The sequence below is a fragment of the Cucumis melo genome, chromosome 5, assembly GCF_025177605.1.
Source record: "Cucumis melo cultivar AY chromosome 5, USDA_Cmelo_AY_1.0, whole genome shotgun sequence".
Taxonomy (NCBI): domain Eukaryota; kingdom Viridiplantae; phylum Streptophyta; class Magnoliopsida; order Cucurbitales; family Cucurbitaceae; genus Cucumis; species Cucumis melo.
The window spans coordinates 17,431,557-17,492,504 of record NC_066861.1 but is presented as its reverse complement, the minus strand read 5'-3'; the positions used below and the strand labels follow the sequence as shown (position 1 = coordinate 17,492,504).

Below are 60,948 nucleotides of genomic sequence, written 5' to 3'. Positions count from 1 at the left end.
TTTAAATTGCAGAACAATTGATTTTTCGTAAATAAAATCTAGGAGATCTCAAATCTTCATAATTTAGGCAATAATGAATAAAGGAAATCCATTCCAAATCCAACCACTTAAAAATCCCTAAAAATCTTGAAGGGTACGGTTCAAATAAACCACAAATCAACAATATTTCCTTCGTTATCTCTTGGTTCTTGTAAATAGACGAGACAAGGTGAAGCATTTAAAAGAAAAACTTTCGAAAGGAAGAAATAGGGAGGGATTGCTATGCTTCATCATGTGTTAATAATACAAAGCCAAAGCCAAAGCCAAAGCCAAAGCCAAAGCCAAAGCCATAGCCATAGCCATAGCGTGAAGAGTTGAAGAATTCTTTCGATTTTCCAATATTTTAGTATTTTGGTATGTTACTAACTTTTAATTATTTATTATTATGAATTTGATGTTAGAATATGAAATATGCTGATAATTTTTACCACTAACCCACGTTCACTTTGACCAAATGTATGTGGCCATAATTAACACCTACTTTTATCGATTCAAATTCACATACTCCACTTGTTCTATGGAATATTTTCCTATACAAAATTACAAACAACGGGAATCCCCAACACTTCATCTCAAATTTAGTTCCTAGCTAACTAGTTTTATTGTTGATTATTGAGAGTACATGCATGACTAAATTTGAGATGTATCCATTGTATTAAGAGTACTAAATTTGAGAGTTATTAGTTGAGAGTATTGAGAGTTATGTAGTTTAGATTGATGTGACTAAACTTGAAAATTTATTGATTGAAAGTAACAAATCTGACTTTGAGTCATTAATTGAGAGTAACATACTTGATTTTGAGTACTAAGATTAAATTTAAAACTTAGTAACGAGATTGAATTTAAGGCTTACTGGAAGGAGTATTGATAGTGAATTTCAGGCGTATGCTTTGAGTTGATAGTATAGATGAGTTTGAGAAGAAAGTTTTGAGAGAAACAAGATGGGAGAGTTATGTGAGATTACCAATACTAAACTTGAAAGTATTGGTGAAATGATATAAATGATACAAAATTGAGTTCTAAACCAAGTTTGTGTCTTAGTTTTTGAAATGTTTTGACTTTTAAATTTGTGTATATCAAGTTTGTTTTTTTTAAAATTTCCAGTCCTAGCATAAGTAATTATATTTAAACATAAATTCACTAATTTGAACAAAACAAACATGGTAAAATATGTTAGAAATGAGTGTAGGTCTTGACACATTAGCAAAGTTGAGTTGTATTATCCCACATTGATAATTTTGGAAGAGGTGAGTGGGTATAGATACCTAAGAATTCCAATTGTGTTGGTGGTGAAGCATGTTACCACACATGTTGTTTGCTTGATTGGTTTTGGAAGAGATGAGTGGGTATGGAATACCTATGTAAACTCTCTACTAATAAATACAACATTTTTCCGACATATATTCCAAGGAGACTATTAAACCTTCTACCTCATATAGTTTAAAGAAAAAAACTTAGTGAACTCCTACCTAACAATTTCAATTTAGTGCTAAACAATTTCAAACCTATAATATTTAGTCCTTTTTGTGTACTCTACATGATCCTTGAACCCATAACTACAATTTCAATTTATGTCTAATGATAAAATACCTGGAAAAAAAATTCATTTTGAAAGGGCATTAAGAGTAAAGATGAAGTCCCGGTTAAAGAAGTGATAATGTATATAAGGATGATTTTTGTGTCTAATCCTTGAACCTTTAACTACAATTTCAATTTATGACTAATGATAAAATACTAGAAAAAAAAAATCCATTTTGAAAGGACATTAAGAGTAAATGACGATCATTTATGCTGATGTGAGACCTTTTGAGTGGGTAGGCCAAGCAAAATCAACACATTATGAGATAGCTAGGTAGGGGAATGTAGGTGAAGGTGTTGTTATCATATAAGCTATTTGGAGTAATGATTATCCTAGGATTATAATAACCAAAGTCATAGTAAACACTATTTCAAAACTTCTACTATGTTATTTGTTACGGTTTTTACTATTTCACATTCACCATGTGTTTATTATTTTCATATCTAGGTTGCAAACACATATTATTATATACTCAAATTTAAATAATCCACACCTCAAACACAAACTATTTTAATCAAAATATAATAACCTAATATTTTAATAACCCAAAATCCATCCTATATATATATATACACACACATATTAGGATGAATTTTAACCCTAAAACCCATAATTCATCTAATTTCATAAAACCATCATAATTACTAACAAACAAATGTAAAAGAAATATACCTAAAATCGTATTTTTTCCATCCATCTTCGTGCATCCTTAATCATCAAATCTTTTATAAACTCAATCTTGTTGAAGTTTTAAATTAAGTATCTTTTATGTTATTAATTTGATATTTTAGGCTTTTATGTGGATCCTATGCTTAAAGGTATTCCATATTTGTGTCCGTGCTTTGTAGATATTTTCGATAACACACCTAAAGGTTTTTTTTTTCTTTTTTTCCCCTTAATTTTGAGAAAAAATTAAACAAATAAGAGGCAATAAAATAATGTTAGAAGAGGTAGTAAAGGTACATGGGAGGTAGGTGTGGGAGCGTATAGAGGATGAAATGGGTTAACTAACTCGACCCCACATGATTCTCTGCGGGAAGATCAATCGTCCAGACTTAGCTTTCAGAATACCTGTAAACCTTGTACGTCATTATCTTCTCATTCCCACTGCCCTTTCTCTCTCGAAAACACATATTCACATTTCTCTCCTCTCTTCCCATTTTCGACTACTTCTTCATTCTCCTCCTCCTCCTCCTCTCGATACTTGCTCCCTACGCCATTGGCAAGAGCTTAGAGAGTGTGCATTGTTGTTGTATGTTTTTCCTTTTCATTTTCGTTGAATGACTAATCTTTTTTCTCTGTTTGGATTGTTTTTTTTTTCGTTTCATCAGCCGTTTTGAGTTAATCTTGGTGGAATCTAGGGTAAAAAGATTTATAAAGTCACTGAAGTATTTTTCTTTTCTGATTCTATGTATTGGGATTGTCTTTTAGTTGACATGATGATGATGAAGTAGAAGTAAATATGAAGAACTTATGATCTTGATTCAGTTGTTTGTTTTGAGTTATGCACTTATCATTCTACTTCTTTTTAGTACTGTTTACTAAATGTACGGATCATTTATTTTTTTGCTTGCGTTACTATTTCTACTGAAGTTATTTTAATGCGGTTTTCTTGACTGGCTATATTGGTTTTGGTTCATGAGTTATTTTCTGTTAAATCCACATGCAAGATCTATTTACTCATTTAGCTGAATGTGCCTCTTGGTGCATGTTTTCCATTTTTGATTTTTTTTTAATCTTGGTTATTCAAATCTATTTCACACATTATGAAACTCGTTCCTCTGACTTCATATATGAAATTGTTATAATGTAGCTTTCCAGCTTAGTGTTTAGGTTGTTTTTGTTTTTTGTTTTTGCACATGCATGGCATGTCTATTTATATATTTTCCTTTGGTTTCCTTGTATTTTGAGCATTAGTCTCTTTTCATCCATTCAATGAAAAAATTTGTTTCCTTTTCAAAAATTGTTACAATGTAGCGCAACCTTATCATTTTTGGCTAAAATTTATGAACAGGGAAAGAACTTTGGGAATGTCTTCAAAAAAGAAAATTTCCAAGGCTTTTAGTGCAACGAGGTCCTTAGGAATTCCTGACGACCAAATAAAACCAATCTTGAGGGATCTCCTAAAGATGTATGATGGAAATTGGAAACTCATTGAAGAAGACAATTATCGCACTCTTCTAGATGCTTATTTTGAGCACAAGGAAAACGAGGTCCCTATTTCTTGCTTTTTCTTTGCTGTGAAAATGTATATTTAACAATTCTTTCTCTTAGTTACCTTGTATGTTAGTTATGATGTACTTTTTTTCATTCGGCTTATTTTTGTTGGGGCTGTATTTCTCACAGACTAATTTCGAGGGCTATTGAAATGTTGCAGTTACATTCATTTGATACGGACATACAGTGATAAAATCTAACCGTTACTTCATTTTCTTTGTTTTTTCTTTTTAGAGAAACAAAAGTTTCGTTATCTAGTACAAATACAATGACCATTGGGACTAGCGATCCATACAAAACCCATGATAGTTCTATATTTTTTTCTTTTTCTTTTTTGGAAGGAAACAAAATTTTCATTGAATTTTTTATTTAATTCATTAGCACTTTCATTACTACACCCTGTTGATTGATGTGAACTCGACATCTCACTCTCACTCCCCGCCCAACGGTCGGACGTGACACTTTGACTAAACCCGTCCACCGAGCATAAACCAATCGCAAGACGTCTCGTATCTTCACGGACAAGCACACCCAGACTACGCCCACAACGAGGTGCAAGCATTATACAAGCAAGCCCATTCGAGTACATCAACTCGACATCCCGCTCTCACTCCTTGCCCGACGTACAAGCCTGTCGTTCTGGCCAAACCCCTCCATCGAGCACGAAGCAATCGCAAGACATCTCGTATCCTCACAGACAAGCACGCCCAAACTACGCCCACAACGAGGTGCAAGCATTATCCAAGCAAGCCCATCCGACAAATGGTCTCATTTTATGCATATAGACATGATCTTTCCTCTATATCCGTTTACCAATCAACCGAATTAAGTTTCTTCTCATCAAATTATGCCCCTTGTCATACCCTTAAACTAGTGCCAATACTGCCACATCACCGAATCTAAGCATAGAGTTCAATTTTGACGTATAGTATACTTGGTTAATTAGATTTACTAGCTCCTCCAACTTGAGAGCGTTATGGAGTTTCTTCATCTCATTTTGATCTTACTTTCTTTTGATATTGTGAGTGTGACTTTCTTTGTCCACTAAAGAGTGCTCTTCATTATTGCTCTTTAATGTGACCTTCCAGATTTGCTTAACCAATGCTAAAACTTGGCAAGCATATTTTCTTGGTGAATAAAAGAAGGTTGGATAGCTCAACCTTGAATAGCAACAATAAAGCTTCTATGTTTAGGTTTAAGTCTATGAATAATATAACTATCAGAAGTTCCAAAGGAGTTGGTGCCATTATAAATGATTGCGGTATTGTGCTGGTCTGAGAAGCCATTTTGTTGCTGTCCTTTCCTATGAAGATTATCTCCTGGAATACAAGGGGATTGAAAAATCCTACCAAGCACATAGCATTCAAGAAATTCAATTCGTCTGGGTGTGCCTCCTGATGATGGCGCTATGGAGGTGTCAACCTAGTTGAGATGTCTGGGTGTGCCTCCTGATCCTCTGTTTTAAATTTTACTTTTAAGCTTCTCTATTATTCTCATTGTATAATTCTCTTGTACTATGAGTTTTGTATTAATAAAGAAGCTTGTCTTCGTTTAAGAAAAAAATAATTCTCATTCTCGACTCTGAAATAGAAGTAGTAGAATCTAGTTTAGAGATATCTTGGCATAGAGTTTGAAGCTCGTTCTCTAGTGCTAGATGATCTATAATTGAATTTGCCTCCACCCCACTGTTAGATGTTCTATAATTAAATTTGTCTTCACAGTATTGATATGCTCCTACAATTCTTCGTCAATTGTAGTTTTAATCACAAAAATGGTCTTAGATGCCGTGATAATCTATTTCTTCAAATTAGCAACAATATCCTCAAGTGCATTATTCAATGCCTATCACAACATCTCACGAGTCTTGGCCTTGGACATACAACTTGTGAGACCCGTGCTTGAATAGAAGGGTCCTTGTGAGAAATAAGAAATTAAGTGAAGGATTTTGAAGGAAGAAGTTTTGAAGAGATTAGGTGTTTTGATGCTTGGCCTTGAGATAAGGCGCTGTGAGGTGAAGGAGAAGGCGAGAAAGACTAAGCAGGCGGTCTAAGGTTCAATGCGAGTTGAAGTTGGGCATTGAAGAGTTGGGAATTTTCTAGGAAACTTCCTAATTGTGCTCAATGGGCCACGTGTAAGGGTTTAAGCTAAGCATGGTTTGAAAAATTATTAGACTTACACATGTATTACTTTAAGTAGGAGCTGACAAGCTTAAGGAAAATCAAGGATGACTAATCCAATTTAGGATTAGTATAAATAGGAAAAAATTGTCAGTAGAAAGGAAGGGTTAAGCTAAAATTCTTAAGTGTTACTCTGCTGAAAAGAAGAAGTGATAGGCAAGAAGAAGAAACCTGAAGGTAGGTGTTCCGAAGGAAAAACTTAGTGTAGTGACTGATTTTTCCAAGTGCTTACAAATGTTAAAGCTTTCTTCTAAAATTTCATGTTGTTTTGTACTATATTTTGTACATGAAAGTTATAAAGAGAATGATTTCTAAAGAAAGCCTTTGCGTTATGTTTTAAGTAAAATTCTATGTGCAACAATTGTATTGCATGCGATGTTGTAAATAAACCATTAGTCATATTCCTACCAATGAGCTAACTATTATGTGCACATAAGGAGTAAAGGAAGCCATGTAAAAAAGAATTGCATGGTGGAGTGAAGCTGGCCAATGCGTAAAAGGAGCATATTAGGCTTAGCGGCCTGAGCAACGGGAAATGAACCGAGAAATTCTTCGAAGGATGTTGTCGATGAAAAGGATATCACAGTAGTCTATGTGTGGAAATGGTTCGCGTTTTTGGAAGACATGAATAGGAAGGACTAATGTGTGTTTTATGTTTTATGAAATGAGGTGATGAAATCCATGTTTATGAAAAGGATTTCACGTATCATATGCCCACAAGGTTTTCTAAAACTATCACTCACTAAGTATTTGACTTGTGTGTTTAGTTCCCTTTCCCCCCAGGTTATCAAGCGTTAATGCCAAGATGGGAATGTAAGGCGAGCTAGCTAGGCGTTTAATGTTGAGGAGTGGCACAAGACGATTAAGCTTAATGTTAAAATTCTTGTATTTAAGGAATTGTGTAAATGTATATATGGACCGCATGATTTTAGTAATAAAGTGAAGTTGTTCTTCTAAACTGCATTATGAGGATATTTCTTTATCGCCTAATGTTTAAGTGTTAAATTGAGTTAAGCTACATGCGTTGTACAAGGCAATCAAGCTTAAGTTTAAGAAGTTAAGTTGAGCGTTATGGCGTTTCTTCATGAGACGCCAGGACTGCTCAATGTCGCGTCGCGTGCTGCCTAGTGAAGTTCAAGATGCTTGCGGGGTGGGCCGTGACACAACTTCATCCACGTGTTCCATGTTTTGTTGTTCTAAATGTTGAGCTTCTAGATTCCTTCAACAACTTGAAGATATCTTAGTGATGAATGCACTCTATGAGTAGTTGTGTTTCATACAACAAGCTTCACTCTCCGAGAGTGTATTCAATCTTCAGAAGCTCCACCATTACAAGCTAAGCCGGCTTTGATATCACTTGTTGAGGAAATTGGCACAAATGGAGAAGAGAGACAATTAGTTAGAAGAAAGAAACTTCTATTATGAATGTAAAAATGGACACTTTTGAGACAATACTTTTTCACTGTCTCAAAACTCACCCATTCACTTTTCACTCTAAGTTTTTGTAACGCTCTTGCTTTTCTTCTTCCTTCATTTCTTTGCTTGGTTTACAAATGGGTATTTTCTAGACTTTCCTTTGAATCTAATAAACTATTTTAGATATTTCTACACATAATCCCTATTTCTAAATATTTTCTTTGTACTTAAGCTATTTCTCACCTTAGTAAACAGTTAATAAAGGTTCAAGATCTTTTAGATACAAAATCGAAGGCTTTGGAACTTAGTAGACAGAAACTTGAAATTTACAGAAACTTGAAATTTCAGTAACTAAACTTGTAATTAAATTATATTATGTTATTGTCAATGGGTGCATGGCTTGTCCAATTTGTTGGCCAGCAATAATGCATATTAGATTTCATTAAAATTTGTTAACATCAATATCAGTTGTTCTTCTCTTTCTTGTCGCTGTTATCCCTTCAATAGTGTAAGAAAATAATTTGTTTTAAACTGATGTAAATAGGGACTAGAGGGAAACAGAGGCTGTCCTTTGGAAGACAAGAAGTCTCTGATACCACTGAAGAGATCACGCGATGGAGAACAACAGAATCGAGCTTCGTTTATCATTGGTAGCTCAGGCCATAAATTAGTTGCTAGAAAGGATAAAATTTCTGAAGTAGATGCCGGGCATAAAACTACAAAATCGTCTAATGACTCTGGACGAGGATTAGTCATTAGGTCCAGCGATAGGATGCCATCAGTGAAACCTGTTTCGGTAGTTTATCCAGGTAAATTTGCTTAAAGAGATTTGACTATTGAAAACGTCAATTTATTTGTTTAAAGAACGCCATGTACATAGTAGGTATATTAGTATTGGCGATCTATTTTTTATTTGAACAAAAAATTAAACTTTTTCATTGAATAAATGAATAGAGACTATTGCTGAAAATATTAGCTATGCACTTTATCACATAAATGGTAAACCAATGATATACTTTATATTAGATATATCATTGATACAAAAATGTTAAAGCAATATACCAGGGAAAGTTTTCATATTTGCAAATGAACTTTTTCATGTGACATTTACAAATCGTTGCCTTGGAAGAAGATGTTGAATTCAAAAGCTGATATAATCGTTGCTTGAACATCATGGGTGACACGTGTTGCCCAGCTTGTACATGTAATTTTACCTAAAACCTGTGGTGACTGAACGCTCTTTTTCCATTAATGTCAATTGCATAGCTTTTTGACAGTCTCAATTAGCTTTGGAGATTGGGAAGTATATCTTACCTTCAATTTGTGTTCATTTCTTTTGCTAAGAACATATTTTGTTTTAAAACAACGTTTCATAAGGAGCTTAACCCATCTGTTTGGTTGATAGGAACTTGAGCCCAGTTATGCAATTTGGTACTTCTTCGCATCCGGAGAAGGAAAACTTGCTAAACTCACTTATCCTAGAGCTATTCTTAATTGCTTGTTACTTGCAACCAATTATTTTAACAGTTGAAATTTTTTTATAGCTTTTGTTAATTTATGTGGCAACCTTCATTTTTGCTGAATCAGATAAGAATTCATTAACAAATGGTAACACTGTAAGCAATTCATATCAGAAAGGCTCAAGTTCTTCTCAGTGTGCGAGGCCATCGAGTACTGCACCTTTTCAAGATCAAATCACTGGTTATAGTAAAAAGCGTAAAATTTCCTCTGAACATGTGAGGTCAATTGCTCGTGATCAACATAACAGACAAAATACAAATAATTCTTTGCATCACATGCATGACTTGACAAAGGGTGCAGAGAAAGTCAAAATATCTTGGGTTAATGAATTAGGAAATGATTCTATCCCCAAGTTCAATTACATACCAAACAATATAATTTTTCAAAATGCCAGTGTCAACATTTCATTGGCTCGGATTTCAGAGGATGATTGCTGTTCAAGTTGCTCAGGCAATTGCCTTTTATCATCTTATCCATGTGCTTGTGCTCGTGAAACTGGTGGGGAATTTGCCTATACACGTGAAGGCCTGCTGAAAGAAGAATTTCTAGATCACTGTATGTCTATGGGATGCGAACCTAAGAAAGAGCATCTCTTTTTTTGTGAAGATTGTCCAATTGAGAGGTTAAAGAATGACTACAAGCCTGATCGATGCAAGGGTCATTTACTTAGGAAGTTTATCAAAGAATGCTGGAGAAAATGTGGATGTGATATGCAATGTGGAAATCGAGTTGTACAGAGAGGTATTTCTTGCAAACTGCAGGTTAGATTTTCTTTATACTTTCCTAAAATGTTGCTGTTTCTGAAATTTGCTTTTCTTCAACTTGTATAAGTTACTGAGTTATTGGATATTATTTAACCTGTTTATAATCAATCGCATTTAATTAAGTGCATCCATAGAAAATCCAAAAGAGTATCTGTACCCAAAATCAATGTTCTTAATTTTGTAAGAATAGTAGTGTTCGGTCTTATTCAAGTATGAGCAACATAGGCCTTTTTATATAGGAGAAACAGTGAAAGTGAGTGCAGTGTAGTCCGTTGATTGACTGGTGAGCACAACACATATACAATACAACACAAACATGAAGACACATCAATTTCCAATAGAAATGTGACATGTCAGAAATACGTTAAATTATATGTGGACATATATGTTTGTTTGTTTGTGCCTTGCAATTATTTTGACATAATGTGAATTTTGATACTCTTATTGTAATTTTTTCTACTTTTAGATACTAAAAGAACTTCCGTATAATTCATTAAAATGATAAGAGATGAGAGATGAGAATTTGAGAAAAAAATGAGCCTAAAAATTGTGAGGTTGAAAAACAATTGAAAACGACTACCCATCAGTATCACTGGTTGATGCTGGCATCAGTGAGGAATTGACATTCCTCATGGAGGTAGCTGAGCAATTGTGATGCTAAAGCTGGATGGTTTTTCTGAAAATTCCTAATGTTTTAAGGGGCCAAATTTGGTGTTAGGCTTGTAGCATAGGGCTCTCACTTATTACACTTAAAAGTAGTCTTTTTTTTCCTTTCTCATGTATCCCCTGCATTTCCCATGTGTCCCCTGTATGCCATAAGCTTATATATTTATATACACGCATAATATTGCATCAGACAAGTATTTGGATCATGTTGTCCAAAATCAATGTTCTTCTATCGCGGTAGCTCGAATGGATTGGCTTTTAGAGTTGGTTTGGTCCCAAACCGAAAATGGTTGACCAAGACGCAAGCCTAATGATGACCTTATATTGATGACTATTATTTATTGATAAATATATACAAATATTAGGCAAACCATTGTCCTCCTCAGTTGGTTTAAGTATCTTCTTTAGGCATGTTGCCAATTAATATGTCAAATTGTTTACTGGGTGGTCTCTTTGTACATCAACTTTTTTGTTGTGGTAAGCTATGGTAATACATATTACATCGCATCAAGGTTTTCATCAATAAAATGCTTGTCAACCTCAATATGTTTTATTCTATAACGTAGAACTAGATTATGAGCAATAGAGGTGGTAGCCCTATTGTCACAATAAGTTCATGTAAGAGTTGTTTGAGAAAACCACAATTCATCTATTATCCTTTTGATCTATATAACCTAAAAAATTCTATGGGCTACACTCCATATTATGCTTCATCACTACTCAGGGTGACACGAGGTAGAGTTTGATGACGAGTTTTTCACCCTCAACTTTTGCAGCTTAAGAAGGTTCACCTTAGTACAACCTAATGTTTTGACCAATAAACACCTAACTACACTAAAGAAATGATAACTCATGCAAGGGCATTTGACAGTTGACCTCACGCACGAGTATAAGTAAGAGAAGAAGAAGAGAACACAACTCTTGGTGGCAGTATCGCCTAAACTACCTTTGTTGATAAGGTAACACACCAAACTCAGCTTGTAATGCTTACATAACTCAGGGAAATACAGATTGTCTTACAAAGGATTTTCCACCACGAAGGACTTTGCCGTGGACAACCTCCTAGGTCCTCCTTTTATAGGCATGGATGAGAGGTTTGTTGGGACACAATTGTGGGCCAAGTGGGCTAGTGGGGATGGCTACCACTTCCCTTCCATCTAGAAGCCCATTCTCCATGATTGAGTAACTACCATAATAATAGGCACTATCCGATGACCCTGTGGTCCACTCACAAGTAACTACCCACATTTCAGGCATTACTCCACTCTCACTATTTTTGTGCAACCACTCATGATCTAGGCACAACTGTCCATGATATTTGCTAACGAACCATGTTTAAGATAACTTCCATGATCTTTGAGAAATTGCCCATGATCGTGAATAACCATCCCCTTCACACCAATTTCGCTAGCCACATACCAATTTTGTTGCATGCCACTTCACAACATTCTTTCAAGTGTCCTAGACAACATTTGTTTAACAAATACACTTGATGATAATCTTCTACCTCCTAGTTTCCAATTGCTCTCGAGTAACCCAGTTCCCGAATTTGTTGAGTAACACTTTTAATCACCTTGGACCAAGTGGCTTGCTTGATCACTTGTGCCAGATGGTGACAAGGTTGCAGCTATTGCACACATGGGCGTGCTGCTGGCATGTGCCTATAATGCTCATGTGTCTATCCGACATTGAACGCAGCCAGTGTCTTGGCCATGCTTGTCCGAGGTGTGTGTGCCTATCTCTGCATGTCCGAACCATCCACAACCACCTTATATTTAAGTATTGTAAATAGCTTAGCAAGTTGTTTTTGTTCTTATGTTTCTCCTTCAAGTGACATTTCACCACTTTTGACTATTTGATATGCAAGACTGCCATAGTAGAAAATGTTCAGAATGTACGATGGGGGAACCCAGTAGTCAAGCCCGATACTAAATATTGGTGCTCTTTGCAATTGAAGCTTTTCTGCAATTCTGTTTTTTCAATACTTTTTTTAATGAATTTTCAATGTTCTCTCTCTCACATTTAGGAAATGGAAGCTGCTTAACTCATTCATCTTTCATGAATTGCTTAATTCTTTATTCAAATTCTGGTTCTTACGTTTTTGTTGATATTTTCCTTGGTGACTTTTAAACTGGCTTGTGAACTTTCATGATAACACATGACAATATAAAGGAAATTGAAACTTGTTTGACTTGGTAACTTTAATGTAGATTTCTTGTTATGAATATATTGTTAATATACATACTTGACCTTCATGTTTCAGGTTTACTTCACTTGTGAAGGAAAAGGATGGGGTCTCAGAACACTAAAAGACTTGCCAAAAGGATCTTTTGTTTGTGAATACGTTGGTGAGGTATTAACAAATATGGAGCTGTATGAACGAAATCTGCAAAGCTCTGGTAATGAGAGGCATACGTATCCCGTAACTCTTGATGCAGACTGGGGCTCAGAGGAACTTTTAGAGGATGATGAGTTACTTTGTTTGGATGCAACGTATCATGGAAATGTTGCGAGATTTATCAACCACAGGTATGTAAGTATTGATTACACATTATAATTTCCTTAACTGATAATAGAAGTTTATTGTATAAATTTAACAAATGCTCTCAGTCCTTCACTGCAGTGGACCGAAATTGGCTAGAGTTTAGCACTTCCATTCCATAGGAACATCAAAACCAGTTTTCTTTTATATATTCTACAAATATTTTACTTTCCCTAGATGTCATCTGTTTAATCCGAATGGTCATGCAAGATGCAGAAACGAGTAAAACCATTATTGCACTCCATAGATCGAAGAATCTTGGTGTATTATTTACATTATCCATCCATGTGTTGGGTTTTGATAAAATATTAAAAGACCCTTTGTCCCGAAGGTTCAAAGGAGTGATGCACTCCAAGCATTACAAAAGGTGCCTTTGGTTTCTAATCATCTCAATTTGAAACACAAACTTGGTACATTATGTGTTGGGTTTTGATAAAATATTAAAAGAGCTTTTGTCCCGAAGGTTCAAAGGAGTGATGCACTCCAAGCATTACGAAAGGTGCCTTTGGTTTCTAATCATCTCAATTTGAAACACAAACTTGGTACATTATGTGATTGGAATAATACTTTGAGATAATGCTCTTGTATCTGGGATAGGGAAGAGTTATTTTTTGTGATTGTAAGAATTTTCACATAGTGGATGGTGGATTCCTTTCTGGTTTGTGGTTTTCTCCTGTTTGAAATTCCTCTAAGCTAATTCTTGGCTTCCCAGCTTTATTACTTTCTTTTAATTTGTTTGTTATTTTTCAGTTTACAATAGTTGTGGGAGGTTTTCCCCAACAATATCAATATTATTAATACTTAATAATCCGTCTAAGCCACTTGCCTAACGTCTATGCATTTTGTTTTTTCTTCTTCAGATGTTCTGATGCAAATTTGATCGACATTCCTGTTGAAATTGAAACTCCTGATCGCCACTACTATCATGTATGATTCTTGACAAACCTATAAACGTTCTCATCTCACTTGATACACTGTCTTCGGAGAAAAGTAGAATATATTTCTGCCACCTTTACTGGAAAATAGAAGCATTTTAAAATTGAGTTAAAGAAGTTCGTCTAATTTCCTCATTTCGTGCCCTGTATATGCAGCTTGCTTTTTTCACTAGCAGGGAAGTGAAAGCCCTGGAAGAGCTTACATGGGTAGGTATCTTATATATTTGACAAACAAACAAAATTCCATTTGAACAATTATCTCTATTTGAAGTCGTACGTTTAATTATGCGAGAATTTACAGGACTATGCAATCGACTTCGATGATGAAGATCATCCTGTGAAGGCATTTAAATGCTGTTGTGGAAGTGCATTTTGTCGAGATGCGAAGAAGAAACACAAAGCAGCACTAGTGTATAGGTATGTTTGATTGTCTTCATCAAATATTCTAAAAATATGAGGACAATAGTGGAATAAATAAGTAGCCAGATTTGGAGATATTTTGTATTAAAAGCTGACTTTTTCGTCAAAAGATTATGCTATAATATCATGACCTGACTATTTTTTGATGTGCTTGTGCTTTTGTCTGTTTGGGTTGAGAATAGGTTGCACGTTGACGAATAAACGAGATCACTCCTTCAGCTTGCGTTATTTATATGATTACTCAGAATTTTTCCTTCGTGGTGAGTCTTCGATCTCACTTCTTTACAACCTTTTTTGGACGTTGAGTCATTTTTCTTCTTAAACTATCATCAGTACAAAAAAAATGTAGTGTCATAAACATAAGAAACCTAGGGTTTCCAAAATGCAATTATGTATATCAACCCCGCAAATGATCTAATGGAATATTAACCTTTAGTTTTGTTTCTATTAAGCTCATGATAATGATACATGAGTTCTTTTCCATTCACAAATTTGTGATTTTATTTTTCAAGCTAAATTAAAATATGGCGCCGGACTCTATGTAGAAATACAAACTTGATTCAATACTTGGGCCTAGCCCAAAGGCTAATTTCTAGATGTATTAATTAGGGTAATTATAAAAGGTAGTAATTTTTAGAATAATTATTAAGTATGTAGCAATATTTTAAAAAAATTGCAAATATAAAAGTTTATCAGTGAGACTTCTATCGTTGATAGACCCTTATGGTTTATCAGTGATAGACCAACATTTGCTACATGGTCTATCATTAGACTCCTATCATTGATAGATTTTGACAGATTTTGCTATATTTGCAATTTTTTTTAAAATGTTGTTGCATACTTAATTATTTTGAATATAATTGCTACATTTGCAACTATCTCTATTAATTACTAATAATATCGTAGAGATATTTAGAGTAGAGTGTAAAAATATCAAATAAATATGGGAAAGAAGTGTAATTGTAGAGAAAGGATACATTTTGGAGAATGATGATGGTCTTTCTCAAGCACAAAAAGATAATTTGAGAGATTAGAAAAAGAGACAAGAAAGCTCTCTATCTAATCTATCAAGGATTAGATGACAATGCAGTTGAGAAAGTTTTAGAAGCAAAGACGACGAAAATAGCATGAGAGAAGCTTCAAACATCGAACAAGGGAATGAATCTTGTCAAAAAGGTACGTCTTCAAACTCTAAGAGCTGGGTTTGAAACTTTGCATATGAAAGAAATGGTGAAAATATTGATGACATCAAAACCATGGAGAAAATAATAAGATCATTAGATCCAAAGTTTGAACTTATTGTTGCCAAAGAAACAAAAGACTTAGAGTTAGTGGTTGACCATTAAGCAACTCATGGGTTCCTTACAAGCATATGATGAAAAGAAAAAAAAGGAATGAGTTGTGGATTAACTGCTTAGGTTGCTGGTTGATTCAACTGGTGGAAGAGTTAGTTCCAATAATAAAAGCGAACAAGGATGGGAATGTGGTGAACATCGAAGATGAGGAAGAGGACAAGGACGTGCTTGGAGGCCCAATGAAGACAACAACAATAACTGCCAAGGAGGATGGTGAAACTCAAAAAAAGGTCGTTGACAAGGCAACTCAAGATCAAGGTATGATAAATCAAAAATTAAATGCCATAGCTGTCAAAAGTTTGGTCATTATGCATTCGAATGTAGACCTCCTAGAAACAATAGAAGAGAAGAGAAGGCAAACTACATGGAAGAAAAAGAATTCGGCACCTTGTTGATGGCTTGCACAAATAGCGAATGGAACAAAGATGATACATGGTACTTGGACACTGGTGCAAACAACAATATGTGTGGAGTAAGAAGCATGCTTGTGGAGCTTGATGAATCAATGAGTGCCAATGTAGCATTTGGTGATGAATCTAAGGTAGAAGTGAAAGGAAGGGGTAACATTCTCATATGATTAGAAAATGTGGAGTACCAACTTATTTCAAATGTCTATTATGTGCTAAATATGAAGATTAATATCTTTAACCTGGGCAACTCTTAGAGAAAAGTTGTGACATTCAATTAAAAGATAACCTTTTTTAAGAAATAGCACATTGATTTGATTGGTAACCAAAAGTAGAATGTTTGTACTCATCATTCAAAAGAATGTTGCAAAATGCCTCAAGATGTGTTAAAAAATGCGTCTTGGCTTTGACCTCTCAAGTATCTCAATTTTGGGGGATTAAAGTCACTCTGCAAGGATAACATGGTGAGAGGATTACCTTCCATAAGCCACTTCGATGAAGTGAGCAAAGGATATCTACTTAGAAAGCAGCTCAAGAAAAGAAAGGAGTCAAACTCAAGAACTCAAAGGCCTTGGAACATACAAATGTGTGCGAACTGATTAAGCTGAGCTCACTTGGTAAGATTAGCTATTTCCTTCCATTCATTTATGATTTCTCAAGAAAAGCATAGGTATATTTCTTGAAGCATAAATCAAAAGTGCTTGAGAATTTCAAGAAGTTTAAATCTCTAGTTGAGAAAGGAAGGGGTTTGGTGATCAAGGTCATGAGATTTGATTGTGGAAGAGAATTCACATCAAAGGAATTCCAAAAGTATTGTGAGGACCATGGAAATTCGTCAACTCTTAACTGTGCCAAGATCCCCTGAACAAAATGTAGTACAAAGAAAAATAAAAGAATTTTGGACATGACAGGAAGTATGTTTAAAAGCAAAAAACTACTAAAGGAGTTTTTGGTAGAATCAATAACATGTCCAATCTACATATCCAATCGATCTCCAACAAGAAGCGTATATGTGAAAACACCACAAGAAGCATAAGGAAACTTGGAATTCTCATCTGAGAGTCTTTGGAAGCATTGCTCGCGTGTATATACCAGATGAAAAGAGAAACAAGTTGGACGATAAAAGTGAAAAGTACGTGTCCATTAGTTATTACTTCAATACCAAAGGATACAAGCTCTACAATCTAGATACAAGAAAGACAACCCTAAGTCAGATGTAGTACTTAAGGAAGAAGTAGAATGGGATTGGAGACGATATGTAAAAGACTACAACTTCTTGTCGTACTTTGAAGCAAATGATATGGAACAAACAAGTACTATGCAAACAAGAGAGGAGCCTTCTACTACCTTCAAGTTCTCAAGAAGACGAAAGCTCAAGGGAAAGTGTTCAGTGCTTTAGAAGCTTAAAAGAACTTTATCAAATGACGAAAAATCAAGATAATCTTTCTTTGTTTTGTCTTTTTGCCAATTGTAAGCCCATAAACTTTCAAGAAGCTATGTTGAATCCAAATTGGAAAAGCTATGTGGATGAAGAGATTAATGCAATCAAGAACTACACGTGAGAGCTAGTCTCACTTTCAAAAGATCATAAGGTGATTGTTGTGAAATGGGTTCACGAAGTCGAGAAGAATGCAAGAGGAGAAGTTGAAAGATACAAGGCAAGATCAATGGCAAAAGGTTATAGTCAAAGAGTTGGCATTGATTATGAAGAGATAAATATCTTCTCTTCTTGCTCGACTTGAATATGTTAGATTAATGATTTCATTAGCAGATCAAAACAGTTGGAGAATACATCAAATGGATGTGAATTTTGCTTTTCTCAATGAAGTTCTTGAGGAAGAAGTCTACATTGAACAAACTCAAAGCTATATAGTTGGAAAAGAAGATAAAGTTTTGGAGTTGAAAAAGGCACTTTATGGGTTGAAGCAAGCTCCAGGAGCTAGGATTCCTCCAATTGACAAGTATGTAAACCAAAGAAATTTTATCAAGTGTCCACATGAGTACGGACTTAACATCAAAGACCAAATCAATGATGTATTGATTATGTGTTTGTATGTAGACGATTTGATCTTTACAGGTTGTAGTCCAAGCATGTTCAACAAATTCAAAGAAGACATGACAAATGAATTTGAGATGACCAACGTCATGCTCAAGTATTACTACCTTGGCATTGAAGTAAAACAAGAAGATAAAGGTATGTTTATCATGCAGGAAGCCTATGCTAAGGAAGTGATCAAGAAGTTTAAAATGGATGATTTTAATTCAGTTAACATGCCCGTAGAATTTGGAATCCAACTATCACATTGTGAGGAAGAAAATAAATGTGGATCCAACACTCTTTAATAGTTTAATTAGAAATTTACGATACTTAACATACACAGGACCCGACATTCTTATTACAGCTGAGTTGTCAATGACATCACAGAGAAACCAACACCCATTCACTTGAAGGCAACAAAGAGAATTCTTCGCATGTACTATTATGTTTTTTTATAATTATGAGCTATTGGGATAAAGTGATAGTAACTGGAGTGAAGACGTGGATTGACCATAAGAGTACACCTGCATTGTGTTCTACATGGAGGACAGTTCTTTCACATGGATGTCGCACCAGCAACCGATTGTTACTCTTTCCACATGTGAAGTAGAATATGCGGTTGCTGCCTCATATGTTTGTCATGCAATTTGGTTGAGTAATCTATTAAAGGAGTTGGGATTGACGTAAAAAGAGCCAACCAAATCTTTGGTAGACAACAAATCAACGATTACTTTTGTCAAGAACCCAATCTTCCACAACCAAAGTAAGCACATTGTTATACGTTATCATTATATTAGACAGTGCATGAGAAGAAAGGATGTGCAATTAGAGTATACAAAGACTCATGTGATCAGGTAGCAGACTGTTAAGAACCTTCACCTGCACTCAGAAAAACCCAACAAACTACAAGAAACAGAGGCAGCACTCTGTGGATTCTTTATTTATATAAAGGGAGAAAAAGTTCACAAGAAAGCTTAAACAACTCAAACAAAGAGCTAGCTAACGGAAAAGAAAATAACAACGAAATAAACATTAGCAGAATTCCAGCAATTTGAGATGCTGGTGTCTCCCTTCAGCCTCCACAACAGTCTTTTCTCAAAAAAAACATATCCTCAGCAATCCCTAAACATCCCTTAAATATTCCCTTCTTTTTTTGTTAGTGGGTCCCTCCCCTTCTCTCAGCCTATTCGTTATTCATTCTTGTCTTGGGCCGGGTTGTCTATATGGATATTGGATTTCCTTCCTCTACGTTTATACCTATTTATGATAGGAGGTCTTACAATACCGGTGGGTTCAAAGTTCACCTTGTCCTCAAGGTGAAAAGAAGGGTATTGTTGGTTCATTGCCCCAACGGGTTTCCAAGTCGCTTCACTGTCCGATAACCCCTTCCACTTAATTAGCCATTCGTTAGCTCCAATATCTGTATTCCAACGGATTCCCAAAACTGCTTCAGGTTCAACTTGTAACTCAAATTCTTCGGTCAACGCGGGTGGCACATGCTGCACTTGGTGTGAATTTTCCAGCTTCAATTTAAGTTGTGATACGTGAAATACATTGTGTATGATGGCCTCGGGTGGAAGGTTTAGGCGGTAAGCTACTTCCCCAATCTCCTCAACAATCCGGTAAGGTTCATAGAACTTTGGGGCTAATTTTTCACAACGTTTCTGTGCCAATGATCGCTGCCTATAGGGTCGCAACTTCAGATAAACCTCATCTCCTACCTTGAATTTCAGTTCTCTACGGTGTAGATCCGCTTGTTTTTTCATTCTATTTTGTGCCATCATCAGATTTTCCTTCAAGGCGCTGATAACCAGATCCCTTTCCTTCAGCAGCTGTTCCACACTGTTGTTGTTAGATTTTATGTCTCCAAGGCGGGATACATTTATGCCATTTCGTGGGTTGCTCGTTACAAAAGCACCGTAAGTAGGTCTCTAGGCAGCGATTTACCCTTTCCGTTTGTCCGTCGGTCTGCGGGTGGAAAGCCGTACTTCTTTTCAAAGATGTCCCCATGGCGGTAAACAGTTCTTTCCAAAAATGACTTAAGAAGACCTTATCTCGATGAGTTACTATTGAATTCGGTATCCCATGTTTACTAATGATCTCCTCAACAAATTTTTCTGCCACTTATTTAGCTGAAAAAGGGTGTTTCAAGATAATGAAATGGGCCATCTTACTCAACTGGTCCACTACAACCATGATACTGTCATAACCTCCAGCCTTAGGTAAACCCTCGATGAAATCCATCGTCCAATCTTCAAGAATCAGATTGGGTAACGACAGTGGCTGCAACAATCCCGCTGGAGCTAGCGCTTCGGTTTTATTCCTTTGACAGATTTCACATTGCTCTACGTACTTCTTAACGTCGTTTTTCATGCCCATCCAGTGTATCTCTCCATTCATCCTCTTGTATGTTCGGAGAAACCCCGAATGACCTAATACCGAGTCATGGAAGGTGTGCAGTAGTGATGGAATAAGGGTGGATTTTCTAGATAAAACTAACCTTCCTTTGTAAAATAAGTTTCCCGCTTTCCATTGGTAGTTGGCTTTGCCTTCCGGGTCTTCCTTCAAGATTTCAATGATACCTTGCAACTCCTCATCTTTTTCCACTTCCGTTGTTACTATGTCAATGTTTAGCAGCCCGTGAGCCCTTAAAGAGTGAAATTCGGCTGGTAGCTTCACTCGTGATAAGGCATCAGCCGCTTTATTTTGTAAACCGGGTTGATATAGAATTTCGAAATCATATCCCAACAATTTTGTTAACCATCTTTGGAATTGTGGTTGCACCTCCCTCTGCTCCAATAAGAATTTCAATGCCTTCTGATCTGAAATAATCGTGAATTTTCTGCCTAGCACGTAATGGCGCCATTTTTGTACAGCCATCACTACCGCCATTAACTCCCTTTCATAAATGGATTTTGTTTGGGCTCGGGGAGATAATTTCTGACTAAAATAGGCTATCGGTCTGTTGTTTTGAGAAAGAACAGCCTGAACCTGTCCTTGAAGCATCGGTTTCAATGATGAATGGTAATGAGAAATCTGGAAGGGCCAAAACCGGTACTGATATCATCGCTTGTTTTAACGATTCAAAGGCTGCTGTAACGTCTTCACCCCAATGGAACCCATTCTTCTGTAGTAATTTGGTCAGTGGCGCAACAATGTTTCCATAATTTTTGACGAACCTCCGGTAGTATCCCGTCAACCCAAGGAACCCTCTTAGTTCCGAGACATTAGTGGGCTGAGGCCAATTAACCATGGATTTCACCTTCTCACCATCGGCTTCTACCCCTTTTTTTGATCTCCAGTGACCCAGATAGTTAATTCTTGAATGCCCGATCACACACCTCTTCTCATTTGCAAATAACTGATTGTCCTTCATCACATTAAAAACTACTCCCAGGTGCTTCTCATGTTCCGTAATATTCTTACAGTAAATTAGTATGTCGTCAAAAAATACCAGAACGAATCTCCGCAAGAATGGCCAAAAAATCTGATTCATTAACGATTGAAAAGTGGCTGGCGCGTTGGTCAACCCGAATGGCATTACCAAGAACTCGTAATGTCCCTCATGGGTGCGAAAAGCCGTTTTTTCAATGTCTTCCTCCTTCATCCGAATTTGATGGTAACCGGAGCGTAGATCCAGTTTTGAAAAGACTTCCGCTCCGTGTAGCTCATCTAACAGTTCTTCTATGACGGGGATGGGAAACTTATCGGCGATAGTAACCTGATTCAGCTTGCGATAATCAACACAGAATCGCCACCCTCCGTCTCTTTTTTTGACCAATAAAACTGGGTTGGAGTATGGGCTTCGGCTGGGTCTGATAATTTCCGCTTGAAGCATTTCTGATACCAATCTTTCTATCTCCCCTTTTTGTATATGTCCATATTTGTAGGGCCGAACATTGATTGGGTTTTGTCCTTCCGGAATTAGTATTCGATGGTCCACTGCTCTCTTCGGTGGTAATCCCTTGGGCAACTCAAATATAATTCTGTTTTTTGCCAACAGGTTTCTGATCATAGGCAGATTGGACTCCTCCCCTTCCTCTTCTTTTTCACTTTCCACTTCCGAGCCGGCTTCAATCTCGATCTTCTGAAACTCTATCAAAAATCCCTGATCCTCTTCTTCCCATGTTTTGGAAATCGTTTTCAAAGAACACTCTGCTTTGGTCGGTGAAGGATCACCTTTTAATATTACTTGCGACAATCCTACCATGAATACCATTGTCATTGACGGCCAATGGATTTCCATAAATCCTGTAGTACTCAGCCATTGCATTCCCAAAACCACGTCAACTCCTCCTAATTCAATCACCAAAAAGTCTGCCACTATTGTTAATTCCGGTAGTTTGATCTCCACTGTTTTGCAAATCCCATTTCCTTCCAAGGTTGTTCCATCGCCGATGGTCACTCCAAATTTATTTCTTCTTTCCAGCGGTAAGGCTAATTCCTCCACTACCCCTCTATGGATGAAATTGTGGGTTGCCCCACTGTCGATAAGAATGATTACCTCTCTGCCACAGATCGTCCCTCGTATTTTCATCGTTCCCTTCGACGTGAACCCCAGAATGGTTCGAAGTGATATTTCAGACCCACCTTTGATTACCAGGGATCCCAGCTCCGCTTCTTCAGTCACCTCATCTTCCTTCTCTTCCTCAGTTCCGAGCTCTTCATCTTCATTCGTGATAAAAAACATCAACTCCCGGTTCGTTTTAGCCTTACACCGATGCCCCGACGAATATTTGTCGTTACAACGGAAGCACAACCCCTTGTCCAGCCTTGCTCGGAACTCACTATCGGATAGTCTCTTCACCGGCGGCTGTGGTTCTTTTTTAATAAAATTCCCCTTAATCGGCAAGGTCAGCTGCTTCATCGCGAAATCGGCCCTTTTGCCTTCTTTATTTTCTAGGTTTGTTAGGATCTGTTTTCCTTTGTGGGCTTGAGCCCCCACCACCTTTGGCCCATTACCTCTCCAATCATTTAGGGCTAAATTAATGGCTAGATCCTGATCACTTACCATTTGGGCTTCCCGCATACACTCTTCTAACGTCACTGGGTGACGGCTTTTCACTTCCGCCTGCAGGTTGGTTTCTAGACCGGTAATGAATGCGTCGATGAGGACGCTCTCTGCCATTTCCGGCAATGGGGCCGAATACTCCAGAAACTTCTTCAGATAATCGCTGTAACAGCCGTCCTGTTTAATTCGTATGAGACGCGCTCCTAGACTTCCTTCTCCTGGTGACTTAAAATGTTCGAACATTCTTCTTTTGAGGTCCTCCCACGTCTTCACCTTTTTCCGATTGTTACTCCAACGAAACCAGTTTACCTCGTCCGGCTCAAAACTTACTACGGCTACCTTCACTTTCTCCTCATCCACCAACTCATTGATATCGAAAGTGTTCGGCTCGATAAATCCACGTTTCTGGGTTTTCTCCATTGAACACTGGTATTTCCAGTTTCTTATACTTACTTCTGTCCGATGACCCCACGACGAAGCCCGGTGTCGTTTCTGTCTCTCCTATTTTTTCTTTACCTTTCAGTACGGACCCCTTGGAGGCACCTGATTCCTCCCTAAGTTTCGCCCGACTGCCTTCCTTAACTTCCTCCGTCAGACTCTCCATGCTTTTAAGTAGATTCAGCATCATTTCCTTCATCTCTCTTATTTCCTTTTCGTTCATGTTTAATCTATCTTCCCACTCCTTTTGAGCCATGGCTCGTGTCTTTCCCAGGATGTTTGTGGCTCTGATACCACTTTGTTAAGAACCTTCACCTGCACTCAGAAAAACCCAACAAACTACAAGAAACAGAGGCAGCACTCTGTGGATTCTTTATTTATATAAAGGGAGAAAAAATTCACAAGAAAGCTTAAACAACTCAAACAAAGAGCTAGCTAACGGAAAAGAAAATAACAACGAAATAAACATTAGCAGAATTCCAGCAATTTGAGATGCTGGTGTCTCCCTTCAGCCTCCACAGCAGTCTTTTCTCAAAAAAAACATATCCTCAGCAATCCCTAAACATCCCTTAAATATTCCCCTCTTTTTTTGTTAGTGGGTCCCTCCCCTTCTCTTAGCCTATTCATTATTCATTTTTGTCTTGGGCCGGGCTGTCTATATGGATATTGGATTTCCTTCCTCTACGTTTATACGTATTTATGATAGGTCTTACACAGACATTTTCACTAAGCCTCCTAAGAAAGAATACTTCACAAGATTGAAAGACTTGCTTAAAACTTGATTTTGGGTCAGCAATTTTTGGGTCTGGCCCATACAAAAGCCCAATTTCTAGAAGTATTAATTACTTTAATATTCTAAAGATGTATAGTGCGTTTAAAAAAAACTATAATTTTCTAAAGAAATTAATCGTAGATTTTTAGAGTAGATTGAAGAATATCTAGAAAATATAAGAAAGCTATTTGTAACCATTAGATCAAGAATGGTCATACGTTTTTGGATGCCACCTAGTATATATATAAGGGATGTCATACCATTTGTATCAAGCCAAAAAGAAGTCGAAGTGTTCAATAACACACGTAACCTCTTTCACCGGTTCTTTCTTTTCAAATTTCCTCCGACCTCCAACTTTTTTTCCAACACTTTATACTTGGCGTAAAAAAATACAAACTTTTTAAAAAAGTTTAAAGTGTCTATCATTAGTTTTGGATGTGAACTATTGATGTCATGTTTAAAAAAACACTCCAGTTAGAAATACTTTTACTTTTTATCTACACCCACGAAGAGAGAGAGAGGGAATGATGGAAGCATCAAGTGGTCCTTTAAAATATAAGGGGATGTTTGGTGTGAGTTATTATAATCGTGTTATGATAGTTTGTGTAGGGTGTAGATTATTTTAGTTTGCATTTATAATAGTATGTGTTTGATGTGTAAACTATATTAGTTTAAGAAGGAAATAGTAAATATTATAACAAATAAAAAAAAAATTTGATGAATGTAAAGTGATAAAAATGGTAGTAAATAGTAAATAAATGATAGTTTTGTAATAATGCTAATTGTATCTAATTAGGACCTTTCAAATAATATTTTTCTATAGCAAGAAATGATTATTATAGTCTTAGATAAATCTTTACAAACGTCCTCCGAATATTTAAACAAAGTTGGTAATGAGTGGATATTCCCCTTTCGTATATCCACAAATTTAAATAAATATTGAATAGGTTAAGAGTTATTAGACATAACCTTGTTATATATAATCGAAGGCTCTTTTGATGGTTTTGTTTACTCAATTTAGGTGATGGACCACGTATTGCAAGAATGAGAAAGTACTGTAGGATTGTTACGAGCATCGGTATGTCCATATTTTAGTACTTTGTTCATACACTTTTCTTTATTATTCTTTAGAATCTCCTCCTCCCATTTCTTTTTTAATAATTTCTATACTATAAAATGTTCTTTTATTTTCTCATATACTTCAAGGGTTTCCCTTTTTGCAAATTAGTGAAAGTTTCCTGCTATATGGTTGTTTTTCTTTTTCTTTTTCCTTACAGCAAAACATCGCAAAAACCACTCCTTTACTATCGACATATTATAATTAGAAGTTGAATGACAAACAAGAGTTTCTTTTTTCCTTTTTGTTTTCTTTTCTTAAAAATTGTTTTAGTCTAGTTCTAGCCATCATTTAAAGACGCCGTTTCTTTTGTTTTGCAATATGAGGATTGTGTGAAATGAACATCTTCGACCATTTGGAAAGTAACAAATTGTTTTTTTTCTCATTAATGTCAAATATATTATTTAATTCACGTTTCAAATTTTGTTTCATTAAAGATGATCTTTTCAGTTCATCAGTAAATAATAAAAAATAATAATAAAAAAAAGGAAGAGAAATGCAGTTTTTCTTCTTGTTTAAAGTTTATATCTATGGAACACAGACGTCAGGTAAGACGGAAAATTGGTATCAAATGTGTAACAAATACTGATCTCCCAGATACTTTTCAAATACGAATTTTGTACGCAATTTGGTCTGTTTCCTTGCTTTCTTTTATTAGTATCAGTCCCTTTCTAGCTAAGATAGGTAAAGTGGATACACTAAACTTTGAAGTAGCTCATCTAATCTTTCCCAACCTAAAATTACAAGAAAAGCTCCTAATCTTCATCCCCGAGCCTGAGTCTCCACAAAGTCTTGCATAAAGGTAACTCACTTGAATATCTTCAACAACTTAATGAATAAATTTCTGTATGTAGCCTTGTTCTTAAATTCACTTTTTATGGTATAGTGAATTACATTTAAAATCTTTATGTTAAATTTAATGTATATTGTAGACTTGTTTAGTACATCAATGTTCACGTATTTTAATTTTTTAGCAATTGATATCATCGTATCTTAGTGTATTCATATAAACTTTTCAATATTTAAATTTTATATAAAGGATTTTTTAAAAAATAGAACAAAAACACTAAAAGACAGTTAGTTTTTCAAAGTATAAATATTTTTGTCCAAAGTTTTATTTTTGACAATTTTCCTATATAATAATTTTTTGATTTTCAATAAAAATATTAAATATTTTTTGTTTGTTTCTAAATATAGAAATTAAACCAAAATATTTTTAAATATAATAAAATGTAATTATCTATCACATAAACTACAATCGGTGCCTATTTTAAGTGTTGTCCTAATAGTAGTCTATCAAGATATATTTAGTGTCTTAACAATTCACTTATAGTCAATAAATTCTTTTTTTATATTTATAAATATTTTAAGTAGTTTTTTCATTTAAAATAATTAACTAATAGTTTTGTTTTAAACTTTAAATTTGAAAATTTTGAATTATACATACTTACCTATTTTTATTTTGTATATCTACATAAATGACAAAATATCACTAAAGTCCCATAATGATGAACACAATTTTACCACCATTGTGGGTAAATATTTTGCTAATTTTGTTGCATTTTTAACAATTTTCCTAAAATTTCAAAATAAAATATTCATTGAACTTTACTTTACTATTTTATAACTACAAAACTTACGTAATAGTATAGAGTAGATTTTAGTTGTCATCGTTCTAGACCTTGAGTGATGAATGATATTGCAAATTAAATTTTAACAATGTACAAAAGACAATTTTTTTTTGTTAATTTTGCATTTGGAATTATTTGCATTGGATCATGTGAATGTTTTATAATTATCTTTTATATTTTAATATATGCTTTATATTTTATATTTTGTACATTTTGTAATTAAATTATCTTTAAACTATAGAATAAGGGCATGCAGAGAAGAAAATATAAAAACAAAAAATAGTAAACAATTATCAAATAAGTTTTTAGTTTTATTTCTTTTGAAAGAAAAAAACAAAAATAATTATTAAACATATTTTTTTTATAGTTTTTAAAAGGCAACAAGCATGTAAAAAGAAACAAGAATTGAGAAAAAAAAAAACAAGAAGCAAAAATGTTACTGAATAGATCCTTCTTATTTGATGAGCTAGCAAAGGCCTTATCACCCTTCAAATTATAAGCTTTAATGATCCAAAATTAATTAAGCTTTCTAGTTAATCATTAACCATACAATATAAACCTAAAGTAACTTTTGCACTATAGGACAGGTTGTGTCTATCAATCTAATCACTACCTATCAATCCTTTCAAGAGTTATATGTAACTTATAATCATATATAATTCAAATGCTCCTTTTATGCCTTTAATTACATATTGTTCTTTAAGTTTTACAGATCAATCTTATAAACGATCTGATTACCCATCTACTTTCCCTATATGAGAAAGACAATGAATCACATCTCATGAAAATTATGCTCAAATAAGTCTCTATCTGGCCAAGTATAAAAAATAGTAGGTTTATTGAATCAATTGCAAAGGTCATTTATCATCCATGTAAGTCAAAGGCAACGAGTTCATAATTCACTTAGGATTAAGCTCAAGTAGACTATAATAATTATCTTGGAAAATATTTACCTTTTCAGTTTATCGATTAATAAAAGGAGATAAGAATTTTGTGCTTCAATTTCATAACACAACTTACTCATCTCTACAAGAACAATTTGGATCAAATCAATTGAAACGAACAAAGTGGTTTATATTAATATTGCAACAACCAACAACAACGACTATCGCTGCCCTTATTTAACAATGTGCTCTAGCGATCAACTTTAAAAATCGCGTTTGGTGGCTAACTCTAGTTAATAAATCCAACAACCACTTTTGACAATCAACTACAAAGATCACCATGACCACCACATTGTTCAACGATATAGTCTAGACCTTTCTTGGGCAACTATTTGCTATGACCTGCTGTCACACCCCATCCTGGATCACCTTCTCACTAGACCCGAGATGTAGCATGAAGTCAACCAATATCGCTTTCCTTTTAAATGACACTAGCTTGCCCTTAACCTTTAACCTTAAATGAAAAGCAAGTGGAAGCTAAAAGACATAACTTACACACAAAACTTTGACACAACGGAAAACAACTCTTTCCAGATACACAAAACTTTATATAAGTTTTATATAGACCTCTACCAACCCATAAATACATGAAAGAGACCCCTTCTTCAACCAAAACTAACCTCAGTCTAGCACAACTAAAAGACCAAAACAACAAGACACGTACAAAAGCAAATACAAAATCCTTCGGCAGACAGATGGTGGTGAATCAGGCTTCGAGGATGCAGTCTCTACCTGGAAAGTAGAAAATATTTTGAAGAGTGTGAGCTAAACGAGCCTCGTGAGTGATAAGTTTTTTAAATAGCTTTTCATAAACCTTTGTAAACAGTAACATAAGCGATAACATCAATACTTTATAAAACATTTAAGAAATAGTAAGTCAAATCCTAGTTACTTTATAAACCTTTTGAAACAGTAAATGATGAAAAATAACATGAATACTTTAACTTGATAAATATTTAGAAAACAGTAATTTAAATCCTTGTTTTTCCTGCTCGTACCCAAGTACCTACTCTTTAGAGATGGTAGAGTAATCTCAATACCAACTCCAAACCTCAGGGATGAGCATCCTCAATCTCTGTTCCTGGGAGATAAGCGTCCTTAGCTTCGATCCTGGAGATAAGTGTCATTACTTCAATATCTTGGCGCCCCTTATCAAACCCTAAAGGGATATTTTTGATATCTTGGATCTGAGAAAACATGAATAAAATCATATACTTGAAACCTTTTCCAAAATCCTTTTGCCTAAAGCAAACCTTTAAACATAGCCATCAAACCTTTTAAGAATCATTTTTCCATAAAGCAAACTTTAAACATAGTCATGCCTTGATAAACTCATTTTATCTTTAGCTTTAAACATTTAACAATAAACATGCTTAATAAATACATTGATTAAATATAATGCTTGGAAAACATTCATCAAACATTTAGCTCAATCATTATTTTAAACATTAGCTTTAAGAACATGCTTTAAAATCACTTAATAAATTCATTTTTCACTCTTACACTGATACAAGCTTTAAATCCTTGGTTTATATACCTTTCCGATATCCTCTTGACTTAAAACAATTGTAAAATAATCCACTTAACTTCCTTTGGCCAAGAAAAATACCATAAACTTACCTAAAAAATTCCTAAAATAACCAGAACAACCCAAAAACACCCGATCTAAAGCTTGGCGCTAAACTACCTTCTTGCTTTGATTTTAACTCTTGCATGCAACTCAACTTCTCTCTACCTTCCCATTTGAATGAAAATGGTGAGAAATGAGAGTCTTCTGACCTTAAAAACACTTCTTATGTGAGGAAGATGCCAACCTCGCGTGATAGAAATTTTTGAAAGTCTGTTTGTCGCGCGTCCATTAAGTGATCTTGGCTGAGATTGACCCGAGATTCCCCGAGATCTTCACTTTTCTCGACAGGACAAGCACCGAGATCCTACCTGAGAACCCTAATATTTTTCATTTTTGCTTCTAGTCCTGTCAAACATAACCCCGAGATTTCTTGATAGTACAGCTCCAAACCTTTTTGTCCTTCATTTTCCACTTGAATGGTTATAAGTGTGATTGCTTTGGTGTCTACCATCTTTCACATTATAAGTTATGTTTAATTTTATTTCCATAAGATCGGATGACTTGATTCTTTGTAAATGAGATTTCAAAAACAAAGTTGTTCTAGTCCAGTAAGATCGTTAGGAAAAAGAAAACCTATTAGATCGACCACCTTCATCAGCATGGGAACATTTCATAAAGGTAGAAGGATGTGATCCTAAATATCCTACGTTTGCTTGTAAATATCGTGAGGATACATATGGCTTTGATTAAAAAAGAAATAGTACAACTAATCTAAAAAAAAACATTTAGAGAAATGTAAGAAGTATAAATCAATATGAAGATAATGATGAAGGAGAGGGAGATTCTAAATGTAGTTTGATGGCTACATCCTCCACACATAAAAATTCTAGAATAATGCTTGTTTGTATGGTCACCTTAGAAAGTGAAGTGTGAGACCTAAGTCCTCATGAGCCTGAAATAGAAGGGTTTTACTGTTGAAGAAGGTGTTTTGGAGAGTAGGTGTTTTGATGGTTTGCATTAAAGCCAAGCAACGTGATGAAGGAAGTTGCATTCAAGAAGAATCAGGCATTTTGAGGTCTCAACGTGAGATGTAAGCAGGCGTTGGATGTTAGAAAAATTACAAAAAAATTTCCTAATTGTGTTTAATTAGTGTGCTGCGTGTCAAGGTTAAGCTTAATCAAGGCTAAGAGAAATATTAAACCTACATGTGTAATACTTCAAGTAGGAGTTGGCAATCTAGGGAAGCTTAAAGAGTGACTAATCCAATTTGCAATTAGTATAAATTGGAGAAAATGGTCATGAGAAGGAAATGTTATGTTGAAATTTCTCAGAGTTATTGTGCTATTGAGTAGTCACCAGGCAAGAAGAAGGGCTCCAGTGTTAGGCATTCGAGGAAAGAAGGGAACTTAGTGTGTTGTGAGTGATTTTTCTAAAAGATAAGAAATTTTAAAGCTTTCTTTATAATGTTTCATGTTGTCATAGTTATGTTGTAATACATGTTGATGTTTATGAGATAGCATGATTTCTAAAGAAAGCTTTTGAGTTAAAGTCTTATGTTTGATGATTGTATAAATTGCTTGAATGCATGTAAACCATTAGCTTTATTCCTATCAATGAGCTAGCTATTATGTGCACATAATAAGTAAAGACAACCAAGGGGTGAAAGGACTACCATAGCGGTAAGAACCTGACGAATGCGTTGAAAGGAGCATGTTGAGTTCGTAGCCTAAGCAATGGGCAATGAACTGAAAAATTCTCCAAGGGATGCTGGTGAAATGAATCTCAATAGTATGTGCATGGGAATGGTTCATGTTTTTTGAGAAAGGAATAAGTAGAGGTTAATGTGTGATTTATGTTTTGAATGTGGCGTTAAAAGCGTGTTATGAAAATGAATTTATTGATTGAATTGTATTCCTCAAAAAGGTTTTCCAAAATATCACTCACTAAGTATTTGACTTATGGTTTGAGTTTCCCTTCCCTAGGTTATCAGACATTAGGATCAAGTTGAGAAGGGTATGGCAAGCTACTATGCGTTGAGGCGTTAGCTAGGCAAAGTTTAAGCTTGAAAGAGTTGAGCTAGGCGTTGAAGGCCTAAAGTTTTATTTTAAGTCTTTGTTATAAAGAAAGCATGCACATTGTATTTGGAATGCACGTTGTCTAAGTAATAAAAGAAGTTTGTTGTTATCATGCATTGTGTTTTCTTATTGCTTAGTAGTTAAAGGCTTTAAGTTAAACTAGACGATAAAGCTAAAGTTCAAGTTAAGAGTAAAATTCAAGGTTTAAGACTGACCGTTTTGGCGTTTCAATTTGAAGTGTCATAGTTGCTCAAGTCCCGTTCGCATGTTGCAACACGAGATTCAAGACGTGTTATGAGGCAGGGTGTGACATGAAGGATTTCGTAAATTTTGTCAGATGTTAAATCTAAAGTTTGTAATTCCATCCACAATGATTGTTGCAAAGGATTTTTTTTTTCAAATGTATATGATGGAGAAAAAAAGTTAAAGAGTGCATTAACTCGAAGTGGCCAAAGAGTTTGTTTAATGGACTTTTGTGCATAATATTAATTATATCTCTATAACGACTCATTTCATTGATGATGATTGAATTTTGAACTTTTATCAAATAGCTAATTATAAAGGAGATACAATAGTTAGAGCAATTGAAAAATGCTTAGAAAGTTGGAGTATTGATAGGCTTTTTACCGTCACAATTGATAATGCGAGTTTAAACGATGTAGCCACTGTGTATTTGGTTAAAAAGTTTAGAGACAGAAATGTATTGGTGTTGGATGGAGAATTTTTTCATGTTAGATGTTGCGCTCATATTCTTAATTTAATTGTTAGTGATGCTTTAAATAATTTGCATGTGTCTATCATTCAAATCAGAAATGTTGTGAAGTATATGTTAGGTTATGTCCAACAAAATTGTAAATACTTCAAAATTTTGCTAAACAAGATAAGATATCAACATATAATTGTCCTACGATAGATGTTCCAACACGATGAAATTGAACTTTCACTATGTTGGATGAAGCGATTAAGTGTCAAAAGGTACTTGAAAGATTAGAGAAGCATGACCCTAGTTATTTGCCAAAGGATGTTATTCTTACTGTTGAATATTAGAATAATGCAAAAGTGTTTGTAAAGTTTCTAAAGACTTCTACAGAGGCAACGATAAAGTTTTCTGCATCCATGTCATTGACTTCAAACATATTTTTTCATGAACTTTATTTGATTCAAGAAATAATTTATAAATACTTGTATAAGAATGCATTTTTGAATCAAATAAGATTGAGCAAAATTCAACAAGTAGTGGGGTATAACTACAAGTGAAAACCAATTTACTATTATATGTTTTTGTAGTTCTTGACCCTAGGTATAAGTTGACTTATGTGAATTATCGTTTTAATGAACTTTTAGATAAAAGATTGTGCAAAAACTTGAACAAATAAGGTTGAAGAAGCATTTCGTCGATTGCCTGATGATTATTATATAACAATGTCAAAGGAAAATATTCATAAACACAATCATCCACACTTGTACCTAGGGTCAAGAAGAAATTGGCTTTCGAAGTCAAGGTGAAATACCTTCTATCTCATCTAATGAATTTTATAAGGCACATGTTGCTATTCATGATAGATTTAAACAGAGTAATAAAACAGGTCTAGGTATAATGCTAAAATAGAGGTTGCTCGTTATCTAGATGAGCCTTGTACAGAATAAGAATATTTAGATTTACTAAATTGGTAGAAAGTGAATTCCTCTCAATTTAAGATTATTAGCTAAGTACCTAGGGACATCTACAATATTCATATATTAACTGTGTTGTCTACATCAACCTTTATCATGGAAGATGGGTGTTAGATTATTTTCGAAATTCATTAACTCTTTAAACTGCAGAGGCTCATTTATGCTCAAAATTGGATTAAATCAATCTAAACCTTTGAATGACATGATTGAAGAAATTGAGAGAGTTGAAGAAGTTGATGAAGGTAACATATAATTTCACCATAATTAGTACTTTTATTTATTTCACTATTTGGCAATTTGCATTTAAATTATCTCATTTAAGCCTACCGTTCTTTATTTTGATGTAGAATTTCATAAACATATGAAAGGAGATGGAAGCTATACATTTAAGAATTTGAATTATGATTCTATGGTCTATGTTCTACTCTCAAATTTTTATTTACATCTTTTTTATATTAATTGTTAACTTGTTAAATATTGAATCATCTTTTTTTTAGCCTTGAAGTATAATGATTATCACTTTGGGTTATAATGACAACGCGTAAAAAGTGTAACGGTGTAGTTATGTTTACTTGGCCGGTAAAACAAAGAATTGGTGTGTGAGGGAAAAGGGAGGGTATAAGAAAGAAAAGTGAGGCAAAAATAATTAGTGCGTGGGTTTTTTTTTTTCCAGATTCCAAACATATTTGAATGAACATTAAATAGGTTACACACTACATGTGTTGGTTCTTTTTATGTTAATGATGCTTAATTAGAGACTTACTACTAAAATAATGAGACTCTATCAGTAGCCATCTTCTCAATTACTTGACTCAAGAAACGATCTTACCGAACCCAATTTCGGTCTGATCAAGTCGAACCATGTCCGAACAAAACCATACAATTTTGGATCGAGACGGTTTTGAAGGAAAATTGACTCAATCCAACCTAATAACACCCTTAATTTTGAAGTTGTAAAATTTTGATATGATTTAACATAACTATAAACTTAAAAAACTATAAAGTTAAAATCTCTCTTCAACAATTATATCGAAAGACTATAAGAATTATATTAACTCAATAGAAATTACATTAAACCAACCAGTTGACAGAACTTTTTACCAACTTGACCAACAAAGCAACAAAGCAAAATAAATCAACTTGAGCATTAAGCAAAGTCAAATAAGAATTTTTTTACCAACTTTAGCATTGTTGAGTTGATAGAACACCTATTAGTTTTAAAAAGTTAATGCTCAATATATAAATCATGACCTCCATGATTGCTGTTGAACTACAATAACTTTCAGCCCACACAAACCAAGTCACAAGACCAAATACATGTAAAAATCATTTAAACTCTACAATAAAATGGATACATCTAGCTAAAGAACATCCAACACAATCTAAGCATCCTAAAATATCATCTAGTCTTTATAATGCTTGCTCCTACCTATCCATAAACTTTGAAAGAAATTATCATTATAATTTAAATAAATAAATTGAAAAACTTAATTTCCGTTTGGTAATCATTTCACTTTTTCTATTTTGTTTTTGAAAATTAAGCCCTATTTCTTTTCCAATGATTTGTATCATTTCTTAAATACAATAGTTAAATTCGTAGCCAAATTCTAAAAATAAAAACACATTTTTTAGAGCTGTTTTTTTCTTTTTTTGTAAATTTTGGTTTGATTTTTTAAATCATTGGTTAAATGTAAATAAAAAAGAAAGAAAATTAAAAGGTGGAAGCAATATTTATAAACTTATTTTTCAAAATAAAAAAGAAAATGAATAGTGTTATCAAATAGTACCTTTAACTACTAACTAATTTCAGTGCTGTTTACTGTCAATAAATTAAAATTGCTAAACTACAAATTGGATATTATGGAAAAAAGAAATATAATTATTGGACGATTTTACCCCAATTTATCAACAGCACCTTTTTGCATTTTGGCACAGTAATCAAATAGGCTGCCATCAAAGCAACGTCTCACAGCTTCCTTTGATAAGAACCCATTTTCGTCCTTTGCAAGAACATATAAAGCTCCCCACTCCAATTTGCTTGCAAACCTACAATTTTAATTTCATTTTTACATACTCTCTTCATCATCCTGTAATAATATATACCTATAAAACAAACTAAGATACCTTCAATTAATTAACGTATCTGTTTCTTTGTTTTTATATATTTTATCTTGTTTATTTAGTTCGTTGTTTCAATTTTGTCCATTGTTTTTCTTAACCTACACAAAGAAAAATTGACTAAATGAGTAAGCTCGCAATTGAATAAATGAATCAAGTTATTTAAGAAAGGAAAGTTTCTTAATCTCCTAAATTTAAAAGTTGGAAGAGAAACTTTAGCCTTGTTTTTAAACTATTTTTGTATTGAGTCCTTAAAGTTCAAGTTTGGTGTCTTTTTAAGCTTGTTTCTAAAAGGATTTTGAGTATAAAAAATACTTAATAAGTCCTCAGCTTAAAAAGTGTCTAATTACATCTAACAGAACTATAAACTTTCAACTTAATGTTGGATAGATCATGAACCTTCAAAATAAAAGGTTAAAATAGGTTAAAAATACCTAAGTGACACAAAACTAACTCTAAAAAGACCTAATTAAAATATATCTAAACATACCTCAACTATTAATCTAACTAGCTATTAGGTACATAATGCAAAATTAATGACCTATTATACTTTTTAAACTTCATGAACAAATTACTAAATAAATGCAAACTTAAAAGTTGATGAACTTTTTGACCACTTGCTAAATTTACATAACTTAGCTAATCAATACAAGTCTAAAAGTTGATGGAGTAAAAGTTGTCATTTAAACTCAAAAAAATAAGTCTAACTTTCCTTTCCCTAAAATAGTTGATTTTCTCTTTTTTTTTTTTTTTTTTTTTTTTTTTTTTTTTTTTTTTTGAGCTAGAAGTATATAGCATTCCTTGTAAGCTCGGTCTAGGTATCAATCATCAATTCTAACCTCCAACTAAACATAGGAAAGGGTATAATTGAAAAGTCATAAGATAGGAGGGGCAAAAATGAAAGAAATAGAATTAAAATTAAAGAGTAAATAGAAATGATGAAATTATAAGAGAGAGGGAAAGAGAGAGATATGACCAGCCAAAAAAATCGAAAGTATCACGGTTTGCCTGAGTCATGTGCCAGATTTCTCTCAATGTAAGTTTGTCAGGACGAGTTCGACCATATTTGCTAAATATGTTTTCAAGCTGTGCTGGAATGAATCTGCACAAAACCCAACACATTATTTTTCTTAACTTACATGCTTCCAAATTAAAGCTAACAGTTTAGCTACCCCACCTTAATTAAAAGGATTGAAGAACAAGATTTTCTATTTAGATTGTCAATTTATTACATACATTTTATTATATTTTTTTTAATTCAACAATATGCAATATGTGGGATTTGAATTTTTTATATATCTTAGATCAAGAATACGATGAATCTATGTCTCGAGGAGCTAATCAAATTTACTATTGGATTAACCATTAATTTTGATATTACGTTAGTTTGTAATATATATTATATAAAAAATATAAAGTTGGGGTTTGTGCCCGAACTCCTAGACCTTAACTAAATCCACCCTCGCTTATGAATTGTAAATTCATTCATACATTCATTTTTAGACGAGCTTAGACCTTTTCTTTAATATGATACCTAGATCACCGATAATAAAAAAAAATTGTTAGTCATGTCAAATTTAATATTGCATCAACGATCTAATCATGAATAATGAAAAAGTCTAGATGCTTGCATTTTGATCTTTCACGATGACTTTGGTCTCTTATTTTAGAAAATACTGTAATATTTACTATATGAAAATTTATCTTCAATATATTTTAAAACCAATATCCACCCATTGTATGAAGTTGAATACATGCAAAATAAATAAATAAATAAACTGCCAAATAATTTATTAGAACTAAAGTCAAGATAATGACCAAAATTGTAGTCCAAAATCTGAAAAAGGTCTTTTGAATTTGAAATAGAGGGACCAGAAAATAATTTTAAAGAAAATGCTGATGAGAAAGGCAGATTTAAGTATATGTACATATTGTAATATTAGAGGGTGTACTTAATTCTAAAAAGGTCCCATAAAGTATGCATTTTGAGATGAGCAAAACTGACCTTCCTTCAGTGTCATAGGTCCCTGAATCACTTCCATGCTTTGCCCTGTGGATGTTTTTTACATGTATTGGGAACAAGGGTGAAGGTATCCAAGTCTCCAGTAAAAGAAAAGCCATGGATATACACCAGACACATTCAATTAATAAACTTAGCTAAAAATAACTTTAAATTTAAAAATTATTGTAATAAAGGTTTAATCCCCTGTGTACTTTCAAATGGAAGAACTAAAACAGAAGTTACAAATAAAAAAAATTCTTATGTCATATGTAATGTAAGCATTGAGGAACAATTTATATTCTGTATAGAGAAAAATAAGGGTAATAGCTTACGGGGAGAGTAGCATAACTAAGTGCTGCATGTATAAAGATCATAAAGAAGAAAGATACAATGGCATTGAATCCCAGCGCTCGAAATCCTGAAAAGTAAAAACACACGCATGATATGACACGTATCATATAAATATATATCAAACCTTAAGGTTTCATTTTCTGATTACAAATCAAATCTTCAAAATTTCAAATAAAATAAAATAATTAATTCGGTAAGAAGAATGTGGTACCTGTGTAAGTATGGGATGGGCGAATAATGCCATCGCCATCTTGATCAAAGAATGATACATGTTGTTGAAGCACAGACATTCCGTTGTGTTTATGGCCCCATGTTCCATTTATGTTTTCCGAATCAGGTGCCGTCAATGCTCTCGCCAAATCTGATCAACATTACACACACACACACACACACACACACACACACACAAAATCAATATTCCAAGTGAAAATCGTGTTCGATTTCGTTGAAATCTGAAACTTATAGAAGAAACTAAAGAGAATTAGATGGTTGAATTGAAGTATAATACGGTCGTCTGTGTATTTGAAACAACGAAATCGATGAAATCTGAAAGTAATTAAGAAGAAAGGGAAAATGGGTTGGATTTAGGACTCACATGGCTTAGGGAGTTTGGAATCGAGATCATCTCGAACTAATCGGCGTGAAGTGATCGGTGATTTGTCGGCCACCGTTGCCATGGCCTCCGCCGACGTTTCTGTTGCCATTCTTTCAACTTTTTCTTAGTACAACGTTGCGTTGATCTGTGATCTTTTTTTTCTTTTGGTTTTGTGAAATGATCAAAATGCTGAGTTAATGCGCTCTTTTTGCTTGTTCGTTCAGAGAGAAAGAGACGGTTGTACGTCACGCTCCCGGAAACGGAGGTGATGGATGAGGTTGCACGTAAATTATACCATTGACCAAAATTAGCTTTTTTTTTTTTTTCTTTTTTTTTTCTTTTTAAATTTTCTTCTCAAAAATACAATATTGGAGTTTCGGTCCGAGTTGGTTCTTCAACCAAATCGTCGTTGAATCGATTTAGAAATGCTCAAGTTGATCTCGACTATCAAAAATACAAATTGCTTATTGGTCAATTTTATTATTTATATTTTAAAAGTGTCCGTTTGGATTTTTTCTAAGTTGACTTCGACTTACCGCCTTCGATTGATTAAGGTCAGTTGGTTTGGTTTTTTGGTTTATCATGCTCACCCTTAGCATATATGGTTTTGGCTCTTTTAACCTAAATTGCGAAAAAAAATATGATAATTAACATTGAGTTATGGTGAATTAGGTAGGTTAATTTCTCCAAAGAAATGAAAAAAATAGGGTCATTTATGAATTTATATGAAAGTAATGTGAAAGTATAAATAAATGACAAGAATAAAGCAAAATAGAAAGTATTAATAAAAAATAGGTGTGAAAATTGTAGACCTTGTCCACAATTACCTTCAATTCAAATGCCTTATCCATCTCATCATTCGGGTTAGTGTCCTTGTGTTTAATTTGTCGTAAACAGTAGTTGGGGATCGGGTCCACGAGTCTTATGTGATTTATTTAAGAACAACTTGACTATATAATAAGATAGTTGATTAATTAAATTATATGTTAGAAAAGTATTGTTCACACGAGATTTCGGAAGAAATGTGTAATTTGTGGAATTGGACTTTGTATATTGATTTATATGGTGTTGTGGATACAATCTCTAATATTTACTCATTTGATGTTTTCTCTCAAATGCAAATTAAGATTCAGAACTTTTTGATCTTCGATCTTCAGGAAGTCGTGGTTGTAAGTATATTTGAGCTTTAATCTTCTGAAAGTCAAGAAAAGTTTAATCTTCCAAGTCTTCAGTTTTTCAGAAGATGTGACCTCGAGATTGATAAAAATTGCACGTCTTGAGAGCTTTTTGAAGTTTGTCTTCAATTCTTCAGAGCTTCAATTCTTCCTTCAATCAAAAGTTTCCAAATGAATGGCAAAGGTCTCTATTTATAGAGAAATTTCATAGGCTTTAGGTGGGCTTGGACTCATTTGCTTGTTGGGCTTGAGCCTATTTGTCTCCTAGGCTTAGGCCCATTTTGCCTGCCGGTTTGGGCTTGAGTTCATTTGCTTAGTGGACTCGAACTTGAACCTACTTGTTTAGCGGGTCCATTATTTCTTTGACCCAATTTTTCATCAAGGGCTTGAATTGGGTTGGATATGTGAAACCTGGCTACCCAAATTCAATCAAATTATAATCACCACAATTTTGCTGTGATGACGTGGCGCGATTTAATTGGCCAAAATTTCTTGTTCAACAAATACATCTAAAATCAATTATCAATTAAAATCTAGAAGAAACTTAGGTGACACATGTTTCGGATTTTCGATCAATAACTCATGATTTCTTTTATCTAAAAGAAGGCATTAGATGAGTACACAATATTCAAAATATTCTCTTGAAATTGCTACTACAGAGGTATATCTCCTATAACAATTCTTCTCTAATATATTGATCTAAAATATTGGAGTCTCAAGTGCATCCATTTATAATGAGCTTTAATTAGGAAAAATAATTGCTTTCTGATGATCGTATTTTTAATGGCATCTCGATATATTTTGGCATCAAGCATTAGTGATAAATCATTACTACTATTAGTATCAAATACTAGAAATTGTAATTTTGTAATATTTTTCATGGTAACATTATTACAAAATATTGTAATTATATTAGAAATTTAATAGGTTTTTTTCAAAAATAGAAGAAACTGTTAAAATATTTACGTTGTATATAACAATTTTGAAAATGAAAAAAACCCATAGGCCCACAATGAAAAATACCAAAAATACCCTAGTCAACACGTGACTAATCGACCACATGTGCACGAGTAATCTTTTTCTAAACGGTCATGATACCCAATTATGTAGATTAGCTTAAACAATGGTGAAAAAGCCCCAAATTTAAACGATTAGATAATAAACTCTAAACAATGGCAAAAAGCTTTAGATATAAATGATCGTTTAAAATACCTTGAACAATCGTCAGATATTTATGCATGATTGTTTATCTGAGGATAAACAATTGTTTTGAGAAGTCCAGTAGAAGCCAAACTCAATCACGCATAATTACAAAAATATCATCCAAATCAATAAGATATTAAAAGGAGAAGCATCTTATTCAGGCTTTTTCTCTTCTTCACACTGCTTCGTCTGCTTCACTTTATTTTCATCGTACATCTTCTTCTTCAATTGTTCATTTTCACCTACCTTCTTCAACCTAACTTTCGAAATTCTTCTTTATCTTATTCTTCCACATTCCATTCTCTATCAATCTTTTGAAATTTCTTTTCAGCAATCCATTCGTTGCTCAATATTTTGGTTATATCTATCTCGATCTATCTCTCATACAAAGAGGTCTGAATTTATCTTCGTTTAATTTAATTTAACAACCACTCTTATTCTATATAACTTAACCCTAATATTTTTTTTCTGTAAATAGATGGTAAGCAAAAGCAAACAACATATATCAACTAGCAAAGCAATGAATTCTAAAGGTAGAAGAAAAACAAATGAAGAATGAAAAAAAGAAGTGAAGGTAACAAAATAGAATGTCAATGTCTATCTATAGTCCTCTATTTTTTTTTTTCTTTATTTGTCTATCTTTGTCTATCTTTGTATGATTTCTCTATCTTTTTCAATATCAATTTGAATAGTGCTTTATATTGTGTATCTGTTAGCACTAACTCTTGGTTTATAACATAGTATTTATTATAGTTTTTCCACATTGTGAAAGATGAATACAAAAATCTTAAAATTATCGTATACTACAGTTTAGAGACATTGAATCTAATCTAATCAAATATAGACCAAACAATTCTTTATAGAGTTTTAAACAACCTTTTTGGCCACTTCCTCAACATTAAAATGACCAAAATATCAACACAATTCCTGACTTTCTTAATTAGGAAGCAATAATGTGACACAAAAAAATTCAATGTTCTTGCTTTCAACTTCAATGGACATATAGTAGAATTTGCGCTGAAAAAATTATGTTTGATCACTAGATTAAAAGGGCACAAATTCCCAGAGTTAAATATAGGAGAAAAGAAAAGAATGGTTTGAAAATTGCCTTTTTCCCTCCTGACAATTTTATAACGAGAAGAGATATAGAGAGAATTTTCAAAGCATTACGCAATGAGGAAGACTCATTGAAAGAAAAATTAGTTAATCTATATATCTTATAAGCAACAACACAACCACATCAATCTCCAACATCTAGACATATTGGATCATGAAAAAACCTTCAAGTACTATCTAGACATACTGTAACGACCCAACTCCTTATACTAAGTCGAAGCCATTACTAATTAAAAAGGGTAAATAAATTTGTGAAGTTTTTTTTTTTAAAAAATAGAATAAGACAAAAACCTCAAATTTTCATTTTAAAAAAAACATAAACAAGGGAAATATGGAATAAGTATAAAATAAAGTCCTAACTTGGGCCCTATCTAGTTTTAAAGAAATAAAATAACCAATAAAGAATGAACTGAAAATGCAATACTAAAATCCGAATCTTGACATAAGCAGAAGCAAGCGTATCCCTATGGCCCACCACAATCACTTCTGGTCACTCGCCAGCTTGCCTTTGTTCTTACCTCTACCTCTGCCTGAAAAAATGGAAATGGAAAGAGTGAGCATAAAAATACTCAGTAAGGGACCCACTACTAGTTCTACTAGATGCCTGTTAACTTCCTATTAGAGTCCTAAAAAATGGTACCCTTGAACTGGCACGTCCCCAAACACGTGCAATCTGTGCCCCCGTAGGAACAAGCTGGTCTTTGGTGATTCCCAAAGGAACACCTAAGACGATCGGGTTATGAGTGGTCCCGTCGGATCACTCACGTCATGTCTATGTCAATGTCAATGTCAGACTGGTAATCCCGTGAGACTACACAGTCATAAGTGTGAGCGACCCCGTCGGGTCTCTCCATCATGTCTGTGTCATAATAGTGTTGATCCCGAAGGACACCCATGTGGGTACGACTCTAATAAGAAGCTAACATACACCCTACCCATAGCATGTACACAACATCTCATCAATCACATCATAACTTATCATACATGTCATAATTACGTCAAATCATGCTATAACATATCAAACCATAACGTATTATATCACGTCATTCTCAACCATAAAAAACTATGTCATTAGGGCGAAGGCGATAGCGTCGACGTACTAATCACGCTAACCACAGATTCAATCGGTAAGCACAATTTCAATATCAGTCTCTCTCTCAATAACCTCGAGTTATATACTTAGCCATCAATCGTGCGTGACCCTATATTCATACGTGCAGTCTCTGTATTGTAATTCGGAGATCTAGTAGGAGAATCTCTTACCTGGAGATTTGCCCAACGAGTCCTAACCGCAAAGTCATGCTTTCCTAACAGCGAAGTCCTACTGATTAGAAACACCAATTTTCATAACTTAATCACCAAACGACAAAAGACTCCAGACATTCAGTTGAAGTAACTTACCCTAGGTCGAGGTTGCAACGCTTGAGCCCTTAACTGAAGAAATTCCACGCTCCAAAAATCAGTTGGTCCAAGATGTTCCTTAAGAGAGATAATTCAATTTAACCCAAAAATTAAATTATTTGAGATACAACAAATTCAAATCTTAGTTGGGTATTCTAAAACCAATCAAACTTACCAAACTAGGTGAAAAGGATCGAAAGTAGGCTGGCGGCTCAAAGACACGTGAAACGGCTAGGCGGCCCGATAAGAAAGCAGAAGGCGGCTCGGACAGGTGGCTCGTGTGCGTGCAGGGTGGCTCGGGCAGGCGCGGCGTGAGTGCGACTCAGCTACGGCGTATGCGCGGGCGCTACTCGGCGCGAGTTAGGTCGTGGGGCAAGGACGCGGCTCGGCCAGCTTCACGCGGTGAAGAGATGCGGGCACGCGGGTTGGGTTTCGAGTTCGAGTGATAGCTGAGACGGTGAGGCTCGGTCTTTCGATGATGCGATGCTGACCAAGTGGCGATGAACTCCGAAGGTCGACGACGGAACGGGGTGACGTTTGGTGGATCGGTGTAGACGACGACAGATAGGGGTGGACTGCGGAGGAAGGGACGCGGGCGTACGGGTCGGGCTCTCGATTTCGACGGACAGTCGCGGTCCACTTCCGACGGCGGTCGTATGAACACAGCGGCGACGAGTCTTGCGACTAGGGCTGTGCGATCGGCTGACGGCGGCGGCGGATCTAGCGGCTAGGATTTTGTTTCTTTTCTTTCTTTCCTTTCTCAATGAAAGGGATAGTGGTTTGCACGGGTCCCAATAGTCCTTTTAAAGAGAATAATAATAATAATATACTTATTATTATTCTTTTTTTCTCTTTTCCTAATTTAATCAATTAAATCCACTTAATCTCTTTCTTATTTAAACCCAACAATCTCCATTAAAAAAATCAAAATAAACCAATCACCTCAATCTTTTTCCCAAATAAATATCACCATTAGATATTTTCTTGATGTCTAATAAAATCAAATGTTCATAAATCACTTAATTCAAAACATCCAAAATTAAAATAACTACACTTAAGATAATAACTTAAATTCCAAAGCTTGGGGCGTTACAAGCTTCCCTCTTTGAAAAACTTTCATCCTTGAAAGTTCTAGTCCTCGAACAACTTGGGGTACTGGGCTCTCATGTCCTCTTCTCTCTCCCATGTGGTCTCTTCCACTCCGTGGTTTCACCAAAGAACTTTGACCAGTGAAATTCCTCGATTATGGAGCATCTTGACCTCCCTTGCCAAGATCTCAACAGGTTGCTCCTCGTAGCTCAAGTTCTCATTAATTTGCAATGGTTCGAAGTCAACTACATGCGTCGGGTCTGCGACATACTTCCTCAGCATGGAGACATGGAATACATCATGTACTATAGAAAATGATGGGGGCAACGCCAAACGGTAAGTTACAGGACTAATCCACTCCAGTATCTCAAATGGCCCTACAAAACACGGACTTAGCTTCCCCTTCTTCTCGAACCTCAGAACACCCTTCATAGGTGCTACCTTCAGAAAGACCATGTCTCCCACCTCAAACTCGAGATCCTTACGCCGTTCATCAGCATAACTCTTCTGTCTGCTCTGTGCTATCAACATACGAGCTTTAATCTTCTGTATGGCTGCGTTGGTAGTCTGAACTAACTCGGGGTCTAGCATTCTCTACTCACCAACCTCACCCCAACAAACAGGAGTTCTACAACACCTACCATACAGGGCTTCAAATGGCGCCATGCCAATGGTAGCCTGATAGCTGTTATTATAGACAAATTCCATCAAGTGCAAGTGAGAGTCCCAACTCCCTGAGAACTCCATAACACAGGCGCGCAGCATATCTTCCAAAACCTGGTTTAACCTCTCTGTTTGACCGTCAGTATGAGGATGAAAAGTTGTACTGAAGTTTAACCTCATGCCTAAGGCTAACTGAAGTCTTTTCCAGAACTTCGATGTGAAACGAGCATCTCTATCCGAAACGATGGATACAGGTACTCCATGCAGTCTCACTATCTCTGTCATATATAACTGTCCCCACTTACTGGCAGTGTAAGTGGACTTCCCTGGAATGAAATGGGTTGATTTTTTGAGTCTGTCGACAACAGTCCAGATCACTGTATAGCCCTTTAGAGTTCTGGGTAGTCCTGTAATGAAGTCCATCGATACACTCTCCCATTTCCACTCTGGTACACCCAAGGGTTGTAACAACCCTGCTGGCTTCTGTGTAGGTGCCTTCACCTGCTAGCACACCAAACATCTACTAATGAAGTCTGCCACTTCTCTCTTCATGTTCCTCCACCAATAAGCACGCCTCAAGTCTTGGTACATCTTCGTACTTCCGGGGTGCATAGCAAATGGAGAGCTGTGAGCCTTAGTCAAAAGCTCTGTCTTGACTGCACTGTCTTCTGGCATGCGCAAACGTCCATCGAAAGTAAGTCCGTCATCAGAGGATATGGAGAAATCCTCACTTTGCCCTGCTTCTACTAATAGACGCTTATCGACCAAATAAGGATCATTCAACTAAGCAACAATAATCGTTTGTCTCAAGGTCGGTTGCACGGTTAACTGGCCAACTGTGAGGTCACTTCTCCTACTAGACTGCAATCTCAGCTCTCTCGAAATCTCTTAGTAAGGGAGCTTGCTTGGTGATAAGAGTTGCTGAATGCGCAACCTTCCTACTCAACGCGTCAGCTACTACGTTTGCCTTACTTGGGTGATACAAAATCTCGCAGTCATAGTCTTTCACTAAGCCACCTCCTCTGCCTCATGTTCAACTCCTTCTGGGTGAAGAAGTACTTTAGGCTCTTATGGTCAGTGAAAATCTGTATCTTCTCACCGTACAGGTAGTGCCTCTATATCTTTAGTGCAAAAACCATTGCTGCCAACTCTAGGTCATGGGTAGGGTAGTTCTACTCATGACTCTTCAACTGACGGGAGGCATAAGCAACTACCTTACCTTGCTGCATCAAAACATAACCCAGTCCTTTCTTTGAGGCATCACTGTAGATCACGAAATTTCCAGATCCATCTGGTACCGTCAGGACTGGTACAGACACCAACTTCTGCTTGAGCTCTTGGAAGCTAGACTCACAAGCTGGGTTCCAAACAAATGGAGTCCCCTTCCTGGTCAACCGAGTCAAGGGACTAGCTATACGAGAAAAGTCTTCCACGAACCTCCTATAATAACCTGTTAGACCTAGAAAGCTACGGATCTCACTGACTGTAGACGGTCGAGGCCAACTAGTAACAGTTTCAATCTTTGCTGGGTCTACAGAAACTCCCTCACTGGACACCACATGTCCAAGAAAAGATACCTTCTTCAGCCAGAACTCACACTTGGAAAACTTGACATACAACTTATTAGCTCGAAGAGTCTCCAAAAGCTAATGCAGATGCTCCTCATGCTCAGCCTCAGTATTGGAGTAAATCAAAATGTCGTCAATGAAAACTATAACAAACGTGTCTAAGAAGTTCTTAAACACATGTTCATCAAGTCCATGAACACCGCAAGAGCATTAGTTAAACCAAAAGACATCACAATGAACTCGTAATGCCCGTATCTAGAACAGAAAGCGATCTTAGGAATATCACTATCCCTGATTTTCAACTGGTGGTTACCTGATCGCAGGTCGATCTTAGAAACGACGGTGGCTCCTTGCAACTGGTTAAACAAATCATCAATCCTTGGTAAGGGGTAGCGGTTCTTGACTGTCACCTTGTTCAGCTCCCTGTAGTCAATGCAAAGGCGCATCGATCCATCCTTCTTCTTCATAAACAACACTGGTGCTCCCCAAGGTGACACACTGGGTCGGATGAAACCCTTGTCCAGAAACTCCTGCAGTTGTACCTTCAGCTCCTTTAGCTCAGCTGGAGCCATTCTGTAAGGGGCCCTCGAGATAAGAGCAGTGCCTGGCTCTAACTCGATGGCGAAGTCTATCTCCCTGGGAGGCAGAAGTCCTAGAAGCTCGTCGGAGAAAACATCGGGGTACTCCCTTACCACTTGTTCGGAGGACAGGGAAACTTCTGGTTCTTTGGTATCTATCACGCTTGCCAAGATGCTCCAGGTACCCTGACTGAGTAGTTTGCTAACCTTCATAGCTGAAATGACCTTGGGAACACATACGATTCCTGCCCCTTTAAATTTAAAACTAGTCCCAGAGGGAGGGTTATAAACGACTTCCTTACGGAAACATTCTATACTTGCATGGTTAGCAGACAGCAATCCATGCCTAGGATTACATCGAAATCCTGCATGTCTAACACTAGTAATGTCACATCTAACCTCTAGTTTTCTATCTCTACTTGACATGCCTTTATCTTTTCTTTAGACAACAAAACCTCCCTAGATGGCGTAGAAACAGAGAAAACACCATTCAACGATTCTACCTCTAAACCAACATGTTGAACGAACACAGAGGATATGAACGAATGGGATAACCAGAAGTCAAACAGCACTAAAGCATAATGTCCCAAGATTGGAAGCGTACTTGTCACTACAGTACCAGCTCGCTCAGCCTCCTGACGAGTAATGGCAAAAACTCTTCCCTGCTGTGAAGCAGGAGGCTGGTGTGGGGTAGTCCCAATGAGTTTCTGAGGACAAACGTCAGCGGTATGCCCTGGTTGCTTGCACCTGAAGCAAACTCTACTCCCTATCAAGCAACGACCTCCATGAACTCTTTCACACCTCCCACAAGCAGGTAGCTCTCTCAATGTTCTTCTTGCAGCAGCAAGCTCCTGACGATGCCGCTGGAAGACACCTCCTGACCTCAGGTCTCGCTGAGATGCTAAGGCAGGCTACGACTGAACCTTCCTCTTCTGACCAAGGGTTGACCCTCTACCTGCAGCCTTGGACGGATCAGCTCTCTCGTGCAGACTTAAGTCCAGTGCTAGGCGTAGTGCATCAGCATGAGTGGCTGGTCGGAGGGCTCGGACGATGCTCTGAAGGTCTAGTCTGAGACCTCTAACGAACTTCGTAGTCCTGGTAGCCTCATCCCTTACCATATCGGGAGCAAAACGGGATAACATGTCAAATTCAGTGTCGTACTGCTCCACAGTCATGTCGTCTTGCTCCAAGTTCAGGAACTCTTGCTGCTTAGCGTACTTCACGTTGGCAGAGAAGAACTTAGCATATAAACTCTCCTTGAACTGCTTCCAGGTTATTTTGCTGACGTCGCCTCCCAGCATCCTCTCAGCAGTCTCTTACCAGGCGGTGCCTCTATCCTCCAGGAAGAAAACTGCACACTGCACCTTCTGGTCATCTAGGCACTTCATGTACTAAAAGATAGTCTCTATGGACGTCAACCACATTTGGGCCTTGGTGGGGTTTTCCATTGACCCATCAAAAGTTTTAGGATTATACTTCCTAAAGTCCCTCAAGTGTTTAGCCTTGGTCGACAGCTGGTCTGGTACGACCTAAGGTACAACTGGGGTCTGGGCAGGGGCGACCTGGGACTGCTGGGCAGCATGAAAAGGTGCCAGCGCATCCCTCAACATATCTTGATATCTCTTCTCCATGGCAGCGAGGTCTGCCTGAGTGACAAACGTGGTGGGGTTGGCAGTTTGTACGGCTGTTCTTCAAGCTGGGTACGTCTACCTCCTCTGCCTCCTCTTCCATCCCCTTGATGTGCACCTCTACGTAGCGGCATCTTTTCTGAAGTTCCACCAGCAGAAACTTTTCACAAAACAGTCATATCACTTATACTATCTACATTTACTCTCAACAGGCAAGGTTATAACTATAATATTAACAAGGTCTTAGAACGTACCTGGCGAGTGACGAAGGACCGTATAGCCATAGGGGTAAAACAAACCAAAATAAAGACTCACATCATAAGTCAGTCTATAGAACCTAGGACATAAACTCTGATACCAATTGTAACGACCCAACTCCTTATACTAAGTCGAAGCCATTACTAATTAAAAAGGGTAAATAAATTTGTGAAGTTTTTTTTAAAAAATAGAATAAGACAAAAACCTCAAATTTTCATTTTAAAAAAATATAAACAAGGGAAATATGAAATAAGTATAAAATAAAGTCCTAACTCGGGCCCTATCTAGTTTTAAAGAAATAAAATAACCAATAAAGAATGAACTGAAAATGCAATACTAAAATCCGAATCTTGACATAAGCGGAAGCAAGTGTATCCCTATGGCCCGCCACGATCACTTCTGGTCACTCGCCAGCTTGCCCTTGTTCTTACCTCTACCTCTGCCTGAAAAAATGGAAATGGAAAGAGTGAGCATAAAAATACTCAGTAAGGGACCCACTACTAGTCCTACTAGATTCCTGTTAACATCTTATTAGAGTCCTGAAAAATGGTACCCTTGAACGGGCACGTCCCCGAACACGTGCAATCTGTGCCCATGTAGGAACAAGCTGGTCTTTGGTGATTCTCAAAGGAACACCTAAGACGATCGGGCTGTGAGTGGTCCCGTCGGATCACTCACGTCATGTCTATGTCAATGTCAATGTCAGACTGGTAATCCCGTGAGACTACCCAGTCATAAGTGTGAGCGACCCCAACGGGTCTCTCCATCATGTCTGTGTCATAATAGTGTTGATCCCGAAGGACACCCATGTGGGTACGACTCTAATAAGAAGCTAACATACACCCTACCCATAGCATGTACACAACATCTCATCAATCACATCATAACTTATCATACATGTCATAATTAGGTCAAATCATGCTATAACATATCAAACCATAACATATTATATCACGTCATTCTCAACCACAAAAAACTATGTCATTAGCGCGAAGGCGATAGCGTCGACGTACTAATCACACTAACCACAGAGTCAAACGGTAAGCACAATTTCAATATCAGTCTCTCTCTCAATAACCTCGAGTTATATACTTAGCCATCAATCGTGCGTGACCCTATATTCATACATGCGATCTCTGTAATGTAATTCAGAGGTCTAGTAGGAGAATCTCTTACCTGGAGATTTGCCCAACGAGTCCTAACCGCAAAGTCACGCTTTCCCGGCAGTGAAGTCCTACTGGTTAGAAACACCAATTTTCATAACTTAATCACCAAATGACCAAAGACTCCAGACATTCAGTTGAAGTAACTTACCCTAGGTCGAGGTTGCAACGCTTGAGCCCTTAACTGAAGAAATTCCACGCTTCAAAAATCAGTTGGTCCAAGATGTTCTTTAAGAGAGATAATTCAATTTCACCCTAAAATTAAATTATTTGAGATCCATTAAATTCAAATCTTAGTTGGGTATTCTAAAACCCAATCAAACTTACCAAACTAGGTGAAAAGGATCGAAAGCAGGCTGGCAGCTCAAAGACAGGTGAAACAGCTAGGCGGCTCGGCTAGAAAGCATAAGCCAGCTTGCGTGCGTGCAGGACGGCTCAGGCAGGCACGGTGTGAGTGCGGCTCAGCTACGGCGCATGTGCGGGCGCGACTTGGCTGGGGTCCTGCGGGCGCAGGTCAGATCGCGGGGCAGGGATGCTGGTCGGCCAGCTTCACGCGGTGAAGAGACGCGGACGCGCGGGTTGGGTTTTGGATTTGAGTGATGGCTGAGACGATGAGGCTTGGTCTTTTGACGACGCGACGCTGACTAGGTTGTGGCGAACTTTCGATGGTCGATGATGGAATGGGGCGGCGTTAGGTGGACCGGTGTAGACGACGACGGATCGGGGCAGACTACGGAGGAAGGGACACGGGCATGCGGGTCGGGCTCTTGGTTTCGAGGGACAGTCGCGGTCCACTTTCGACGGCGGTCGTACGAACACAGCGGCGGCGGGTCTGGTGGCTAGGGCTGTGCGATCGACTGACGGCGACGGCGACGACGGATCTGGCGGCTAGGGTTTTGTTTCTTTTCTTTCTTTTTTTTTCTTTCTTTCCTTTCTCAATGAAGGCGATAGTGGTTTTCACGGGTCCCAATAGTCCTTTTAAAGAGAAAAATAATAATAATATACTTATTATTATTCTTCTTTTCTCTTTTCTTAATTTAATCAATTAAATCCACTTTATCTCTTTCTTATTTAAACCCAACAATCTCCATTAAAAAAATCAAAATCAACCAATCACCTCAATCTTTTTCCTAAATAAATATCACCATTAGATATTTTCTTGATGTCTAATAAATCAAATGTTCATAAATCACTTAATTCAAAACATCCAAAATTAAAATAACTACACTTAAGATAATAACTTAAATTCCAAATCTTGGGACGTTACAGAAGATTATCCTACATTCTAACTTATCAAACTCTTTAAGAAAGCATTATTATGGGTGTACATAAGTTGGGTTGAACCGGGTTGGAGGAAAAATATGGACCAATCTGAAGTAACCGTAGTAGCAAAAATTAAACCCTATCGGTTTAATATTCAAGGGTCAACCCAACTCAATCAAACCCAAAAAATTTGGGCTGGGCCTGGTTGGGTTCGCAAGTTGGCATGGTCAAAACGATCGCTTACCTAGTCAACATGATCGTTTAGCATGGTCAACACGATCGTTTAAATTTGAAGCCCTTTTTCCATCGTTTAAAAAGAACTACATGATTGTGTGGATATGATCTAAATGATCACTTACCTAGTCAACACGATCTTTTAGATTTGAAGCATTTTTTTCCATCATTTAAAAAGAACTACATAATCGTGTGGATATGATCTAAACGATCGCTTACCTAGTCAACACGGTCGTTTAGTATGATCAACACGATCGTTTAGATTTGAAGCCTTTTTTCCATCGTTTAAAAGAACTACACGATCGTGGGGATATGATCTAAATGACTACCTAGTCAACATGATCATTTAGCATGGCAACATGATCGTTTAGATTTGAAGTCAATGAGACTAAATGAGTAAATGACACATGTTAGGGTTTTTTTATATATATATATTATATGCGTAATTGGGTCGGGTTGGGTTAACTCGACCATTATTTGCACAACCCGAGACTCGACTCAAGTATTTTTTTTCTCCACTTTCTAACCCAACCCAACCCTTACGGTTTAGGTGGGGTAATCTAGGTTGGCCGGGTTGGCTGGGTTACCAGTTTTTTTGAACACCCCTAAGCATCATACAGCGACAAGGATGTTGTATACCTTCTAGGATTTCCCTACCTTTAGTCTATTAGGCTTTTAAGATAAAACCAAGACTTTCTAATTTAGGTATTGAGTTGGGAAGAAAGCTTGGAATTCAAGGGCCAACAATAATGACATGGGAATGTTTGGAGGACTCCAAAATTTGAACATTTTTTAATTTGAGAATGTAAGTAAATTCATAGCATGTTCTATATATGTCTACCTCGATAGATAATGCATGATAGATTTCTATCCACGTTTATTTGGAATAGACATAGATAAAAATGTATCACTATTTATCAATATTGTTATTACTTTTTCACTAATCATCTAGCATCATTTTACTTGTAGTTTTATATGACGCCATTAGACTCAACAGAAGAAGAGTATCAAACAATTTTGAAATATTTCAAAGTGATTGAGGCGCAGAAGAAAAAAGAATGGGTAGAGAAACAAGAAAAAAAAGAGAGAAATTGAAACAAACATAGAAATAATTCAAACAAACAAAATCTTGAATGAAATAAGTGAAATTAGAAAAAATAGAAGCAAAACAAATTTTGTTATAACAATACCTAAAAGAAACAAAAAAATATGTTAACACTAGTTATGAGAAGCTTGAATGTTAGGCTACCATTAGAAAAACTTCCACAACAACAAATAGAGAAACAAAGTGGATACCGACGAGTAGTGGAAAAAAATAAACCACCTACTTGTAGCCTTGGCCTTCTCAAGGAAGATGAAAAAGTTAATACGATGGTCACCTATGCAACAACATATTGCTCTACGGTTAATGTTTAGTTCATTATATAATGCTTTGTTTTGTTAAAATTGCTTAAGTTCTAAATAAATAACAATTGTGGTTTTTCTCTCTTCTTTTTTCCTTTTCCATGTAGGGAACTATGGTCCTTGAAACACAAAGTGATTTGAAAACAATAGTAACTACAGATTTAGAAACACAAAAAACACAACTGTTGCCACAAGTTTAATTCTTTTGGAAACAATAAATCTATCACACACTATCTGGGATAGACAGAGATAGTGTTATATCTTTGTCTATCTGTGATAGTCAGAGATAGTTATCTATATTTGTATATATAAGATGCACAATCCTAGACATCCATATGATGTTTTTTTAACATTCTTACTTTATATGCTTGCAGATAGATGAAGAAAAAGAAGATGAAATCAACATTTCAAATTTAGAAACACAAAAAACACAAGTGTTGACCCATATTTGATTTCTTTTGTATTCAATTGGTTGCAAATTGTTTAGATATTTTACACAATTGTTTATAATGTTTACACGATCATTAAGATGTTTGCATGATCGTTTAAATTGTCTTGCATGATCATTTACACTTCCGTACACGATCGTTTGCATTTTTACGCAACATTTACTTTTTCTTGCATAATCGTTTACATTTTCTTGCACAATCATTTCAACAACATTGTTTTTTCTTACATTCAGACAAATGAAAATAAAGATGGAGAAGAAGAAGTTGAAGATGAAGAAGAAGATAATGAAACATCAAATGAAAGTGGTGAGGAGAAAAACAAAATAAAATAAAGCCAAGAGCAAAACGTAAATATTGTAATAGTCCATTATCTTTGTCTATCTAAGAAGAATAAATAACTATCATTGGTACCATTCATTGTTCTTATTATTAACAACAATTTCTTGCAGCAAGTCGTTGAAGAAAAGAAAATAGAAAAGGAGGATGAGAAAGTTGAAGGGGAGCAAAATCAAGAAGATACAAATACTGATAGTGAAGAAATTCTGTTTACAACAAAAAAAATGACAAAAGGGGAAACAAATTGTTGATGTTGATGATAATGAAACTGAAGAAGAGATTGACAATTATAGTAGTGAAGAAGATGTAAAAGAAAAAATGGAAACAAAAGAAAAATAAAGCAAAAGCAAAAGAAAAAATGGGCTGACCGAAAAAAGCCAAAGGTTTCAAACACGCAATGGAGACAACCAATCTCAAAACAAGAAGAAACAAAGAAAAATTTCAACTCAAGAATACATTGATTCTGCTCCATCCTTTGACCTACACATTTCTCAATAGTTGTAGAGACAATTTATAGTGTTGTAAAGCTTCAAGTTTGTGAAATTTTAACTTTAATTTGAACATTTCTTTGTTTTATACTTTACTAATTTGCAAGTTTCTTTCTACTCTAGTTTGTAAATTTCTTATTAAATCTGATCTTTATGCTTACAAAATATTTTTAATTTTAAATTTTAGGGTCTCAAATACACAAAGATAGAATATTATCATTGTGATCTATCCCTTGATATCCTACACAACTGTGTACAATGTATAACAGGATCACTTAGATTTAATAACACAATCGATTAGATTCTGTTGAAAAATTGTTTAGATTTAGTTAGAAGATCATTAAGATGTAATTACAAGATCGTTTTGAATTATCCACACAATCATTTAGATATATTTAGAAGATCATTTACATGTAATGACAAGATCATTTAGATGTAATCAAAGATCGTTTTGACTAAACTACATGATCGTTTAATATATATTACATGATCGTTTAGGTTACTAAAAGATCGTTTAGACTTATCGTTTATAAAAACATGCTGACAGGTTAGTAAAAGTAATTTAAAAGTTTAGCGTTTAAAGGTTTAGGAGCAAAATGGTCAATTCGCATGTCGTTAAACTCTCAAATCACTTTTATTAACCTGACAGTGCGTTTTCATAGTTTCCTTCATTTTCGCTCACTTTATTTCAAACACGTACTCTCAAACAATTAGGGTTAGGGTTTCCAATTCCCTCAAATATTTAGAGGAGGAAAGAAGCACATGGTTGCTAAATAATAATGTTTTCATTTATGTCTTTAATATCAAATATATGTTTGTGCAACGCTCATTTTTTGTTCATTATTTATGTTATTACTGATTTTTTTTAATGATATTATGCTTTGTCTTTTTTATATATTAAACATTTGTGTCTTCATTTTCTTCATTTTCGTGTTAAAATAAGCTAAATTAAAGTTTTTTCATCGGCTTCTGGTCTACGCATGTATGTTTAATTGTTTTTAGGATGGTTTTTACTTTTATGGTTTGTGTCCAATCGGTGTAACAATTGATAAAGATTGTAAAGTAAGCGACTATAGAAGCTCCTATTTGGACCAAGGACGATATGGTCTAGAAGTAGAAGGAAAAAAGGTGCAAGATGCTGTGATGGTGAAGATGTTGTGAAGGTTGCATTGACCCTATTTTTCAAAACTGTGATAGCGATTCTAAAAATGTTTATAAAAGATTGTGGTAGCTCTTACCAAGTTTTGTGATTCTGAAGCTTCTAGATGGAAGAGATTGGAAAGTTATGGTTTGACAAAGGTAGATAACGGTGCTGTTTGGCTACAAAAAAGATGGAACCTTTTGATTAGTTCCATCGGCAGAACTTCTAAGCTGAAAAGTGCTAAATTGAAAGAAATCATAGCCTTAATCAATCCATTTGTGCATGTGTATAGGGCCAACATACTACAGGAGAAACTTCCAGGGTTGAGGAAATCCATAGTTATATTATGACCAACAAAGCTTGATCGTGTTATCAAGTTCCATGATTTTGAATCTTTTAGATGGAAAAGAATGGAAAGTTGGTTAGCACATTGGTCACCTATCAATTTTTGTTACATGAGGAACAACCTTCGACAACTCACAAAGTTCAACCATCAATTTCGGATGTAAATGAAAAACCTCAACTGGTATCTATATATGAGAATTGTGTAGTTCTTTGTTATGTTATTAGCATACTACTGGAGAAACTTCCAAGTTTGAGGAAATATACAGTTATATTATGGCCAATAAAGCTTGATCGTGTTATCAAGTTTCGTGATTCAGCACATTGGTCTGCTATAAATTTTTGTTACATGAGGAACAACCTTCGACAACTTACGAAGTTCTGCTATCCATATTCGTTAATGGCATATTACAAGAGAAACTTCCAAGATTGAGGAAATCTACAGTTATATTATGTCCAACAAAGCTTAATCATGTTATCAAGTTTCGTGATTCTGAAGCTTCCAAATGGAAGGGAATGAAAAGTTATGGTTTGAAAAAAAGCAAATAACGACATTGTTTGGCTGCAAAAAGGATGAGACCTTTTGACTAGTTCTATTCATAGAACTTCTGTACTTGAAAGTGTTGAATTGAAAGAAATCAAAGCCTTAATCAATCCATTTGTGCATGCATATAGAAGCAGCATACTATAGGAGAAACTCCCAAGGTTAAGAAAATCTGTAGTTATATTATGGCCAACAGAGCTTGATTGTGTTATCAAATTCCGTGATTTTGAAGCTTCCAAATGGAAGGGAATGGAAAGTTGGTTTGATAAAAGCAGATAACATTTACATGTAATAACATCTAAATGTGTAGGTCAAAGGATGTTGGTTCGAATTTTTGAACATTTCTTTGTTTTATATTTTAGTAATTTGTAAGTTTTTTTCTACTCTGGTTTGGGAGTTTCTTATTAAATCTAATATTTGTCCTTACAAACTATTTTCAATTTTAATTTTAGGGTTTCAAATTATTATATCTCTGTCAATCGTGTAGAATGTATAATAGGATCGTTTAGATTTAATAACACAGTCGTTTATGTTTAGTTGGAATATTGTTTAGATTTAATTACAATATTGTTTACTTACATAAACGATCGTTTATTGTACACTACAAGATCCTTTAGGTTTAGAAACATGATCGTTTAGATGTTATTAAAAGATCGTTTACATGTAATGATAAGATCATGTAAGGTTTAAGGTTTAATGTTTAGTGTTTACATTTAATGACAAGATCGTTTAGATGTAATCAAAGATCATTTTGACTTAACTATACGATCTTTTAATATATATTACTGTTGGAATTTATGTCATAAAACTCGTAGTTTGTAGTTAAAATTATATTCTATTCAATAAAGTGGTTATTAAGGACTTATTAGTGAAAATAGAATACTATAATCTTGAATCCAATTAACTAAGGTCGCGAGGCTATCTAGTATAGACTTGAACTTTATGTAGAGACATAAACATGGATCAAGTTGGATGCCTTATTTCGAGAACACTATGGATGCGGCCCCCTCTGTAATTAGTAAAAATGATGTGATCCTGAATCGTTCATGTAGAGACATGAAAGTGGGGGCATCCTATGTAAAGAGTTTACATAAGATTGGAACAATGAAATAGTCACTTTTAAGTTATAACATCGTTGACTATATAAACTGACTATTTCAATTATGATGACCTAGGTAACTTAATCTTAATCCTAAGCTAAATATGAACTTCTATTCAAACGGTATTATCCTTAGATCTGTATAGGTGAGGGCAGCTCAACAACGCTAGCCCAATAAGCCTCTCATTTCAAGGGTAAGACCAGGTATAGCTAGGGACATAGGGTGCAAAACAGAATTCACTCTTACCTGTTTTAGGGTTAGTAGATAGGTTGTTCCCTTAAAGACTAAATCCAAGTCTTGAACAAGGGATCCTGCCCTCTCATTGGCCTAAGAGGGATTCAATTTTTAGGTTGGACCTTAATTAAGTGTTCAATAGTGGATTAGTGGGACTTAAAGAATAAGATGTAGTCTTAGGGGTAAAACAGTATTTTGACCCAACTGAGGTTATAAACAACCTATGAAGGATTAACTTACTGATCGTGGTTATATTAAATTGGATACAAATATATCTATAATGAGAAGAGTGCAACTATGGAACTTTAGTGGAATGATCCGTTAGTTAACGAATTTTGATTAGCTCGGTCTAAAAGAGTTTAGCCAGTTAATCTCGAATCGTTTGAGCCCATGATCTATAGGTCCATTAGGTTCCCCTGCTAGCTCATATGGAATTAACTTAGAACAATATGTTGGTATAATTCGAATTGTTTGAATTAGGTAGAGAGAGAGAAACCTACAAATATATGTGATATAGCCATAGGTTATATTTTTAATGTAATTTAAGTATTATATTTTTAAATGTAATTGTTTGACTTAATTGGTTAAATGACCGTATTGTTCTTGGACTAGAGTTAGTGGGAAAATCCAATATTTTGCTGGATAATCTCACTAACACTTAGTGGGACAAGTGTTTGCATGTGATGTAAACAACAAGTCCACTAAGATGAAATGGAAAATGAGGTGTTGATTTTTTGTGAAAAGTTTTTATGCATTTTGCATGTAAGTGTTATATAAAAATATGTTTTGAACATTCTTTTAAGACTTTTGAAAATTTTTAGAAATTATTCCAAATTTTTTTTAAAAAAATTCTCACCTCTCTCACTAAAACCAATTGTTGGTTTGCTTCCTCCTAATTCTATATCCCTCTCTCATTTTTTCCTTCACTTAACAGGTCCCATAACCTGATCTAAGTCTGGAGAATAGCAAGTCAACACTAATGGTGGTTTAAATTCGTATTCGTGAGGAGACATCTGTTGGAATTTATGTTCTAAAACTCGTACTTTGTTATTTGATTCAATAAAGTTTATTATTGAATGTTATAATCTTAAAACAATTAAATTAAGGTCCCGAGGCTATTTTACTAAGTTTGTCAATACACTTGAACTTTAATAGCCTAAATAAACATGGATTAAGTTTGAGTTAATATCTCAAATAGTCTATAGTGTATGAATAAGGTTGGACGCCTTATTCTGGAAAAACACTATGGATGCGACCCGCTCTATAGTTAGTACAAATGATGTAATCCTGAAACGTTCATGTGAAGACATGAGAGTGGAGACATCTTATGTAAATGGTTTACATAAGACTAGAACCACGAAATAGTCACTTTTAGTTATAACGTCGTAAACTATAAACTGACTATTTTAATTATAATGACCTAGGTAACTTGATCTTAATCTTGAGCTAACTATGAACTTCTGTTCATTCGGTAGTATCCTTAGATCTGCATGGGTGAAGGCAGCTCATCATCACTGGCCCAATAAGCCTCCCATTTTAGGGGTAAGACCGAGTGGATAGCTAGGGACATAGGGTGCAAGACGGAATTCACTCCTACCCACTTCTGGGATAGTAGATAGGTTGTTCCTTTTAGGACTGAATCCAAGTCTTGAACAAGGGGCCCCACCTTCTCATTGGCCTGAGAAGGATTCAGGTTTATAGATTTTACCTTAAACCAATTGTTCAATAGTGGATCAGTGGGTCTTAAGGAGCAAGATGTAATCTTGGGGGTAAAACGGTATTTTGACCCAGCCAAGATTACGAACAATCTGTGAATGATCAACTTACTCATCATGGTTATATCAGATGGACAGAAATATATTTATAGTGAGGGGAGTGCAACTAAGAGTCTTTAGTGGAATGACTCTTTAGTTAACGAATGTTGATTAAGCTTGGCCTAAAGAGTTTAGCCAGTTAAATCTCGAATCGTTGGAGCCCATGATCTATAGGTCCATTAGGTTCCCCTACTAGCTCATATGGATTCAACTAAGAACAATATGTTGGAATAACTCAAATTGTTCGAATTAGGTAAAGAGAGAGAAACCGACAAGTGTATATGATATAAGTCGATAAATATAAACTTCAAGCTTTATGTTTAAATATCATTTAAATAAATAATATAAATAATATAAAATATGAATATGGATTCATATTTAGAAGCTTGGAAAGTTTTGAAACGGTGAAAGTTGTAAAAGTCAACATGTTGACTTTTCACTTTGAAAGACAAAACTTTGACTGGATTTATATTAAAATATGATTTGAATTTTAGAAAAATGAATGCAGATTTATACTCGGGAGGTTGAAATTAGTCAAGACGGATAAAATAGCAAAAAGTCAAAAAGTTGACTTTTGACTAAGAAAAGTCAAAGTTTAACTTCGACTTAATTGGTTAAATGACCAAATTGTCCTTTGACTAATATATTTATTACTAAATGTTAGTGGGAAATGTGACAGCTTGTAATGAACTTATAAGCCACTAATTCCATTAAGGGTTAATGGATTAATTAGGTGTTGAGATTACATAAAAGAAAATTGCATGTATTTTCCATGTAATTTTCTATATAAGCTTCCATTTACAAAATGAGAAGAAGATGAAAAAAATCTCATGAGAAACCACTAAACGATACACCTTCCTCCTTCTATCTCTCTAAGACATCCTTCATAAAAATGAGTCCCACAACTCGGTTCTTAGTCCTGAGATTAGTAGGTCAACATAGTGGTTACAATTTTGATTGAACAATCTATTATGCCACATAACTGATGCCTTAACCTAGACTAAGTGATCGTTCAGATTGGTCTAAATGGTCTTGCACATAATCTGAACAATTATTTGGGGTTTGCAGTTTACTTTTAGGGTTTATGATTTAGTGTTTTCTAGACGATCGTGCACATAACTAAAATACTTTAGTATAATTGTTTTTTAGGATGGTTGTACTTGTGAACAAATACTTTTCTGTCACAAGATTGACACAGTTATTAAGGAGAAACTGACAAAGGAATAGTTGGAAATGTTTCGTAAAATAATTTTTGGTCCATTTTTGGATATGCACATGGTCTTCAATGGCCAGTTGATTCATTATTTCCTGCTGAGGGAGATACCTAAAGAAGGTGAGCCAATGGAAATGTGTTTTTCTATTCTGAGGAAGAAAGTCTGTTTC

At 35.4% G+C, this 60,948-nt stretch overlaps 2 protein-coding genes across 4 annotated transcripts; one reads left to right on the top strand and one right to left on the bottom strand.

Moving 5' to 3' along the window:
* Positions 1 to 212: 212 nt before the first annotated feature.
* Positions 213 to 25,542, top strand: LOC103485845 (histone-lysine N-methyltransferase SUVR4). 2 transcript variants are annotated; one of them, XR_007820835.1, is made up of 10 exons: positions 213 to 393; positions 3,633 to 3,831; positions 7,973 to 8,237; positions 9,016 to 9,710; positions 12,643 to 12,908; positions 13,782 to 13,848; positions 14,013 to 14,063; positions 14,158 to 14,273; positions 14,459 to 14,536; positions 25,319 to 25,542. XR_007820835.1 is itself a non-coding variant. In XM_051084542.1 (9 exons), the coding sequence occupies exons 2-9, from the start codon at positions 3,649 to 3,651 to the stop codon at positions 14,475 to 14,477; spliced, it is 1,662 nt and encodes a 553-aa protein (XP_050940499.1). In that variant the 5' UTR covers positions 213 to 393; positions 3,633 to 3,648; the 3' UTR covers positions 14,478 to 14,721. The 2 variants fall into 2 exon arrangements, 1 of the variants encoding a protein (XP_050940499.1); XM_051084542.1 differs by lacking the exon at positions 25,319 to 25,542 and having other exon boundaries at positions 14,459 to 14,721.
* A 9,477-nt stretch (positions 25,543 to 35,019) lies between these two features.
* Positions 35,020 to 38,625, bottom strand: LOC103485846 (peroxygenase-like). Of its 2 annotated transcripts, XR_007820834.1 has the most exons (7): positions 38,375 to 38,611; positions 37,991 to 38,140; positions 37,761 to 37,846; positions 37,432 to 37,526; positions 36,403 to 36,528; positions 35,433 to 35,527; positions 35,205 to 35,354 (listed from the first exon to the last, which is right to left on the bottom strand). XR_007820834.1 is itself a non-coding variant. In XM_008443571.3 (6 exons), exons 1-6 carry the CDS (start codon positions 38,481 to 38,483, stop codon positions 35,201 to 35,203), a joined length of 720 nt encoding a protein of 239 aa, XP_008441793.2. In that variant the 5' UTR covers positions 38,484 to 38,625; the 3' UTR covers positions 35,020 to 35,200. The 2 variants fall into 2 exon arrangements, 1 of the variants encoding a protein (XP_008441793.2); XM_008443571.3 differs by lacking the exon at positions 35,433 to 35,527 and having other exon boundaries at positions 35,020 to 35,354; positions 38,375 to 38,625.
* Positions 38,626 to 60,948: the final 22,323 nt, after the last annotated feature.

What these genes read in the sequence shown, in the direction of transcription:
- LOC103485845 (XM_051084542.1), top strand. Translation starts at nt 3,649, where the DNA reads ATGTCTTCAAAAAAGAAAATTTCCAAGGCTTTTAGTGCAACGAGGTCC. An exon ending in TTGAGCACAAGGAAAACGAG is followed by an intron (nt 3,832 to 7,972) that starts GTCCCTATTTCT and finishes TGATGTAAATAG; the next exon opens with GGACTAGAGGGAAACAGAGG. An exon ending in GCGAGATTTATCAACCACAG is followed by an intron (nt 12,909 to 13,781) that starts GTATGTAAGTAT and finishes TTTCTTCTTCAG; the next exon opens with ATGTTCTGATGCAAATTTGA.
- LOC103485846 (XM_008443571.3), bottom strand. Translation starts at nt 38,483, where the DNA reads ATGGCAACAGAAACGTCGGCGGAGGCCATGGCAACGGTGGCCGACAAA. An exon ending in TTCCAAACTCCCTAAGCCAT is followed by an intron (nt 38,141 to 38,374) that starts GTGAGTCCTAAA and finishes AATGTTGATCAG; the next exon opens with ATTTGGCGAGAGCATTGACG. An exon ending in ACTTTCGATTTTTTTGGCTG is followed by an intron (nt 35,355 to 36,402) that starts GTCATATCTCTC and finishes TTAAAATTGTAG; the next exon opens with GTTTGCAAGCAAATTGGAGT.